A 72,089-nucleotide genomic window follows, 5' to 3' on the forward strand; every position below is an offset into this window, starting at 1 on the left:
GAAGAGGAGAGAAACAAAGTGGTGAGGTATCTCAGTCTGGAAAGGGCTACAAAGCCATCTGCAAGTCTCTGGGACTCCAGAGAACCACAGTGGAGCCATTCTCTCCACATGGAGAGACATTGAACAGTGGTGAATGTGGCCCTGTATGTGTGTGTGCTGACCTATCAAGCTCTGCTTCTAGCTGGCAGTAGACTGCATAGGCTACAATATCCTGCTGCCCACAGCGCCCTCTGGTGGCCATTTTCCATATGGTCTGCCTATATAAGCTGCTCCAACCACCATTCTCCTTTGTGATGTAAGTTTAAAGGCCTGTTATGAATATCACTTGTTTTGCTTTGTGTGTGTGTGTGTGTGTGTGTGTGTGTGTGTGTGTGTGTGTGTGTGTGTGTGTGTGTGTGTGTGTGTGTGTGTGTGTTGTGACTATGTCTGATTCATTGTACTGCTGTAACATGGGTGTTTATGGGCTGCAGCGTTGTCGGGTGCTGTGCTGAACTGTGTCTCCATCTTTTGCCATGTGTGGAGTTCTTGATAGACACATATAAGTTGTGCGTCCTGCCTTGCTGTAGTTGTGTCCTGCAGTGTGCCGCCTGCAGAATGCCACTTTTCAAGCCCCCCGAGGGTTTTTAGGCAACTCTCCTTCACATTGTCTTTCCAGTTACACATTGTGTCTTTTTAATATGTGTAAAATAAAGAAACACAGCCCACTGACGTAGAGGACAAGGTCAGGTCCTTCCCCTCCAGGGCCGTCTCCGGGCCCGATGGGGCCACAAGACTTCTCTGAGTCACTGCACACCTTACATTGCTGGGTCAAAGAAACACACCATCACACCTGAGGAGAATAAAATGACCCTTTTACCCAGAACCAAGCCCAGCTGTTTGGACAGGCTTATACAGTAGTCCATCACAGCCCTGTAGCCTTTAACATGTCATTAGAAACAGCCCAGCTGATGGGATTATGGCTGTGATTCTTCTTCATTGGTATTATGTTTTGCAGTAGTAATGGATGGAGATACAGCAGATTTAGGCTCCACACCTGTTCTCATTTCATTGCTTTGTCATTGACAAAATGGTCAATTCTGAAGGGTTCAGTGTGTAAAAGTCTTGCAGATACTGAATGATGAAGTTCAGACAACACGTCGCTTAATACATTTGGAAATCCTCCAAATCATTTGGGTACTGTCCTTAAAGAGACCTTTCTGTCCAGTCCTGTTGTGATATGCATTGTTCCACATGTTGTCAAGCCGTCATGGCACGCTGTAGCAAAACACTACACAGTACTATATATATATATATATATATAGATATATATATATATATATATATATATATATATATATATATAGAGAGAGAGAGAGAGAGAGAGAGAGAGAGAGAGAGAGAGAGAGAGAGAGAGAGAGAGAGAGAGAGAGAGAGAGGATGCAGCTTGAAAAATGAAGCACAATTTAAAAAAAAATCTCTTTCCACTCCTCACCTGTAGGTGGTGGTGTTGTACAATGACTTGGCCACGGCGGGTGACCGCTGCACGTGCCTGAACGTGCGCATGCACATCGTCTGTGACGAGACAGATCATTGTGTATAAAGTCACACTGAGGTTAGCTTAACCTTAAGTCATAACGGTTCAAGTCAGATAATGTACAAGTTAAGGAAAATGGCAGTGATGGGCAACATATGAGAGGTTTTGTTCTTGCTGCTTTATGGCCAACCTGCTCTCACAAAACAATCTCCATCTTGGCAGGAAAGGCACTTTGTATGTCCATGGAGTCTTACAGCCATGAACACAACACGCGTGTGGTTTGAATGCTACAAGTCCTACTCGAGCCATTAAGGAAATGTCACATCATTAGTCATCATGTGTGACTCATGTTTTGTGTTTCTTGTCTCTTCTCCCGCGTATTTGAATGGTGTGACGTCAGACTCCCCCGTGTGCACGTGTAGTCTGTCCATCTGTCAGGTCTACATGGTGGTGGTGGTGGTGGTCACGTGGCTCAAGTCCTGGGCTGTTCCGGTGGCATCTGGACACTGCTTGGAATCCTCATCATCATATTCTTCATGTATCTTATAATTCCATTATAATTGTGTTATCCTCTTCCAGTGTTGTGTTGTGTACATTGTGTAAACACAACATCATTGCTCGTTGTCAGTCCTGGGAGAGAGATCCTCGTCTGTTGCTCTCCCTGAGGTTTCTTCCTGCTTTTTCTCCCCGTTAAAGGGATTTATTTGTTTATTTGCTTGTTTGTTTGTTTGTTAGCTTGTTTGTTTGTTTGTTTTAGGGAGGTGTTCCTTATCCTATGCCAGGGTGTAAGGACAGCATGTTGTGTTGCTGTAAAGCCCAGTGGGGCAGATTCGTGATCATGGCCTATACAAATAAACTTGACTTGACTAAGTCCGTGTTTTGGGGCCATCTCTTGTACCAGTGCATCTTGCCTTCATAGGATTGTCCCATCAAGCTGCCATTGTTCTTTGTGTTGTGCAAGATAATCACGACACACAAAAGACAAAGGCGGCAGAAGGTTGACTCGTGTGTCAAGTGGGGTCATGTAAGTGGAGTCATAATGTCCCACTGCGACAACTCCGCCCTTATTACCGCCCTGTTCTGCTGGGTGACGGTAGACAGGTGCAGCACACACCAACCCCAGGGAGACACGAAGAAGTTGTCAGTGACGTCACACAGATGAACAGTCCAATAAAACCAGAACACGTTTTACAGCCACTAAAACGTCTGACGTCATCACTGAATAACAGGACATGTTTATGACTTTAGTATGGCATGAAACCACACTAGAACGACCGAGGCGGTCATTATGACCGTTTTGGATTTTCCGAGTTTAATAACCATGCAGGTGGCTGGTGTGACGGAGGAAGACGCAGAAGACAGGAAAACATGGGAACGGATGATCCGCTATGGCGACCCCTACCGGGAGCAGCCGAAAGTAGTAGTAGTAGAATAAAGAAAGAAAAAGATACAGACCTGCCGCTCCCTGAATGCTCCTAAAATTACATATATTTGCATGAGAAAGAGTTTTAGATCAATTGCACAGAAAAAGGTTACAAGACCTACCTAAAACTATGAGATGGAACTTGAACAGAAGAACTAGTTTCTACACCAGCCGCATATACTCGCACATGCATGGAAGTCAGTATGGTGGGTGACTCCATATGATGCATTGTAGCGACTGGGGGAGGCGGTCGCTCTGAATGTAGGCGGAGCTGTGCTGGGGGAGCGCAAGGACTCATGGGACTTTTAATGTGTGAGTTGGGATTGTTGTTGATTGTGTTGAATTGTTTGCGGGTTCGGGTGTTCTGCTCGTGTTGGGGTGTGTTGTTGTTGGGGGTTTGACTCGGACTGGTTAGAGGACTGTTACCCACCGACTGACCTTATGAGCGAGACTCAGACTGGTCTCCCCAGTTGCGGCACCGAGGGGAAACCGGTGTGTTGTTGTCTTTGGCTGGTGTGTGAATAAAAAGCACCCCGGGGTCGTGCGGTGTACGGGGCACGGGAGGGGGGACTAAAAGAGAGCTCTGCCTCTCCACTCGTTTTTCCGTTTCAAAGGCTGCTGCAGTTTAAGGGGTCGTTGCGTAATAGTCGCTGGTCGGATGTGTAATAGTCTGGTTATTCTAGCCAACATATACGTTCCCATTTGAAGGTCGAGTCAAGATGGCGACTCGTGCGGTCACTGGGAGAAGGGTCCACCTGCGGCCTGGAGCCACCTCCAGTCACGCCCACATCCAGTCACGCCCACCTCCGGTCACGCCGCCTTCCCCGAGAAGGGTCCAGCTGCGGCCTGGAGCCACCTCCAGTCACGCCCACCTCCAGTCACGCCACCTTCCCCGAGAAGGGTCCTGGTGTGGCCTGGAGCCACCTCCAGTCACGCCCACATCCAGTCACGCCCACATCCAGTCACGCCCACCTCCAGTCACGCCGCCTTCCCCGAGAAGGGTCCGGCTGCGGCCTGGAGCCACCTCCAGTCACGCCCACCTCCAGTAACGCCCACCTCCAGTCACGCCACCTTCCCCGAGAAGGGTCCGGCTGCGGCCTGGAGCCACCTCCAGTCACGCCCACATCCAGTCACGCCCACCTCCAGCCGCGCCCCCTTCCCCCTGCACTCGAGCCAAGAAAGGTAACGGGCATTTGAGCTCAGAAGAACGTGGAAAGATTGAGCAATGGCGCAGCAGAAGCAGCAGGTAAGTAATCATTAGATGCGTCCATGTTAGTCTTGGCATGTGTGTGAGATGGAGAGAGGCGTTTGCTGTAATTGCACAAATAAGTGAAATAATAAACATTTTAAATACAAAAGTTCTTTATTGCAGCGGTTTAACGTTAGCTAGGTTAGATGGTCGATGTTAGTCTTGGCGTACATGTGAGAGAGGTACCACAGTATACATAAGTTGATATTGTACAAATAGTAAACGCTATAGTGCAAGGTTCAATATTACCAGCTTTAGGATTAATGTTACTAGCTTTAGGATCAATGTTACCAGCTTTAGGATCAATGTTACCAGCTTTAGGATTAATGTTACCAGCTTTAGGATCAATGTTACCAGCTTTAGGATCAATGTTACCAGCTTTAGGATCAATGTTACCAGCTTTAGGTTCAATGTTACCAGCTTTAGGATCAATGTTACCAGCTTTAGGATCAATGTTACCAGCTTTAGGATTAATGTTACCAGCTTTAGAATCAATGTTACTAGCTTTAGGATCAATGTTATCAGCTTTAGGATCAATGTTACCAGCTTTAGGATTAATGTTACCAGCTTTAGGATCAATATTACCAGCTTTAGGATTAATGTTACCAGCTTTAGGATCAATGTTAACAGCTTTAGGATTAATGTTACCAGCTTTAGGATTAATGTTACCAGCTTTAGGATCAATGTTACCAGCTTTAGGATCAATGTTACCAGCTTTAGGATTAATGTTACCAGCTTTAGGATCAATGTTACCAGCTTTAGGATTAATGTTACCAGCTTTAGGATCAATGTTACCAGCTTTAGGATTAATGTTACCAGCTTTAGGATCAATGTTACCAGCTTTAGGATTAATGTTACCAGCTTTAGGATCAATGTTACCAGCTTTAGGATCAATGTTACCAGCTTTAGGATCAATGTTACCAGCTTTAGGATCAATGTTACCAGCGTTAGGATCAATGTTACTAGCTTTAGGATTAATGTTACCAGCTCTAGCGACTAATGCTATTGAAGCTAGCTTAACGCTAGTTTAGTTAATACCAGCTGCCAGTAAGAGGTGAGTGAGTGAGTGAGTGAGTGAGTGAGTGAGTGAGTGAGTGAGTGAGTGAATGAGTGAGTGTGTGAGAGACGATGGCTATTATTACAATATTATTAGTAATATTTTTTATTAGAGATTTAAATAACATGATGGAAATATTTTCACTGTAAAAAATATTTTACACATTTTACGTACTTTGTTTTTAATTCTCTACTTGATTGGCTGGGCTCTTGATACAAGGACTAACTTTAAACTATAGTTTGTGGCTGTAAAAGGTTTGTTTACACTGGTAACGTTTGTAAACACTGGATTAAAATGGATCAAGCCACAGATAAATCAGTTCAAAATTGTTTGTGGATATGCCCCACACTGATAGGGTCCAAAATTCACTGCTTGGGCTTTAAGGTTTACACCGTTTATGAGTTTTCCTATAACAGGAAGTTAGTACATGCAGGGACATTTTACATTGTTACACAGGAAATATACACACAATTGACTTTATTCACCTTACACCCTGATGAAGACATATTCACACCTGACACCCTGATGAAGACATATTCTCACCTGACACCCTGATGAAGGCATATTCACACCTGACACCCTGATGAAGACATATTCACACCTGACACCCTGATGAAGACATATTCACACCTGACACCCTGATGAAGACATATTCACACCTGACACCCTGATGAAGACATATTCACACCTGACACCCTGATGAAGACATATTCACACCTGACACCCTGATGAAGACATATTCTCACCTGACACCCTGATGAAGACATATTCACACCTGACACCCTGATGAAGACATATTCACACCTGACACCCTGATGAAGACATATTCACACCTGACACCCTGATGAAGACATATTCTCACCTGACACCCTGATGAAGACATATTCACACCTGACACCCTGATGAAGACATATTCACACCTGACACCCTGATGAAGACATATTCACACCTGACACCCTGATGAAGACATATTCACAGACCTCATATCCAGTGAGTCCATAGTGTTGAACTTGTTTCCTCCAATCCTCTTCCTTTGTGGATTAGGGCCTCCCAAGTCAGGAGAATTCTCATGGCTGTGGACTCTTCATGTTGATGGTATGACCAATGCATAAAAGAAATTTAATATTGGGACATATGTTTATATATCTATAATTCATATTGTATGCAGGACTCAAAGTAACCATACAATGGTTTTTCCATAGTCTGTGCTGTATGTGGTCCTGGACGCCCCATTTGATTTTACTGAGGTATTCAATTCAATTCAATTATATTGTCATTATAAACAATGTGCGGGCACATGTTAAAAATGAAATGAGGGCTGTGGCTTCACCAATCAGTGCAAGACAGACACAGACAAACACAGCAAACACAGTATAAGATATACACACATGAAGACCAAAAGCTAAAATAAGTTAAAAGAGAGCTGGAGTACAAAATATTTAAAAATATCTACAGACATCCAGTGGGTAGCCAGGTTCAGGTGGGCAACAGCTTGTGGAAAGAAGCTGTTTTTGAGCCTGGTAGTTTGGGCTCTGAGGCTCCTGTAGCGCCTCCCAGAGCACAGGGGGGAGAACAGTCCATGGTTGGGGTGGGTGGGATCTCTGCTGATGCTCAGACCCCTTCGAAGGCAGCGTTTGTGATACATGTCTTTTATGGCTGGGAGCTGGGTACCGGTGATGTGCTGGGCCTCCTTAACGACCCGCTGCAGAGCTTTCTGGTCTACTGAGGAGCAGTTGCCGTACCACATGGAGGTGCAGATGGTCAGGATGCTCTCTATGGTGCAGTGGTAGAAGTTGGGGAGAGTTTTGGGGGGTAGACGGGCGCTCCTCAGACTCCTCAGGAAATGCAGGCGTTGTTGGGCCTTTTTCACAAGGGCCTGGGTGTTTAATGTCCAGGAAAGGTCCTCGCTGATGTGGACTCCAAGGAATGTAAAGCTGGAGACACGCTCCACTTCCACCCCATTGATGTGTATGGGGGAGTGGCTGCTGCTTCTAGACCTCCTGAAGTCCACCATCAGCTCCTTTGTCTTCTGCACATTAAGGACCAGATTGGTGGTAGTACACCATATATTTCAACTTGTGTGTTTCATTCTGTCATTATAGTGTTAGTGGTAGTGATGTGCAGGCTGACTCAGTATTTTGGGTTATACCTGTAGTTTTAGTCTGTTGGTGGGTCAATTCTTTGGCACATTTTTAAAAAATGGGTCGGGTGTGGGCTGTCCATTTAAACCATTATAAAGTTGAGTAGCTTTTATTGGCTCCACAGCTAACCTGCGCATGACTATTTTGCAGTATTATAGAAAAACCTTCCTTTCATAATTCATACATTCAAATACATGTTGATAGTGTTCTGCATTACCCAGATTATATTATAACGTGAACCCCCCCCCCCCACACACACACACACCTATTCTGTCCCAGTCTCCTGTTCATATGCAGGTTTCAGGTGCCGTGAAGTCTGGTGCCACAGATATGGGACTTTCATGGCTAGCCTACCATTTGCCTATCACATTTATGAAACGTCCTACAGAGATGTCCAAGTCGTTTTAACACTATTCTATGATATACTTCAGTCACCAGATATACTTCAGCTGCCACAGTGTCACCTGGAGGAAATACTCCTTGAAGTGGTCCTGCAGGACGGCAGTGGAGCTCTCCTGACCTTGGCCCAGCTGTGCTCACACTTCAGAAATGTAGTTGATACTGACAATGTCAGGGGGCGAGCACATTTTAAGTGGCTTGATAGTAAGTGGGACAAAGTAGTGATCCTGATGGTGGTTCACCCTTTGGGGTATGATGTTTATTTAAGGAAGCATAGTGCTCAGTTTTTAATGCTCACCATTTTTATATGCAGGTGTTTCTAGCTGGAGTCCATGTTCAGCAGACTACCAGAAAGTGCTCTACACAATGTGCACCCTGGAGACCTGTTTGCAGTGTGGAGAGGTCTACAGAAACTGCACACCGGGTATGCATTCAGTACTTGTAAACATGACTGTTTCAGTAGTCACTTGTTAGTAACAAAAGTGGGAAAAAACACGAATACGTGTGCACTGTATGTATTGTATTATGCTGTATCCCAAATCCAGAGTATCCCCCCCCCCACAGGCTATGTTGGAGATGGCAGAAGGGGAAATCTGCGGGGGATCTACTCCGAGAATTCACCTACTGGGTTCTGCAGGGAATTCTGCAAATGATGTGCTGGGATGGATTAAAGCCTTTTAATCAATACTAGTCAATGTAGAGTTAAATGAGACACGTCAGACCCGTGAGGCTTTACCAGGCTTGGCTATTACATCTCCATGATGTGTCACATACTACTTAAAAAGACACCTTCATGACACAATAGACACTGAGGCATCCAAAGCTGTTGTTGGTTGGTAGTCGGTAGTGTTTGTGATGTAACGAGCATCTACCTGCATCTGATGTGGCATGTTGTGCTCCCAAACACATCACAACCAGATTCACACGCCATGATATATTTAATGAAACGTGCTTCAAGCAGACAGTTAATTTAACACCACATCATAGTGGAGCACTTACTAGAATGACACGACAACGCTGCGCTGTCTCATTCGCCGTGTTACCAATTATGCAGCTTTGGGAGTGACGCGGGATGAGTAATGGGACGGTGACGAGTTTGTGGGCGTGACTATAGGTGGGCGTGACAGGAGGTGGGCGTGACTGGAGGTGGACGCGACTGGAGGTGGACGCGACTGGAGGTGGGCGCGACTGGAGGTGGGCGCGACTGGAGGTGGGCGTCACTGAAGGTGGGCGTCACTGAAGGTGGGCATGACTGGAGGTGGACGTGACTGGAGGTGGACGCGACTGGAGGTGGGCGTCACTGGAGGTGGGCGTCACTGGAGGTGGGCGTGACTGGAGGTGGGCGTGACTGGAGGTGGGCGTCACTGAAGGTGGGCGTGACTGGAGGTGGACGTGACTGGAGGTGGGCGTCACTGAAGGTGGGCGTCACTGAAGGTGGGCGTGACGAGGTGGACGTGACTGGAGGTGGGCGTGACTGGAAGTGGGCGTGACTGGAGGTGGGCGTGACTGGAGGAGGGCGCGACTGGAGGTGGGCGCGACTGGAGGTGGGCGTCACTGGAGGTGGGCGTCACTGAAGGTGGGCGTCACTGAAGGTGGGCATGACTGGAGGTGGACGTGACTGGAGGTGGACGCGACTGGAGGTGGGCGTCACTGGAGGTGGGCGTCACTGAAGGTGGGCGTGACTGGAGGTGGACGCGACTGGAGGTGGGCGTGACTGGAGGTGGGCGTCACTGAAGGTGGGCGTGACTGGAGGTGGACGTGACTGGCGGTGGGCGTCACTGAAGGTGGGCGTGACTGGAGGTGGACGTGACGAGGTGGACGTGACTGGAGGTGGGCGTGACTGGAGGTGGGCGTGTCTGGAGGAGGGCGCGACTGGAGGTGGGCGTGTCTGTAGGTGGGCGTGTCTGGAGGTGGCTCCAGGCCGCAGCTGGACCCATTGAATGATTTGCTGACCAGCGAAATGCGACTGACTTCTCCTTTACTCTCAAAACTCATACTGGCACTGCCTTTTCTAGTTCAACTGTGCGCATGCGCAGCTCAAATATACGGTTGACCGAGATCGGGCAGTGACAGAGCAGTGGCGGTCGAGTGAGCTCGAGACCGAATAAGAGAGGGAGCGAGAATTTTTTTTTTCTTTTTTTAAGATTGTGAATCACTGCAACCACGAGAGGTTATTGATCATACAGTCATAACTGTGCACAACAAATACATAAATATCAGGCTGATAGGTCCAGCAGTATGCAAGCTGAGCTGCTGACACATACACACACAAGCACACACAGACGCACGCGTATCAAACGTATCATCCTCTACAGGCTGCTGACTGGCCCAGATAATTTTTGTAAACAGGAACAAAGGTGAATTTTTCTGGACGATTTTTTTTTTTGCAAGTAGTGAATTTACAATAACGTCTCGTGGCAGTCAGAATAGCAACTATTGTTTAAAAATAGTTACTATAGTCTAATGTTTAGTGATTAGACCCTTAAAATGAATAAACGAAACGGCCTGCCATAGTCTCTCACACAAGCAGAACACAGCACAACGAAGCCTCCATGTCCAATCAGCTTCTCTTTCACAATAGAATGTTGCCTGTTGCCATGGTTTCTGATATTCACGCATGGCGTTGTAGCGACATTTTCTCCAAAAATCATTAATTTTCGCTAATATTCAATAAAAGATTAGCGTAAAAAGTGGTCGGTTAGTTAAAGCGTTATAATCTCCAAGTAATGAGCAAATAATTTAACGTTCAGGTATTTATTGCACCCTGATTGAGTTTCGTAGTGGTTTGTCGCCCCATAAATAGCCGACGGCCCCATTTGGCTGTTATGGAGAGCGGGTTGCGTCATCGCGAACGGCTCTTAGATTAGAGATTAGTGGCTCCCTCGGGTTGCGTTGTCGCGAGCGGGTCTGAGATAGAGGTGAGTGGATCCTAGACAGATTAGAGCGAACGAGACATGCGCGTGTGAGGACGTCCCTGCCGGAGGGGCCCTCTCCCCTCCGCGAGCGGCCCCCAGATAGCCTGTCGCACCCGGCAGCTGGTGTCTGATGAGGGAATGAGAAAACTATATATATGTGCGAATGAGTGGGTGGATGTCCCTGCCGGAGGGGCCCTCGCTGACTGACGTAGCCTCTCTCCTTTTCTTTTTCTTAATTCATTGTAGGCCAGCTGCCGGTGTGGGAAAACACTGGCTGCGCTACATGGCCGATAGAAACGGAAATGGTTTTCGGCGTCACTTCCTCCTTCGGTGGGTTGATGCTTGTGGGTCCGTGGACGTCACTGCCCGCTGTTTCCGGCGTCCGCCTTCATGACATCTGCTGTTTATTTTTATTTTTGTATTATCTCTTCTCTATATTCTGCCCTAACCTCTTCATTTGTTCTACTGAGTGATCTATTTTCTGTGCTTCGTTTACTGATCACTAGATTGTCTAGTTTTCTTTGTCAAACGACACTTGTGTTGAGTAGGCAGCCTCTCATTCATAGTTTACCAGCTTCGAGCTTAGCCTAGCTTAGCAGTTAGCTCTATTGCATCTGCTACTACTGCTACTACCACTACTACTACTAATACTGCTACTACAACTACTACTACTACTACTACTACTACCACTACTAGTACTACTACTACTGCTACTACCACTACTACTACTACTGCTACTACTGCTACTACCAGTACTACTACTAATACTGCTACTACTACTACTGCTACTGCTACTGCTACTACCACTACTACCACTACTACTACTACTATTGCTACTACTGCTACTACTGCTACTACCACTTCTACTATTACTGCTACTGCTACTGCCACTACCACTGCTACTACTGCTAGTACTGCTACTGCTACTGCTACTACCACTACTACAACTACTGCTACTGCTACTACCACTACTACTACTACTACTGCTTCTACTGCTACTACCACTACTACCACTACTACTACTGCTACTACCACTACTACCACTACTACCACCACTACCACTACTAATACCACTACTGCTACTACCACCACTACTACTGCTACTACTACCACTACTACTACTACTAATACTACTACTACTATCTCCAGCTGCTCCCGTTAGGGGGCGCCACAGCGGATCATCTGTTTCCATCTCTTCCTGTCTTCTACATCTTCCTCTGTCACACCAGCCACCTGCATGTCCTCCCTCACCACATCCATAAACCTCCTCTTTGGCCTTCCTCTTCTCCTCTTCCCTGGCAGCTCCATATTCAGCATCCTTCTGCCAGTATACCCAGCATCTCTCCTCCACACATGTCCAAACCATCTCAGTCTTGTCTCTCTTGCTTTGTCTCCTAACCGTCCAACCTGAGCGGTCCCTCTAACATACTCGTTCCTAATCCTGTCCTTCTTCATCACTCCCAATGAAGATCTTTTCATCTTCAACTCTGCACCTCCAGCTCCACCTCCTGTCTTTGCTTCAGTACCACTGTCTCCAAACCATACAACATAGCTGTTCTCACTACCATCTTGTAAACCTTCCCTTTAACTCTTGCTGGTACCCTGCTGTCACACATCACTCCTGACACTCTTCTCCACCCACTCCACCCATCCACATTAATGTGTATTACAGGAACCATAATGTTACTGTCAGTTTTTAGATTTTTTTACTCATCTGACTGTTCCTGCGACTTATATTCCAAAGCTACTTCCACCCATCCATAATCCATCCATCCATCCATCCATCCATCATCCATCCACCCATCCATCATCCATACACCCATCCATCATCCAAACCGCTTATCCTGCTGCCGTTTGGTCATTACTGCAAAACCTGAGAAAAAAAGAAAGAAAAAATCTGCAACTTGCCGTAAGTCGGTTTATATGGCAACAACAACAACAACAACAATAATAATACCAATCATAACAATATCAATAACAATAATAGGCGGCACGGTGTCGCAGTGGTTAGCACGGTCGCCTCACAGCAAGAAGGTCCTGGGTTCGAGCCCCGGGGTAGTCCAACCTTGGTGGGTCGTCCCGGGTCGTCCTCTGTGTGGAGTTTGCATGTTCTCCCCGAGTCTGCGTGGGTTTCCTCTGGAGGCTCCGACGAAGATGAAGTATAGCTACTCATCAATAAAGCCATATTGCAAGAGGTCAAATCGAAAAAAAAAGAACTTATCAACGTTGGTCTTACAAGCATCACTTTTTCTCATAATAATAATAATAACACTAATACTAATAATAATAATAATAACAATTACAATAATAATAATAATAACAGCAATACTAATACTAATACTACTAATAATAATAATAATTACAATAATAATAATAATAACAGCAATACTAATACTAATACTACTACTAATATTAATAACAATTACAATAATAATAACAATAATAATAACAGCAATATTAATACTACTACTACTACTAATAACAATTACAATAATAATAATAACAGCAATACTAATACTACTACTAATAATAATAACAGCAATACTAAAACTAATAATAATAACAATTACAATAATAATAATAATAACAGCAATAATAATAATAATAATAATAATAATTCCAATAATAATGATAATGATAATATTAGCTACTCCTCAATAAAGCCATATTGCAAAATGTCAAATCGAAGGAAAAGAACTTGTCAGCAGCTTGGATTGACTACAGGAAGGCATTTGACAGCATGCCACACTCCTGGATAGAGAAGAGCCTCAAGATCCACAGAGTCTTCCCAACAACTGTCAAATTCATCACGGAGAGCATGAAGACCTGGAAGACCACCCTGAATCTCCATCATGCAGAGGGGTCGTTAACATCGAGACCGATCAACATCAGAAGTGGAATCTTCCAAGGGGACTCACTATCACCACTGCTCTTTTGCCTTGCACTAGCAACACTCAGCAGTCTACTGAACAACAGCAGCTATGAGTACAAATCACAGAAAGGCAAACTGACCCATCTGTTCTACATTGATGACCTCAAGATGTTTACCAAGGATGACAATCAGCAGAGGCGTAGGGCTTGGAAGTTTGGTAGGAAGGTGTCCTACTGATGATTCAGTAACACCTCCAGCAAAAAAATAATCTAACTGATAAACGATGGTTGGGGGAAACAATACAAATACTATGACTTGTGTAATGATGGCTTGGCTAACACAACACTGGCAGGCCTCATATCCACCAGCCTTTTCACTACTTCTCACTACTAACTAACACAGACCTTCTTCTTTTTGGTCCCCGCAGGACAAGAGAGGCAACACTTCTAGCCAAGGCTGTGATGACAAGTGCATCCCCATGAAATACAGATACTTTTGGTTGTTTTACACCAGGCTGGGAGGGTCACAAGCAAAGATGAGGGGTCAAGGTGAGTCTGGGAGCGGGTGAAGACCGAGACAGCAAGGCACAAAGTGAGAAAGAGACGTGACGGTAATGAAAGAGAGGAGGAGAAAAAGAGCAGTCGACAGCGTGAGGACAGAAAAGTGGAAACTCCAGAAAAAGGAAGATAAAGTGAAAAGTGAGCTGGAGACAGAAAGACACCCCCCCTCCCCCTTAGTCAGCGTAGTGCACGATGGCCTCAACGTAGTTTCCTGGAAACAGGCCTGTGGTGGCGTTCATCACACCTTCATACCAGCCATCCTCGTTTTTCTTGATCACACAGATAATGGCTCCTCTTGGAAGGACAACTCGTCCTCCTGATCAGCCATGTAGTCATAGATGGCCACCACTAGAGGGAGACAAAAACGCTGCTGGTTGACAGTAAACCAACAATAACATTAACAACTTGTAGTACAAGTAATATTCACAGTGCTTATACTACCACTATTATTACTAATTATTAGTACTATTAGAGCTAAGTACTACAAACACAGCTATCACTGCTCCTACGAGAGACACTACCATTATAACTACTGCTGTGACCACTACTCCCACTAATAAAGAAAATAGACTGTGATAATAATCACATCTTTAGGTCTGTTACTACTAGTTCTACTGTGATTACTATCACCACCACCAACACTGCCACTCCTATATTTATTAACAACAACAATAATGAGAAAAAACACAATAATAACAATTCCATGTCTTTTGTGCTGGATAAGATCTAATCTCGTAATGATGACATGGTGTTGACATATTGGCTGCTTTAAGCATCGAAATTGCGATGTTCATCTTCTTTTGTTCTTTACTCTCATCCCAGCTGTTGTCTCGCTTGGTCCATATGTTGTGCTGATGGTTAGCATCTGGTTTTAGAATCAGTCTCTTCGTAAATCCTCTACCTTTCTCAAGGTAGGTTGCTGGAGCCCAGGGAGGGTCCTCCTCTGTACAGGGGTCATTGTACTCAACTAAAGCGGACTCCTCCTCTTCCTCACCTTCCTCTAATGGCTGATCACGGGGCCAGACCTCATCAGGCCCTGACTGGCCCTCAACAGCTGAGGAAGGGGAAGAGGATCGTGTGAGACTGGGGAAATGGGTCGGGAGGGAGGGAGGAGGTTATTATACAGCTGGAGATTCAGATCGTACGACAGTGGCACTCAACCATGTGTGATGAAGAGCTGTGTGTACACAGGTTTTCTTTCAGACCAACACTACAGCTGCTGAGCTCACTGACCATTCCTCCTGTGTTTGGCTGAAGGTGTGTGGTCAGTGAACTCATCTGAAGTACAGCAGTGTTGGGTTGGGGAGAAAAACCTGCACGCACATGGCACTCCATGGCACATGGCTGGTATCACCCATGTGCCATGGAGTGCCATGATTTCCAACTGATTGTCATGATGCCCAAACAAATCAACTCTCATTGGTGTGATTATCAGAAACACCCCAATCAAGGTTACTCAGGCAAATGGGGCGCAGGTGAACAGAAACACCAATCAGGGGATGGAGAACAGGCGAGCCCCGATGGTCCAGACCACACAACCACGACCGTTACGGAGTGTACATGAGTTAGAATATTACATTAACATGCCAGATCATACACTGTGAATATTTACATATGTGGCCGGGTGGGGATTGATTTCTAAAGTAAAAAAACACCAGAGGGCGCTGTGCCTTGTGGCGCCCCCCCCAGCGCGAGCTAGAACAGCGGAGATTAAACCGGAAGTTCCGGGTTTTTTGTTCCCTTCCTCAAGTACGCTGGAGTGGTCGGCTGTGTTTCTAAGAGCTTGTAAAAGAGGTAACGTTCTATGTTAAATGGTGTCTAATGCAGAACATATGGAAAGATTCATGTTAATAATGCTGTGTTAGATGTAATATGTGAGATCTGTTGCCGATTGTAATGTTATACTGTGTGATCTTCGCAGATTTATCGTTAGAGCGTTTCCATGTGTAACGGATAGCCAAGCAGAGTCAGGCATCCATCACACCACGTGGGGGAGGACCATGTAAAACGCTGTACTTGTGAGTGTTAGCTAGGCTAATCACATTTACTAGCTACAGATGTTGTGTTTGGTGGCAACTAACTCTGTGCTTTTCATTTGTTTCATTTATTTTCGGGTTCGCGTCCCGGCTGTGGCGACGGTCTCCCAGACTGCCCCCCGAATTCGCTACACATACATGGAAAATAAGCTGAGTTTCATATATGAGCTGTGATGGTAGTTTATGGAGGATAAGAGAGATAACTCACATTGTCTTAACAAGACAGCTATCAACACAGACAATGAACCAGCAGAATGAAGTACAGATTTAAAAGATCACTTACCTGCGCTGTAACATGTGAGAGTCAAGACGCACATGTGTAACCCAGGTTAAAATAACCTACATATAATTACAGTTGAATCATAATAAATAAATAGGTAAATAATCATAGCTATTCATTTTGCAAGTAAATAGTGAACGGTAGATAAGTAATTCATGGTACCAATAAATTCCTATTCATATTGTTGGTTCAGACTGCTATTTCTTGAACGCAGCGCGTGCAGTGCTGATTAGCCAATCAGCTGCCTTGCTCGAGAGGGAGGGCGTCCCAGAAGCAGCTAGGTTCCAGAACGCCAGGCAAGCGCTTGAGAGAAGCCACTGGAACGAGAGATAGAAGATTCTACTTTGAAATAGCAGCGAGCTACAATTGGTTCTTTCTTTATCCAAGTTGAGTATTTTGTTGGTCTGGTCCTCCTCCGAGCCCTGGGTTTGTGTTGTGTCCGAGTGTCGTCCAGGACTTGCTGAGTCAACTGCTTACTAGCCCAACTTGTCCGTTTTCAATGTGTGTGTGCATAGGCTAGTTAAAGCTCTAAGTAGCTCCGTTATGTTGGGGATCATAACTTGTGTAAAGATTATTGAGGAGTTACGTGTTTCTTTTGTGAACCGAATTCAGAATGTATGTTTCTTTTGTGCAAACCGAGTTGCTAAGCTAGCTCCTTTCAGCTGGGCTGCAGCAGCAGCAGCATGGTGTATTAGCACAGACATTACACTGCGTCACGTTTTAGCGGTGGGCAGATTGACAATGTCAGTCGGTACTTCTGTTGTTTTCTTTTGATTATTTTATTGAGAGATATGTGAACTAATGTCTTTGCATGTGTGATGTGCCTGTTACAATGCAGGCCATGTTTTTTTCTTGGATTGGGAAGATCGCGCTTGGTGTTTCATCCCCCAAGATGGCGAGCCACCTATAGGAGCCCTGCTGGATCCACGTGGTCTGTCTGCGGCTTCAGACAGCTCATTCTCAGGACAGCAGCCTACAGATTCGAGCACCTGGATTGTGGTAGGACTGACATTTCCAGTTTGTTACTACAAAACGCAGCTGGACTCAGTGGACCAACAACAGACTTTCCAAAGAGGACGGATTATAGCCTACATTGATTATTGATTTTGATTGTTGATCTGATATTGTATTGTTAATTGCAGTATCGGCTGAGTTTATTACTCATTCATACTGTTCATGGGGTAATGCAATTGTGTGTTACTTTTGGCATTCTGATTTACTGGTTAAGTAACGTAGGTTAATGGAAATTAGAACCAAAACTTAAAGGGCTAATGAAACCCAATAGAACATAAAACAAATTAACATAATTTGTCAACTCAAACAAGAGATAACTTCAAATTAAAATTAAAACGATCCTAAATTAGAACTAAAATATCTATCTAAATTATCTGAAAGTCAAAACAATGGTTTAATAAGGGTTAAATAATAAAACAAGAGGTTTCAAGGAATGTATCCATTCTCACTGTGTTATTGTGTAATTGTGTATGTTTCTCTGTCTATGTTTACAATTCTTTATATACGTAAAAACAAGCTGGTAGTTCAAGCTTTATCCCTGGTCTGTGGTCTGCAATCATTTGATGCTAGTTATAAACTGCTCCTAGGAACCTAGAACTGGTCCTAGTCAACTGTCAACATCTACAGTGCTACACATGCAGATGAGATACATGTAGGTGTGATGGGTGTCACTGAGTGACAGGAGTTGAGTCTGTCCTTATAAACCACCGAGTGGGACTGATGCACAGAGTCTCCTCCATGCAGACCTGCCTTTGTTTAGCTGCTACTGATAAAGAACTGTTGTCTTCACACTGACGCTGAAAATAAGCTTTTGCTTTACCGTGGCCAAATAAATGTTTAACTGGACTTTCCCTTTCTCAACTTCTGTTTTATGATCCGCTCTGTTCATAATGTTTGGGCACAACTTCAATTTATTATTAATATTATTATCATTATCATCATCATCATTATTATTATTATTAATTCATTCATTCATTCATTCATTCATCATAAGCCGCTTCTCCGCACTGGCAGCAAGCTAAGTAGGGCACTCCAGACGTCTCTCTCCCCAGCAACGTTCTCCAGCTCCTCCTGGGGTTTCCAAGTCGTTCCCAGGCCAGATTGGACATGAAGTCCCTCCAGCGAGTTCTGGGTCTACCCTGGGATCTCCTCCCAGTTGGCCATACCCAGTAAACCTCCAAAGGAAGGCGCCCAGGAGGCATCCTAATCAGATGCCTGAACCACCTCCACTGGCTCATTTCGACACGAAGGAGCAGCGGCTCTACTCTGAGCTCCCTCCGGATGTCCGAGCTCCTCACCCTATGTCTAAGGCTGAGCCCAGACACCCTACGGAGGAAACTCATTTCAGCTCATGACCATAGGTGAGGGTTGGAACGAAGATTGACTGGTAAATTGAGAGCTTTGCCTTCCGGCTCAGCTCCTTCTTCACCAAAACGGTTCGGTACGACTTCCGCATTACAGCTGATGCTGCACCAATCCCCCTGTCAATCTCCCGCTCCGTCCTACCCTCACTCGTGAACAGGACCCCGAGATACTTGAACCCTTTCACTTGAGGCAATAACTCATCCACAACCCGGAGGGAGCAATCCACCATTTTCTAGTAGAGGACCATGGCCTCAGACTTGGAGGTGCTGACTCTCATCCCGGCCATTTCACACTCAGCTGCAAACCGCCCCAGTGCTCACTGGAGGTCACGTTCTGATGAAGCCAACAAAACCACATCATCTGCTAAGAGCAGAGACGCAATTCTGAGGTTTCTAAAACGGACACACTCCTCACCTTGGCTGCGCCTTGAGATCTTGTCCATGAATATCACGAACAGAATCGGAGACAAGGGACAACCTTGGCGGAGTCCGACACCCACCGAAAACGTGTTTGACTTTGTGCCGAGAATGCAGACACAGCTCTCACTTTGGTTATACAAGGACCGGATGGCTTGTAGCAACTGTCCCGGTACCCCATTCCCCCATTATTATTATTATTATTATTGTTATTATTATTATTATTATTGTTAATTATTTCCAGTGTTTTCTGTTTCTTCCAAAAAACATTTCCTTTGGGATTGAGACTCTTTCTCACTACACATACAACCAAATAGTTTTAATACCAGAAATGTTAAAATTGAACACAACATTGCCAAATTATAAAAACCAAAAGAAAAAGAAAAATTCGGTAATTCTAAAATATGACTGCTTTTATTAAACTTTAAATAAATGTCAGGATGATATTTTGAAAAGATATCTGGGCAGCAAATTCTCAATGTTGTCAAGTAAAACTTCTGCTTTCAAAACTGAACAAAATATATTCCAATTTCTAACTTTTCAAGGAATTATTTTAATTTTTAGTTTGATTGTACTTTTTATAATTACCACTAAATCAATATATAACTTGATAGAAAAAAAAAATCCAGTAAATATATCAATAGGAGATTATTTCGTACACAAAACCAACGAAAATATTTTAAGCGGCAAATTCTTACTTACATACTTGTGGCAGTTTTATGTTAATTTATTTAAAGAAGGTAATAATCACACCATTAACGATCAATTGATTTTAATTATTGCACCATGTAGGTGAACACATCATTAAACATGTTGGTGCATCAGGTTATATTTGGTTAAAATCATAATTCTTTTACATTGCTCTCAAACAACAAGGCAACGTGACTGAAAACTCTGAAATCAGCAGTTTTCTAAACATATTGTGTGAAGCACCGACTTTTATCAATGGATGACCATATTTATTTTGTCCATTTTCTGAGGAGGCTAAACTCTGGTTTCAGAGGTTGGGGGATTCAGTAATTGTTCAAAGTAAATCTCACACTTTGATGTCATGTAGGATTTACTTTCCATTTTATTGAAATGGTACTTTTTGTGTGATCATAGGATGTATACAGATGTGAGGACAACAAAAGAGAAACACTGACAAAACTGACAAATTTGAAAAGAATATTTAATTTTTTTTATTTGTGCATTAGTATGAAACCAGTAATACAATAACAATAATAGAATACTAAAAAAAGACAATATGACTTATACTAAATATTAGAACAAGACCAAGAACAAAACATCACTACAGTTATTATTATTATCATTATTGTTATTAATGGTGATGTTGTTGTTGTAGAGCTTACCGTATGTCCCAGCTGGCAGATCAGTCACTGTGAAACAGAGGGAGGTTTTTGTACGGCTCTCTATCACCGTGTGAACACATCCTGACTATTGATATAGTGGCGACTCTGACAGTAGTAAACTGCTGTATCCTCAGCCTGGACTCCACTGATAGTCAGAGTGAAGTCAGTCCCAGACCCACTGCCACTAAACCTCGATGGAGTTCCTGACTGAAGAGTGTTTGCGTAATAAATGAGGACTTTAGGAGTTTCTCCAGGTTTCTGTTGGTACCAGTAGATACAGGGTCTCCTGCCATTATCACAACCAGTAGAAGCAGGTTGACTCAGTTTGCATGCCAGACTGACTGATTCTCCTACATTGGCAGCTTTCATTGAGGGAGTCTGAGTCACAGTGAGCTGACTGCTTGATCCTGAAAACAGAAACACACAAACAGACTGAAAGTGAAGGACTTCATTGTCTCACATGTACATCTGGAAATCTCTGTGAAAGGACAGATGTGTTACTCATTACATCACATAAACACATAGAATTCCTTTTTTCAGGTGTTGTTTTAACTGAAACTCAACAGTGTAAAACACAAACAGGGACTTGGTAGAAACAATGTGCAGGTGGGGAAACACAAACTGGTGAGATCAGAGAAAGTTCTTTCAGGAGAGGAAAAGTTGAGATGAGGAAAACAAGGAAGACAGTGAATCATCTCTGCCGGTCTTACCTTGAATAAAGGCAGCACATGTCAGGATGAAAATGCTGCTCCAACACATGGTTTTTACCTTTGCTGTCACAATGAACAAGTGTTGGTGGCTTTGCTTTGGACTTGCAGAGTTATAAAGGTTTCATGAGCACTGAAGCATGTCCTTCAAATAAGAAGTGTCCTCTCTATGCAAATGAGCTTCCTGGTGAGACTGCTGTTAGTAGCAGATGTGTATATCATGTCCTGTGAGGACACACCGTCTTGTGTGTGCTACAGCCACTTATTACAGTAGTCACCACCACCTTCTGTGACTAATGCCAAGTTAGATGAAGAAGAAATGATCTTGGATTATTGACATGAGAAAGAGTCTAAAAACATTCCTAAAACCATAAGGAGTTGTCTCTTTAATCCACGTGTTGTCATGTTGTGGTGTTGTTGACTTTGAGCTCGTACCGTTCACACACATTTATAGAAATACTATTCATGATCCAACTCAAACTGCTCTCGTGGGGACTTCTTTTGTGGACAAATATGAGCTGCCCTATCTACGGTGCCATGAACAAGGATTTGCCCCTTCCTGGTTTCCTCTATTTTGGCATATTTGTCAAACTTATTTGATTCAGATCTTCATACAAAATGTAATAGGACGAAGAGAACCCGAGTAAACACACAATCCAGTTGTTAAATGCTCATTTTATCTATTTAAGGAGAACGGTTATCCAACACCAACTGACCCTGTGGGAACAAGTAATTGCCCCCTTAGTTGCTCCATCAACCAACGAAGCAAATGTCATAGATCACTGGGTTCAGGTGGAGCAGACACACCCAGGCTTGATGCCTGCAGCCCTGTTGAGGCTAAACACCACTTATATAAAACCTGACCATCAATGTGACGTAGCTACAAGGTGTCACCAGGCAGCACACTATGCTGCTATCAGAAGAACCTCCAGAAGAGGAGAGAAACAAAGTGGTGAGGTATCTCAGTCTGGAAAGGGCTACAAAGCCATCTGCAAGTCTCTGGGACTCCAGAGAACCACAGTGGAGCCATTCTCTCCACATGGAGAGACATTGAACAGTGGTGAATGTGGCACTGTATGTGTGTGTGCTGACCTATCAAGCTCTGCTTCTAGCTGGCAGTAGACTGCATAGGCTACAATATCCTGCTGCCCACAGCGCCCTCTGGTGGCCATTTTCCATATGGTCTGCCTATATAAGCTACTCCAACCACCATTTTCCTTTGTCATGTAAGTTTAAAGGCCTGTTATGAATATCACTTGTTTTGCTTTATGTGTGTGTGTGTGTGTGTGTGTGTGTGTGTGTGTGTGTGTGTGTGTGTGTGTGTTGTGACTATGTCTGATTCATTGTACTGCTGTAACATGGGTGTTTATGGGCTGCAGCGTTGTCGGGTGCTGTGCTGAACTGTGTCTCCATCTTTTGCCATGTGTGGAGTTCTTGATAGACACATATAAATTGTGCGTCCTGCCTTGCTGTAGTTGTGTCCTGCAGTGGGCCGCCTGCAGAATGCCACTTTTCAAGCCCCCTGAGGGTTTTTAGGCAACTCTCCTTCACATTGTCTTCCCAGTTACACATTGTGTCTTTTTAATATGTGTAAAATAAAGAAACACAGCCCACTGACGTAGAGGACAAGGTCAGGTCCTTCCCCTCCAGGGCCGTCTCCGGGCCCGATGGGGCCACAAGACTTCTCTGAGTCACTGCACACCTTACATTGCTGGGCCAAAGAAACACACCATCACACCTGAGGAGAATAAAATGACCCTTTTACCCAAAACCAAGCCCAGCTGTTTGGACAGGCTTATACAGTAGTCCATCACAGCCCTGTAGCCTTTAACATGTCATTAGAAACAGCCCAGCTGATGGGATTATGGCTGTGATTCTTCTTCATTGGTATTATTTTTTGCAGTAGTAATGGATGGAGATACAGCAGATTTAGGCTCCACACCTGTTCTCACTTCATTGCTTTGTCATTGACAAAATGGTCAATTCTGAAGGGTTCAGTGTGTAAAAGTCTTGCAGATACTGAATGATGAAGTTCAGACAACACGTCACTTAATACATTTGGAAATCCTCCAAATCATTTGGGTACTGTCCTTAAAGAGACCTTTCTGTCCAGTCCTGTTGTGATATGCATTGTTCCACATGTTGTCAAGCCGTCATGGCACGCTGTAGCAAAACACTGCACAGTACTATATATATATATATATATATATATATATATATATATATATATATATATATAGAGAGAGAGAGAGAGAGAGAGAGAGAGAGAGAGAGAGAGAGAGAGAGAGAGAGAGAGAGAGAGAGAGAGAGAGAGAGAGAGAGAGAGAGAGAGAGAGAGGATGCAGCTTGAAAAATGAAGCACAATTTAAAAAATCTCTTTCCACTCCTCACCTGTAGGTGGTGGTGTTGTACAATGACTTGGCCACGGCGGGTGACCGCTGCACGTGCCTGAACGTGCGCATGCGCATCGTCTGTGACGAGACAGAGATTGTGTATAAAGTCACACTGAGGTTAGCTTAACCTTAAGTCATAACGGTTCAAGTCAGATAATGTACAAGTTAAGGAAAATGGCAGTGATGGGCAACATATGAGAGGTTTTGTTCTTGCTGCTTTATGGCCAACCTGCTCTCACAAAACAATCTCCATCTTGGCAGGAAAGGCACTTTGTATGTCCATGGAGTCTCACAGCCATGAACACAACACGCGTGTGGTTTGAACGCTACAAGTCCTACTCGAGCCATTAAGGAAATGTCACATCATTAGTCATCATGTGTGACTCATGTTTTGTGTTTCTTGTCTCTTCTCCCGCGTATTTGAATGGTGTGACGTCAGACCCCCCGTGTGCACGTGTAGTCTGTCCATCTGTCAGGTCTACATGGTGGTGGTGGTGGTCACGTGGCTCAAGTCCTGGGCTGTTCCGGTGGCATCTGGACACTGCTTGGAATCCTCATCAACATATTCTTCATGTATCTTATAATTCCATTATAATTGTGTTATCCTCTTCCAGTGTTGTGTTGTGTACATTGTGTAAACACAACATCATTGCTCGTTGTCAGTCCTGGGAGAGAGATCCTCCTCTGTTGCTCTCCCTGAGGTTTCTTCCTGCTTTTTCTCCCCGTTAAAGGGATTTATTTATTTGTTTGTTTGTTTGTTAGCTTGTTTGTTTGTTTGTTTTAGGGAGGTATTCCTTATCCTATGCCAGGGTGTAAGGACAGCATGTTGTGTTGCTGTAAAGCCCAGTGGGGCAGATTCGTGATCATGGCCTATACAAATAAACTTGACTTGACTAAGTCCGTGTTTTGGGGCCATCTCTTGTACCATTGCATCTTGCCTTCATAGGATTGTCCCATCAAGCTGCCATTGTTCTTTGTGTTGTGCAAGATAATCACGACACACAAAAGACAAAGGCGGCAGAAGGTTGACTCGTGTGTCAAGTGGGGTCATGTAAGTGGAGTCATAATGTCCCACTGCGACAACTCCGCCCTTATTACCGCCCTGTTCTGCTGGGTGACGGTAGACAGGTGCAGCACACACCAACCCCAGGGAGACACGAAGAAGTTGTCAGTGACGTCACACAGATGAACAGTCCAATTAAACCAGAACACGTTTTACAGCCACTAAAACGTCTGACGTCATCACTGAATAACAGGACATGTTTATGACTTTAGTATGGCATGACACCACACTAGAACGACCGAGGCGGTCATTATGACCGTTTTGGATTTTCCGAGTTCAATAACTTTACCCACAACTTTACCCATAACTTAACCCACAGCAGTGCAACATACAGACAAAAACACACTGCAAGAACACACACATTCAACTAACACATATGTCCAAACCGAAAAATACACAATAAACAAGTTTTTTGTCACTGCCTTCTCACCTTTAAGAACGACCAAGACGGTCATTATGACCGTTTCGGATTTTCAGAGTTTAATAACCATGCAGGTGGCTGGTGTGACAGAGGAAGACGCAGAAGACAGGAAAACATGGGAACGGATGATCCGCTATGGCGACCCCTACCGGGAGCAGCCGAAAGTAGTAGTAGTAGAATAACTTTGTAAAAAAAAAAAAGAAAGAAAAAGATACAGACCTGCCGCTCCCTGAATGCTCCTAAAATTACATATATTTGCATTAGAAAGAGTTTTAGATCAATTGCACAGAAAAAGGTTACAAGACCTGTAATAAATGAAAGATGGTTATCATTTTGAAGGTCCTGTCACGTGTTTAACTTGACCTACTCACGGGTGTACGTGCAGTGCGTGTGACGTCTACAGGAAGTTAGACGCGCATGTTATGAAGGTTGTATGTCGGATGAATGCTAGTAAAAGCTACACAGTTAAGAACCTACGAAGTCGGCTCGTTCTTGAATTATTCTTATGTCAGTAAGACAAGGCGTCTACGGACATTACATGGTGTCAGAATAGTCTGTGTATCGGAACACGAGCGGTCATGCCGAAGTTTAATCCGCCGAGTGAATTCCAGTTTGACTGCCCCGTTGAATGGCCGGAGTGGAAACAGCGGTTTTGGCGCTTCAGGCTCGCGACAAAGCTGGATAAAGACGACGGGGAGATTCAAGTGAGTTCGCTGATTTATGCAATGGGAGGCGAGGCTGAAAAGATATTCAGCTCGTTTGACTTCGCGGCGGAGGGTGATAAAGTGGACTATGATATCGTACTGAAAAAGTTCGACGACTACTTTATTGCCCGCCGTAACGTCATACATGAGAGGGCGAGTAGCCAGCAGCCAGGAGAAACAGCGGAGATGTACATCCGGGCATTGTATGAGCTGTCTGAACACTGTGAGTTTGGGGACAAGAGGGATGAACATATCAGAGATCGTCTGGTAGTGGGCATACAAGACAAAGTGCTCTCCCGTCAGTTCCAGCTCACAGCGGACCTTACTCTGGTGAAAGCCATTGAACAAGTGCGCCAGGCGGAGGCAATAACAAGGCAGCTCAGCCTCCAAGCTAACCAACCAGAGGCCCAACTGGCTAACGTCAATGTTGTACGGCGGCGGGACGGACGCCAAAAGAAAAAGGGCGGACAGCGTCATGGTGGCGGCAGTCCTGCAACCAACAAAGTAGATGAATGCGGGAGGTGCGGCAAGACGCAGCAGACCGATGAGCGGAAGTGTCCTGCAATGAACAGGAAGTGCAACAAGTGTCATAAAAAAGGGACATTGGGAGCGTGTATGTCACTCTAAAGCGGTGAGAGAAGTCACTGAAGAGGTTAAACAGCTGTACTTTCTGGGAGAAGTTGGCAAAGAGAGCAGTCAGGAAGATTGGACTGTTAGTTTAACAATAAGTGATGTACCAATAACCTTTAAAATCGACACGGAGGCTGACGCTACTGTTATCAACCAAGGGACATTTAAAAAGCTGAAGCCAAACATAAAACTGGGACCTCCTGACACATGCTTCATAAGCCCAGGTGGAAACATCAGCTGCATAGGACAGTTTCAGGCCACAACCAAATACAAGGAGAAACAATACTCCTTTCCAGTGTATGTGATCAAGGGGAGAGGCAGCTGTCTGCTGAGTCGTCCAGAGGCAGTGGAGATGGGTCTAGTGAAGCGGATGGATGAAGTCAGTGGAGTTTTCGGCTCAAGTGGACTGCTGAAAACAGACCCAGTGAAAATAGCTCTGGTGGAGGATGCCCAGCCATACGCGGTGCATACAGCCAGACGGATACCGCTGCCACTTGTACCACTGGTTAAGAAAGAACTGCAGCGCATGGAAAATGAGGGCATTATTGAAAAAGTGACTCAGCCCACAGAATGGTGCGCCGCTATGGTGCCGGTGCTGAAACCGAACAAGAAAGAGGTTCGCTGCTGCGCTGACCTCAGGAGGCTGAATCGAGCGGTGAAACGTGAGAAATACGTGCTGCCCACTATGGAGGAAATAATGCCAAGGCTTGCAGGGTCAAAGTTCTTCACAACGTTGGATGCAGCAAGTGGGTTTTACCAGATCCCCTTGCATGAAGACAGCAGGGGGCTCACCACTTTCATCACCCCATTTGGGAGGTATGCTTTCTGCCGCCTTCCATTTGGTCTAACGAGTGCTCCAGAGATTTTCCAGAGAAAGATGGCGGAAACTCTGACCGGGCTAGAGGGCACAGAGGTGTACATGGATGACATCCTTATACATGGAGAGACTGAGGAAATCCATGACCGGTGCCTAGCAGAGGCGCTGGGGGTCATTGAAACAGCAGGTCTCAAACTGAACCAAGCGAAATGCAAGTTCAAACAGAAACAAGTCCGCTTCCTTGGTCACGTCATCGACGAGGCAGGCATCAGACCTGACCCGGACAAAGTGGCCGGAATAGAGAACTTTGCTCAGCCCCAGAACGTGACGGAACTCAAGAGGTTCCTCGGGATGGTGAACTATTTGGCAAAATACGTCCCAGAGCTGTCCACGGTAGGTCAGCCGCTTTATGGACTGCTTAAAGCAACGACAGAGTGGCTGTGGGGACCTGCACAGAACACAGCATTCCAAGACCTTAAAGCAGCACTCGCCACCGCCCCGGTACTCACCTTTTATGACGTCACTAAGGCTACGGTGGTGTCAGCAGATGCCAGCAGCTACGGGCTGGGGGGCGTTCTGCTCCAGCAGCACGGGGAACACTGGAAGCCCGTGGCCTACTGCTCCCGACGGCTGAGTGACGCAGAGACAAGGTACGCACAGATCGAGAAAGAGTGCTTAGCCAGCGTCTGGGCATGTGAAAGGTTCGAGAAGTACTTGTTTGGGCTTGACAATTTCAGACTTGTCACCGATCATAAACCACTAGTGCCTCTCATGAACAGCAAAGACTCGGATAATGTGCCCATTAGGTGCCAGAGACTGTTAATGAGGCTGATGCGTTTCAATGCAGTGGCTGAATACGCACCAGGCAAAACAATAGCTGTGGTTGACGCACTCTCCAGAGGCCCAGAGCAGCGCTACGGAGATGGTGCTTCTCATGATGATGTTGCAGCGCACATTGATGCCATCGTGTGCCAGGTGCCTGCCACACCTCAAAGGATGCAGGAGATAAAACAGAGCACGGATGGGGATCTGCAGCTCCAGACAGTGTTGGGCTTCATCAGACACGGCTGGCCTGAGTATGTCGATAAAGTGCCGGAGACAGTCAGAGACTTTTATCAGGTGAGGGGGGAGTTATCTGAGGTAGATGGTTTAGTCATCAGAGGCAGTCGTATCGTCATTCCCACAGAGATGAGGGAGGTGATCTTAGAGAGAATACACGACGGGCACCAGGGGATAGTTAAGTGCAGAGAGAGAGCTAGCCAGTCAGTGTGGTGGCCCAAAATGACAGAGCACATTACAACAAAGATACAGCAATGTCAATTCTGCAGAGAACACAAGAACACACAGAGAAAAGAGCCTTTAATGTCAAGTGAGCTCCCATCCAGACCATGGCAGAAAGTTGGCATAGACCTGTGTGAGTACAAAAAGCAAAACTACTTGATAGTGTCTGACTGTTATTCCAGGTTTTTGGAGATCCTAAATCTACCAACAACTACTAGCAGTCAGGTTGTAGCTAGGCTGAAGGCTACATTTGCACGTTTTGGTATCCCTGAAATTGTAGTTAGCGATAATGGGCCACAGCTAGTTTCAGAAGAGATGAGGAGGTTCGGTGAGGATTATGATTTCATCCATGTGACTTCAAGCCCACACTACCCTCAGAGTAATGGACAGGCAGAGAGGGCTGTTCAGATAGCCGAAAGCATATTAAGACAGGAAGACCCTCTCCTCGCCCTGTTGACATACAGAGCTACACCCTCTTCTTCCACTGGAGCCAGTCCAGCGGAATTGCTCATGGGTAGGAGAATCAGAACCACCTTACCCACATTGCAGCATAACCTGAAACCGGCCTGGCCTAAAGAGGAACTGATCAAAACCGCTGACGCCGCAGCCAAATCGAGGCAGGCTTTCTACTACAACCGCAGGAACGGCGTGCGGACACTGCGCCCACTGAACTCGGGTGACGCAGTACTCACCAAACCTGATGGACAGAAAACATGGACAATGCCAGCAGTTGTTCACAGTCAGAGCTCCACTCCCAGATCCTACATAGTGGAGACAGCTCAAGGTGAACATTACAGAAGGAACAGGCGCCACCTGTTGGCCACACCCAAAACACTCACCTTTGACAGCAGGGATCCTGACCATGTCACTCCAGGGGAGAATGGAAACACGGATGAGTCCCGAGCAGCAGAAATGCCAACTTCCACACCATATGTTACTCGCTCTGGCAGGGTGAGCAAGCCAGCAATCCGGCTGGATTTGTGAGGCGTATGGACTTGTGTACTGTGGGGGATTTTTTATTTTTTTTGTGAAAAGGGGGGTGATATACAGGTTAGAAAATCATCTTAGAGGGGGAGATGTAATGAATGAAAGATGTTATTATTTTGAAGGTCCTGTCACGTGTTTAACTTGACCTACTCACGGGTGTACGTGCAGTGCATGTGACGTATACAGGAAGTTAGACGCGGATGTTATGAAGGTTGTATGTTGAACGGACGCTAGTAAAAGCTACACAGTTAAGAACCTACGAAGTCGGCTCATACTTGAATTATTCTTATGTCAGTAAGACAAGGCGTCTACGGACATTACAATGTCAGTCGGTACTTATGTTGTTTTCTTTTGATTATTTTATTGAGAGATATGTAAACTAATGTCTTTGCATTTGTGATGTGCCTGTTATAATGCAGGCCAGGGTTTTTCCTTGGATTGGGAAGATCGCGCTTGGTGTTTCATCCCCCAAGATGGCGAGCCACCTATAGGGGCCCTGCTGGATCCACGTGGTCTGTCTGCGGCTTCAGACAGCTCATTCTCAGGACAGCAGCCTACAGATTCGAGCACCTGGATTGTGGTAGGACTGACATTTCCAGTTTGTTACTGCAAAACGCAGTTGGACTCAGTGGACCAACAACGGACTTTCCAAAAAGGACGGATTATAGCCTACATTGATTATTGATTTTGATTTTTGATCTGATATTGTATTGTTAATTGCTGTATCGGCTGAGTTTATTACTCATTCATACTGTTCATGGGGTAATGCAATTGTGTGTTACTTTTGGCATTCTGATTTACTGGTTAAGTAACTTAGGTTAATGGAAATTAGAATCGAAACTTAAAGGCCTAAGGGAACAAAATAGAACATAAAACAAATTAACATAATTTGTCAACTCAAACAAGAGATAACTTCAAATTAGAATTAAAAGGATCCTAAATTAGAACTAAAATATCTATCTAAAATATCTGAAAGTCAAAATAGTGGTTTAATAAGGGTTAAATCATAAAACAAGAGGTTTCAAGGAATTTATCCATTCTCACTGTGTTATTGTGTAATTGTGTATGTTTCTCTGTCTATGTTTACAATTCTTTATATACGTAAAAACAAGCCGGTAGTTTAAACTTTATCCCTGGTCTGTGGTCTGCAATCATTTGATGCTAGTTATAAACTGCTCCTAGGAACCTAGAACTGGTCCTAGTCAACTGTCAACATCTACAGTGCTACACATGCAGATGAGAGACATGTAGGTGTGATGGGTGTCACTGAGTGACAAGAGTTGAGTCTGTCCTTATAAACCACCGAGTGGGACTGATGCACAGAGTCTCCTCCATGCAGACCTGCCTTTGTTTAGCTGCTACTGATAAAGAACTGTTGTCTTCACACTGACGCTGAAAATAAGCTTTTGCTGTACCGTGGCCAAGTAAATGTTTAACTGGACTTTCCCTTTCTCATGGCAACTTCTGTTTTATGATCCGCTCTGCTCATAATGTTTGGGCACAACCTCAATTTATTATTATTATTATCATTATCATCATCATTATTATTATTCATTCATTCATTCATTCATTCATCATAAGCCGCTTCTCCGGAGTCAGGTCGCGGTGGCAGCAAGCTAAGTAGGGCACTCCAGACGTCTTCATCCCCAGCAACGTCCTCCAGCTCCTCCTGGGGTTTCCAAGGCGTTCCCAGGCCAGATTGGACATGTAGTCCCTCCAGCGAGTTCTGGGTCTACCCCGGGATGTCCTCCCAGTTGGCCGTACCCAGTAAACCTCCAAAGGAAGGCGCCCAAGAGGCATCCTAATCAGATGCCTGAACCACCTCCACTGGCTCATTTCGAAGCAAAGGAGCAGCGGCTCTACTCTGAGCTCCCTCCGGATGTCCGAGATCCTCACCCTATCTCTAAGGCTGAGCCCAGACACCCTACGGAGGAAACTCATTTCAGCTCATGACCATAGGTGAGGGTTGGAACGAAGATTGACTGGTAAATTGAGAGCTTTGCCTTCCGGCTCAGCTCCTTCTTCACCAAAACGGTTCGGTACGACTTCCGCATTACAGCTGATGCTGCACCAATCCACCTGTCAATCTCCCGCTCCATCCTACCCTCACTCGTGAACAAGACCCCGAGATACTTGAACTCCTTCACTTGAGGCAACAACTCATCCCCAACCCGGAGGGAGCAATCCACCATTTTCCGGTAGAGGACCATGGCCTCAGACTTGGAAGTGCTGACTCTCATCCTGGCCATTTCACACTCAGCTGCAAACCGCCCCAGTGCTCGCTGGAGGTCACGTTCTGATGAAGCCAACAAAACCACATCATCTGCTGAGAGCAGAGACGCAATTCTGAGGTTTCTAAAACGGACACACTCCTCACCTTGGCTGCGCCTTGAGATCCTGTCCATGAATATCACAAACAGAATCGGAGACAAGGGACAACCTTGGCGGAGTCCGACACCTACTGAAAACCTGTTTGACTTTGTGCCGAGAATGCAGACACAGCTCTCACTTTGGTTAAACAAGGACCGGATGGCTTGTAGCAACTGTCCCGGTACCCCATACCCCCATTATTATTATTATTATTATTATTATTATTATTGTTATTATTGTTATTATTATTATTGTTATTGTTATTGTTAATTATTTCCAGTATTTTCTGTTTCCTCCAAAAAACATTTCACTTGGGATTGAGACTCTTTCTCACTACACATACAACACCAGAAATGTTAAAATTGGACACAACATTGACAAATGATAAAAACCAAAAGAAAAATTCGGTAATTCTAAAATATGACTGCTTTTATTAAACTTTAAATAAATGTCAGGATGATATTTTGAAAAGATATTTGGGCAGCAAATTCTCAGTGTTGTTTAATAAAACTTCTGTTTTTAAAACTGAAAAAAATATATTGTAAGTTATAACTTTTCAAGGAATTATTTTAATTTTGAATTTGATTATACATTTTATTATGACCAATTAATGAACATATAACTTGATAGAAAAAAAATCCACGCGACATGTCAATAGGAGACTATTTTGTACACAAAACCAACGAAAATATTTTAAGTGGCAAATTCTTACTTACATACTTGTTTTGGCAGTTTTATGTTAATTTATTTAAAGAAGGTAATAATCACACCATTAATGATCATTTGATTTAATTATTGCACCATGTAGGAGAACACATCATTAAACATATTGGTGCATCAGATTATATTTGGTTAAAATCATAATTCTTTTACATTGCTCTCAAACAGCAAGGCAACGTGACTGAAAACTCTGAAATCAGCAGTTTTCTAAACATATTGTGTGAAGCACCGACTTTTATCAATGGATGACCACAATTATTTTGTCCATTTTCTGAGGAGGCTAAACTCTGGTTTCAGAGGTTGGGGGATTCAGTAATTGTTCAAAGTAAATCTCACACTTTCATGTCATGTAGGATTTACTTTCCATTTTATTGAAATGGTACTTTTTGTGTGATCATAGGATGTATACAGATGTGAGAACAACAAAAGAGAAACACTGACAAAACTGACAAATTTGAAAAGAATGTTTAATATTTGTTATATGTATGAAAGCAGTAATGCAATAACAATAATAGAATAGAAAAATAGACAATGCAACTAATACCATATATTAGAAGAAGACCAAGAACAACATATTACTACAATTATATTTTTGTTGTTATTATTATTATTATAATTATTACTATTATTATTGTTATTATCATTATTGTTATTAATGGTGATGTTGTTGTTATAGAGCTTACCGTATGTCCCAGCTGGCAGATCAGTCACTGTGAAACAGAGGGAGGTTTTTGTACGGCTCTCTATCACCGTGTGAACACATCCTGACTATTGATATAGTGGGAACTCTGACAGTAGTAAACTGCTGTATCCTCAGCCTGGACTCCACTGATGGTCAGGGTGAAGGCAGTCCCAGACCCACTGCCACTAAACCTCGATGGAGTTCCTGACTGAAGAGTGTTTGCGTAATAAATGAGGAGTTTAGGAGTTTCTCCAGGTTTCTGTTGGTACCAGGAGATACGTGGATTGCTGTTATAAGTACTAGGTGGTTGACTCAGTTTGCATGCCAGACTGACTGATCCTCCTACATTGGCAGCTTTCATTGAAGGAGTCTGAGTCACAGTGACCTGACTGCTTGATCCTGAAAACAGAAACACACAAACAGACTGAAAGTGAAGGCCTTCATTGTCTCACATGTACATCTGGAAATCTCTGTGAAAGGACAGATGTGTTACTCATTACATCACATAAACACATAGAATTCCTTTTTTCAGGTGTTGTTTTAACTGAAACTCAACAGTGTAAAACACAAACAGGGACTTGGTAGAAACAATGTGCAGGTGGGGAAACACAAACTGGTGAGATCAGAGAAAGTTCTTTCAGGAGAGGAAAAGTTGAGATGAGGAAAACAAGGAAGACAGTGAATCATCTCTGCCGGTCTTACCTTGAATAAAGGCAGCACATGTCAGGATGAAAATGCTGCTCCAACACATGGTTTTTACCTTTGCTGTCACAATGAACAAGTGTTGGTGGCTTTGCTTTGGACTTGCAGAGTTATAAAGGTTTCATGAGCACTGAAGCATGTCCTTCAAATAAGAAGTGTCCTCTCTATGCAAATGAGCTTCCTGGTGAGACTGCTGTTAGTAGCAGATGTGTATATCATGTCCTGTGAGGACACACCGTCTTGTGTGTGCTCCAGCCACTTATTACAGTAGTCACCACCACCTTCTGTGACTAATGCCAAGTTAGATGAAGAAGAAATGATCTTGGATTATTGACATGAGAAAGAGTCTAAAAACGTTCCTAAAACCATAAGGAGTTGTCTCTTTAATACACGTGTTGTCATGTTGTGGTGTTGTTGACTTTGAGCTCGTACCGTTCACACACATTTATAGAAATACTATTCATGATCCAACTCAAACTGCTCTCGTGGGGACTTCTTTTGTGGACAAATATGAGCTGCCCTATCTACGGTGCCATGAACAAGGATTTGCCCCTTCCTGGTTTCCTCTATTTTGGCATATTTGTCAAACTTATTTGATTCAGATCTTCATACAAAATGTAATAGGACGAAGAGAACCCGAGTAAACACACAATCCAGTTGTTAAATGCTCATTTTATCTATTTAAGGAGAACGGTTATCCAACACCAACTGACCCTGTGGGAACAAGTAATTGCCCCCTTAGTTGCTCCATCAACCAACGAAGCAAATGTCATGGATCACTGGGTTCAGGTGGAGCAGACACACCCAGGCTTGATGCCTGCAGCCCTGTTGAGGCTAAACACCACTTCTATAAAACCTGACCATCAATGTGACGTAGCTACAAGGTGTCACCAGGCAGCACACTATGCTGCTATCAGAAGAACCTCCAGAACAGGAGAGAAACAAAGTGGTGAGGTATCTCAGTCTGGAAAGGGCTACAAAGCCATCTGCAAGTCTCTGGGACTCCAGAGAACCACAGTGGAGCCATTCTCTCCACATGGAGAGACATTGAACAGTGGTGAATGTGGCACTGTATGTGTGTGTGCTGACCTATCAAGCTCTGCTTCTAGCTGGCAGTAGACTGCATAGGCTACAATATCCTGCTGCCCACAGCGCCCTCTGGTGGCCATTTTCCATATGGTCTGCCTATATAAGCTGCTCCAACCACCATTTTCCTTTGTCATGTAAGTTTAAAGGCCTGTTATGAATATCACTTGTTTTGCTTTGTGTGTGTGTGTGTGTGTGTGTGTGTGTGTGTGTGTGTGTGTGTGTGTGTGTGTGTGTGTGTGTGTGTGTGTGTGTATGTGTGTGTGTGTGTGTGTGTGTGTGTGTGTTGTGACTATGTCTGATCCATTGTACTGCTGTAACATGGGTGTTTATGGGCTGCAGCGTTGTCGGGTGCTGTGCTGAACTGTGTCTCCATCTTTTGCCATGTGTGGAGTTCTTGATAGACACATATAAATTGTGCGTCCTGCCTTGCTGTAGTTGTGTCCTGCAGTGGGCCGCCTGCAGAATGCCACTTTTCAAGCCCCCTGAGGGTTTTTAGGCAACTCTCCTTCACATTGTCTTTCCAGTTACACATTGTGTCTTTTTAACATGTGTAAAATAAAGAAACACAGCCCACTAACGTAGAGGACAAGGTCAGGTCCTTCCCCTCCAGGGCCGTCTCCGGGCCCGATGGGGCCACAAGACTTCTCTGAGTCACTGCACACCTTACATTGCTGGGTCAAAGAAACACACCATCACACCTGAGGAGAATAAAATGACCCTTTTACCCAGAACCAAGCCCAGCTGTTTGGACAGGCTTATACAGTAGTCCATCACAGCCCTGTAGCCTTTAACATGTCATTAGAAACAGCCCAGCTGATGGGATTATGGCTGTGATTCTTCTTCATTGGTATTATTTTTTGCAGTAGTAATGGATGGAGATACAGCAGATTTAGGCTCCACACCTGTTCTCACTTCATTGCTTTGTCATTGACAAAATGGTCAATTCTGAAGGGTTCAGTGTGTAAAAGTCTTGCAGATACTGAATGATGAAGTTCAGACAACACGTCGCTTAATACATTTGGAAATCCTCCAAATCATTTGGGTACTGTCCTTAAAGAGACCTTTCTGTCCAGTCCTGTTGTGATATGCATTGTTCCACATGTTGTCAAGCCGTCATGGCACGCTGTAGCAAAACACTGCACAGTACTAAATATATATATATATATATATATATATATATATATATATATATATATATATATATATATACACTGCTCAAAAAAATAAAGGGAACACATAAGCAATGCAATGTAGCTCCAAGTTAATCACACTTTTGAGATATCAACCTGTCCAGTTAGGAAGCAACACTGATTTGTGAATCAATTTCACCTGTTGGTAAATTGTCTAATTTCCACCAGGTGGAAATTAGACAATTTGCAAGACAACCCCTATAAAAGGAATGGATTTGCAGGTGGTGACCACAGACCATTTGCCTGTCCTCATCTTTTTCTAGCCGATCTTTGGTTAGTTTTTCATGTTGCTAGTGCCCTCACCACTAGAGGTGGCATGAGGCGGTATCTGCAACCTACAGAAGTTGCTCAGGTAGTGCAGCTCATCCAAGATGGCACATCAATGCGTGCTGTGGCAAGAAGATTTGATGTGTCTCCCAGCACAGTGTCCAGAGCATGGAGGAGGTACCAGGAGACAGGCCAGTACACCAGGAGACGTGGAGGGGGCCGCAGGAGGACAACAACCTCGCAGCAGGACCGCTATCTGGTCCTTTGTGCAAGGAGGAACAGGAGGAGCACTGCCGGAGCCCTACAAAACGACCTTCAACAGGCCACTAATGTGCAGGTTTCTGCTCAAACAGTGAGAAACAGAATGCATGAGGATGGTATGAGGGCCCGACGTCCACAATTGGGGCCTGTGCTCACAGCCCAACACCGTGCAGCCCGATTGACCTTTGCCAGAGAACATCTTGGTTGGCAGATTCGCCATTGGCGCCCTGTGCTCTTCACAGATGAGAGCAGGTTCACACTGAACACATGTGACAGACGTGAGAGAGTCTGGAGACGCTGTGGAGAACGTTCTGCTGCCTGCAACATCCTCCAGCATGACCGGTTTGGCGGTGGGTCAGTGATGGTCTGGGGAGGCATATCCTTGGAGGGCCGCACAGACCTCTACGTGCTAGCCAGAGGTACCATGACTGCCATTAGGTACCGGGATGAGATCCTCAGACCCATTGTCAGACCATATGCTGGTGCAGTGGGCCCTGGGTTCCTGCTCATGCATGACAATGCTCGTCCTCATGTGGCCAGAGTGTGTCAGCAGTTCCTGTATGTCGAGGGCATTGATGCTATGGACCGGCCTGCACGTTCCCCAGACCTGAATCCAATCGAGCACCTCTGGGACATCATGTCTCGTACCATCCGCCAACGCGATGTCGCACCACAGACTGTCCAGGAGTTGACCGATGCCCTGATCCAGGTCTGGGAGGAGATCCCTCAGGAGACCATCCGTCGTCTCATCAGGAGCATGCCCAGACGTTGTAGGGAGTGCATACAGGCATGTGGAGGCCACACACACTACTGAGCCTCATTTTGAATCGTCTTGAAGAATTTCCACAGAAGTTGGATCAGCCTATGTTCTCATTTTCCACTTTGATTTTGAGTATGATTCTGAATCCAGACCTTAATGGGCTAATGATTTTGATTTCCATTGATCATTCTTAGGTTATTTTGCTCTAAACACATTCCTCTGTCTAATAAATAAAGATTTTCAGCTGAAATATTTCATTCATCGAGGTCTATATTGTGTTTTTAGGTGTTCCCTTTATTTTTTTGAGCAGTGTACAAGTAGGCTAACCCACCATATACCTTCAACGTACCCAACAATGTCAAGCCTGGTACTACCAACAACCAGGAACAGTCCCCAAAGCCTTGACTGGCACAGGGACCACTCTCCTGGCAGGAAGTCCCTCTCGGTTCAGCGCCGGCGGATCTGGGAGTGACTTCACCCTGACTGTCACAGCAGTCCAGGCTGAGGACGCAGGGATTTCCTACTGTCAGAGTGATATCTGTGTTCATGGCTGAGCAACCACACAGTGATAGAAGGCTGTACAAACATCTGCCATGTAGGCAGGACCACCTAAGGTATAAGACAACTAAGCTGCCTCTTAGACTGTGAAGTCCTACGATTAACAAAGTGCTGCTTGGACACCAGGAGGACAAATCAAATTCTGCTTAGGACCCCAACAAGACTTGAACAGGTCCTGTTCTCAGGTGACATGTCAGTAGCACCATATGAACCCGTTCCTTTTCTTCCATACGTGGTGTCAATTTATGGACCTTTTTTGATCTTCATCTTTGGTATTTCAGACATTTATGACAGATGCATCTTGAAAGGACACAGTTAAAACACAGGGAGCTCTACACAGCATTAACAGTTGATGTGTAGGGATTCACACAGGACATCTATTGCCTACAGGGGGCACACTACAGAGGACCATGCAGTCGGACAAAGGAAAAATGCAAAGTCTGAATGGCCAAGAAAACAGAAATCCCTGTGGGGACTGGATCAACATTTTGGCCACAGGATGTCCATGGAGGACAATATGGCAAGCTGTTCCAGCTTTTAATGTCCTTTATTATCATCACCAATTCATTTTTTTACTTGTTAAAATATCCAATTTTCATATCAGAAATTGAATTTTAAGTAGTTATAATTCACTTTTAAGTAGTTGAAACACCAGTTGTTGATATAAGAGGTTCAGTTGTTGATGTCAGACATTTCGTTTTTGATATCAACAATTATGTTCCAAATGTTGATATTGCAAAAAAAAATAATATTTCAACGACTGGTACTTAAACTACTTAATATCCCACTAATTTAAATTCCAGTTCTCGCTGAAATGAATGGGGGAAAGTTGTAATCCTCAGTAGTTAGGATTTAATTTGATGTCAAGATTTGAATTGTTGATATGCAAAATTACATTTTAACTAGTTAAAATATCATTTAAAATATAACTTTTGAAAGACAGGATACTTAATTTAGAATATAACTTTTGACAGACAGGATAGTTAAAAGATAATTTAGAATATAACTTTTGATAGACAGGATAGTTAAAATATCATCTAGAATATAACTTTTGATAGACAGGATAGTTAAAATATCATTTAGAATATAACTTTTGATAGACAGGATAGTTGATTTAGAATATAACTTTTGATAGACAGGATAGTTAAAATATAATATAGAATTTAACTTTTGATTGACAGGATAGTTAAAATATCATTAAGAATATAACTTTTGATAGACAGGATAGTTAAAATATCATTTAAAATATAACTTTTGAAAGACAGGATAGTTAAAATATCATTTAAAATATAACTTTTGATAGACAGGATAGTTAAAATATCATTTAGAATATGACTTTTGATAGACTGGATAGTTAAAATATCATTTAGAATATAACGTTTGATAGACATGATAGTTAAAATATCATTTAAAATATAACTTTTGATTGACAGGATAGTTAAAATATCATTTAGAATATAACTTTTGATAGACAGGATACTTAAAATAATTAAAATATAACTTTTGATAGACAGGATAGTTAAAATATAATTTAGAATATGACTTTTGATAGACAGGATAGTTAAAATATAATTTAGAATATGACTTTTGATAGACAGGATAGTTAAAATATCATTTAGAATATGACTTTTGATAGACAGGATAGTTAATTTAGAATATAACTTTTGATAGACAGGATAGTTAATTTAGAATATAACTTTTGATAGACAGGATGGTTAAAATATCATTTAGAATATAACTTTTGATAGACAGGATAGTTAAAATATAATTTAAAATATAACTTTTTATAGACAGGATAGTTAATTTAGAATATAACTTTTGATAGACAGGATAGTTAAAATATAATATAGAATATAACTTTTGATTGACAGGAAAGTTAAAATATAATTTAGAATATAACTTTTGATAGACAGGATAGTTAAAATATCATTTAAAATATAACTTTTGATAGACAGGATAGTTAAAATATCATTTAGAATATGACTTTTGATAGACAAGATACTTAAAATATAATTTAAAATATAACTTTTGATAGACAGGATAGTTAATTTAGAATATAACTTTTGATAGACAGGATAGTTAAAATATCATTTAAAATATAACTTTTGAAAGACAGGATAGTTAAAATATCATTTAAAATATAACTTTTGATAGACAGGATAGTTAAAATATCATTTAGAATATGACTTTTGATGGACAGGATAGTTAAAATATTATTTAGAATATAACTTTTGATAGACAGGATACTTAAAATATCATTTAAAATATAACTTTTGATAGACAGGATAGTTAAAATATAATTTAGAATATGACTTTTAATAGACAGGATAGTTAAAGTATCATTTAGAATATAACTTTTGATAGACAGGATAGTTAAAATATCATTTAGAATATAACTTTTGATAGACAGGATAGTTAAAATATAATTTAAAATATAACTTTTGATAGACAGGATAGTTAAAATATCATTTAGAATATGACTTTTGATAGACAGGATACTTAAAATATAATTTAAAATATAACTTTTGATAGACAGGATAGTTAATTTAGAATATAACTTTTGATAGACAGGATAGTTAAAATATCATTTAGAATATGAGTTTTGATAGACAGGATAGTTAAAATATCATTTAGAATATGAGTTTTGATAGACAGGATAGTTAAAATATCATTTAAAATATAACTTTTGATGGACAGGATAGTTAAAATATCATTTATAATATAGCTTTTGATAGACAGGATAGTTAAAATATCACTTAGAATATAAATTTTGATTAACAGGATAGTTAAAATATCATTTAGAATATAACTTTTGATAGACAGGATAGTTAATTTAGAATATAACTTTTGATAGACAGGATAGTTAAAATATAATATAGAATATAACTTTTGATTGACAGGATAGTTAAAATGTCATTTAGATTATAACTTTTGATAGACAGGATAGTTAAAATATCATTTAAAATATAACTTTTGAAAGACAGGATAGTTAAAATATCATTTAAAATATAACTTTTGATAGACAGGATAGTTAAAATATCATTTAGAATATAACTTTTGATAGACAGGATAGTTAAAATAGAATGTGGATATCATGAGTTTGGTATTTTACCTGGATACTTGTGATGTACAGTGGGATTATAAGTAGGCTGGTTGTCATCCAGTTTCTGATAAGGAAATGGCTAAGTGGTGGAGCTGGAGTAAAAACAGAGGGGTTAAAAGCTAAAACTTCCTGCCATATACACTAATAAGGCTGAGCTGCAGCACGTGAGCGTGTTGAGCAGCAGCCATCGAGGTGTGTCAAGTGGTAAGGAGGTTTTTGTACGGCGTCTTAACCAGGCTCTATCACTGTGGTACACTTTTGGTGGCGGCACTGAGGTCATCGTCTCATGTAAGTGATTTCTCTTGTACATTTGTGTGTCCGTAGTCATTTTCTACATTAGCTGCTTCTCACAACGTGTTGCTACGTTTGTCGAGTGTTGGTTTGGGAAAACAAAACTAGATTTTGATTTGTTTAATGATTCATTTGGAGTCAGTCGTGACATTTAACAGGACTCCAGGGTGGAAAGGCAATGGCTGAATATTGTAAAGTAGTCCATGTTATTCTAACAACATCAGTATGCCGTAGCATCGTCACATAACTTGACATTACAGCTTTAGTCGACCATTGGTTAAAGCCTGAACAATGCTGTCAGTTTGGAAATCTTACAAGACAAACTGAAATCACAAACTTCAATACTGAGCTTTTTATTCGACGTTTGGTCTCTAACCCGTGTATATTTTAGGTGTCTTGTATCAGTAAAAGCTGCAGAAATTGTTGCATGAGGATTGCACCGCAGCAGTGTAAATCAGCTGCAGGTACAACGGTGGTTAAATGAGCTTTACTCACACTGAACATGTTGAATAGAGGCTGCACACAGTGTACAGTCCCATGTAAAGCCGTGTTTAACTTACACATTTATAATCTGCTAAATCAGTGGCAGTCTGAGAAATGAGCTCATTCATATTCACTTTATGTGCCACACACATTCATATACGCACACCTGAAAACTGCTTTTAAAACTCATTTTATTGTAAACTTGCAGAATATTTAACTGGTGATTTACAGCCTATGGCATATTGTTTATTTCATCCTTTATTTACTGTTAAGGTTGTAAAAAGTCATGTAAATTGTGAGTATTAGTTTAGTTTGTTGCCTTTAGTTACACACAGACGGGGCACATTGATACACATTTGTGTAAATGTGGCAGTTTAGCAGCATCACTCATTTTCAACTGTGGTCCTGCAGGTACAGTAGAGACGGCAGATTAAAGGAAACACACATAGACTACTGTACAAATAGATTATGGAAAACACACTGCACACATAAAGACATGGAAACAAAGACTACAACATGACACACTGATGCTGCATGTGCTTATTCACACAGCGCAGTAGCATTAACATGGTCCTGGTGAGTAGTGGTGGTGCTGCAGTGCTCTCAGTAACACATAGTTCAGCAAGTCGGTGTATTCAGTTGTGTCTCTCTTTACAGCGGGGGTCTCAGTCAAACCCACCCTCTCCCTGCTCCCCCCCTCTTCTGAGGAGTTGTCCAAGGGCTCGGCCACGCTGTCCTGTCTGCTGAGCAGCTACTCCCCAAAAGGAGCGCTGGTGACTTGGCAGAAGGATGGGAGGGAGGTGACGGCGGGCGTCCTGACGGGACAAGAGGTGTGGAGCAGCACTGGGTACAGCCGCAGCAGCATCCTGACCCTCAGCAAAGCCAGCTGGGATGAAGGAGACCTCTACACCTGCTTGGTGGCCCATGATGGCCGCAGGCAGTCCACCGAGCTCAGGAGGACACAGTGCAGCGGCTAGAGAAACGCCCCCTACTGGCTGGAAGCAACCTTCCCTCAAATGCATGGGTTTATAAAAAGAGATGAATAAAAATGAGGCAGGGATGTGAACACAAAAGCCCCCTTGCAGCAGTTTCTAACATGTGCGTGCTTAGGTGTGTTGTAGTTAAGTGTGTAGGGGTGAGTTTGGGGAGAGGGGCACTTTGGTTAAGTTCATCTGTTGCTTCTACTGTTGGTTTCTGTTGCTGAATGTATTCCTGCTTGTCTGCTGCTCAGAAGTTAATAAAGTTTTTGTCAAATGATCCAGTTTTGTATTTGTTGGTTTGTCATGAATTTACAAACTGTGGCACCAGCTAAAGCTGAAATAAAAACCCTTTAAATAATTTACAAATCCTGGCCAGCCCACAGCAGGCAGGCCTGTAATGTGGGTTTATAATCTGCTGTAGTAACAAGATAGGGACTCTAACCTGCGCTGTAGAGAGTTCATCCCGGTAATGACAATAAAGTGAGATGAGCTTTTACACTTGTGTCATAGCTGACATGTTTATCCAGAGTGCCTCACTATGAGTACAGCCCTGACCAACTAGTCCCATCAGCATGTGCTCACCATATATACCCACAAGCCCTTGCTGGAGTTGGAAACAAGAGAAGTGCAGCTGCAAAAGTCCTGAAGGGAAGCTAATACTTCAGAGCAGCAGCAGCAGCAGCAGGACTAGGTTGGTCTGGAAAACACAATTAGAAATGGACTGGGACATTACAGAGCACATATTGTTGACCATGAGCTGAAACAGAAGGGTTAGAAACCTGGTGTAGAGTCCCTCTGAGACGTGGACATGTGTTGACAGGGCTTATTCTGGCCCCAGCAGGGAGCAGTGAAGCTTGACTATGCAAACCACAGGGTGGAGGCAGCACACCACCCATTTGAGGAAGTCCCACAAGTCCTTCCTGTAGTCTACAGCAGAGTTTGAATATGGAGCATGAAACAAACACCTTCTGAAGTGCATCTCTATTCTTGGACCGGGGGAACCAGTGAACCTCGACTATGGAAATTACAGCTTTCAGACACGTTTCACCAAAGAACTGAGAAGTTTATTTCCAACATGATATAAAATCCTGTTTGGGGAGAGAAACAAACAGTGGACAGGTGCTAATTGTTTGGTGTGTGTGAGGTTTAGAGCGGAGCATCTGTAAAAGTGTTGTCCTTCTGTCAGACAGACTTAAACTGTCCTTTAAAATGAGCTTGACCCGCTTAAATGTTGAGCAGCTTTTCTAACAGAGCTCTTATTTCAGATGGTCTTATGGTGATCCAGTAATAAACCAGTTTATCATCTTGCTGTGCTCTTGCTCCTGCTCATCTGTCATGTGACAAAGGAACATGTCTCTTCTAAGGTCTCTCTATATAATCTGACAGCAGTCAAAACCAGGAAGTGCTGAGTATGTACATTACACACTAATATTCCCCGCCAGCTGGCCATCATATTGACTTTCAGTCCTCTTATGAAATAACCGCCACTATTGAAATAATCCACCTGCTGTGATGTCATCTGGTAGACTATTGGTGATATTTCACTCTGAAGGTTCACCGGAGCAGGAAATGGTATTCTCCTTGGTAGAAGTATGAAAGTCCCAGGACATGTGTTAACCCTTTTAACTGTAAATGTGTGTGTATTAACAATGTGCTGCAACATGGCTGAGTAATGCAATGACAGTAAAACCCACTGCTGTAACTGTGGATAAGAGACTGATATAGACAGTCAGCAGCCTGCACCCGGACCACTCAGACAGTAGGACACACATTCATGTGTATTACTACTACCACTACCACTACTACTACCACTACCACTACCACTACTACTGCTACTGCTACTGTTACTGCTACTGCTACTACCACTACCACTACCACTACCACTGCTACTACTGCTACTGCTACTGCTACTGCTACTGTTACTGCTACTGCTACTACCACTACCACTACCACTACCACTGCTACTGCTACTGCTACTGCCACTACTGCTACTACTACCACTACTACTACTGCTACTACTGCTACTACCACTACTACTACTACTACTACTACTACTACTACTACTATTACTACTACTGCTACTACTACTACTACTACTACTACTACTAGTAGTACAACTGCTACTATCACTACTACTACTGTTACCGGCCTAGACCTAGGGGAATCTGGGTGGTAGCAAGGATCCACAGACTGTGGGTACTGTGGACCGGTGAGGTGAGCTGGGTAGATGAACTGTGGATCATAGAAGAGAAACGCATGAGTCCATGTTCACTCCAGCTTGAACCAGTTTATTCTGAGCTGCTTAGGAAGCTGGGAGTAGCTTGACTCCGGGGATCCACAGAAGCGCTACAGCGCCCTCTACTGGCTTGGTGGAGAAACACCCTTACTGCATTGCAATTACGTATCTAAGTTAGATCTAAATATAAAAATAGGGGTGGGGGTATAGTTTTTAAGATAAACTTTTCATTGAGGCTATTTTCAACCCCTTACACTACCACTACCACTACTACTGCTACTGCTACTACCACTACTACCACTAGTACTACCACTACTACCACCACTACTACCACTACTACTGCTACTACTACCACTACTACCACTACTAATACTACTACCACTACTACTACCACTACCACTACTACTGCTAGTACCACTACTACCACTACTACTTCTACTACTGCTACTACCACTACTACTACGACTACTGCTACTGGTACTACCACTACTACTACTACTACTACTACTACTACTGCTACTACCACTACTACTACTACTACTACTACTGCTACTGCTACCACCACTACTACTACTACTACTGCTACTACCACTACTACCAATACTACCACTACTAATACCACTACTGCTACTACCACTACTACTACTACCACTACTACTACTACTACTATTATCTTCAGCTGCTCCCGTTAGGGGGCGCCACAGCGGATCATCTGTTTCCATTTCTTCCTGTCCTCTACATCTTCCTCTGTCACACCAGCCACCTGCATGTCCTCCCTCACCCCATCCATAAACCTCCTCTTTGGCCTTCCTCTTCTCCTCTTCCCTGGCAGCTCCATATTCAGCATCCTTCTCCCAGTATACCCAGCATCTCTCCTCCACACATGTCCAAGCCATCTCAATCTTGTCTCTGTTAGAAGACTAGACTAATACTTTATGTCTATCTCTGCGCAGATGAAGTGGATTATTAAACCGTTATAAAGAATCGTACTGACTACCGAACTTCTGCTGGAGGGAAAAAATGCAGCCTTCGTTTATTCGGTAGTTTTGGGAGAAGAAGAAAAATGAACAGCGTCTCAGTGACGTAATCAATCCGCGCATGCAAGCGCAACACCGCCCACTTGTGGACAAAAAAAGTCGTAAACAAAATAATAGTACACAGTAACACATAGTCATACAAATACGTTGGTGTCATATCTCAACACTCCCACTTATGAATCATGTGCTTACTGTATACCTTTTCTTATTCATAGAACAAAAATAAAAATAAAACTTGGTATAACCCATACCACTCACATTTCACACACCAAACATTGCCTTAGCAAATGTCTTCAGTTTTACCTTGGATGCGGGCTTCGTCATTACATCCGCAACCATTTCGTCTGTAGGGCAATACACCAATGACATCCTTTCCTTTGACTCCTTGGAGTACACACAATGGTCTGATTGGTTTTGTGTAAAACCATCACCTGTCAAACACTCGTGTAACAGTAAGTTCCAATTGCGGCCAGACTGCTTGAGGCCGTAGATTGACTTCTCTAGTTTACACACTAGTTTTTCTCCCTTCTCAATATAACCCTCAGGTTGTTCTATGTATATGTCATAGTCTATGGGGGCATGAAGATAGGCCGTCTTTACATCCATCTGGTGTAAAATCAAGTCATACTGAGCCGCCTTCTGTAGAAGCACTCGAACACTTGTTAGGTTGGCTGTCGGCGAAAATGTCTCCCCATAATCCACCCCAGCTCTCTGGCTATATCCCTTTGCTACAAATCTAGCCTTGTACTTGTCGTGTCCGTCTATATCTGTCTTTATCGAATACACCCACCTTCCTCCCACTGTTTTCTTGCCCTCTGGCAATTTCGTAAGGGTGAATGTTTGTTGTCTCTTAGAGACTCCATTTCCTCGTCCATTGCCCTGGACCACTTTTCTGATTCTCGCAATTCCATGGCCTCTTTAAAGGTCAGAGGGACACCGCACACTGCCCTGTATGCATAATCTATAGTAGTGAGTGAGCTGTCATCACTGTCGCCCTGACTATAGTCAATCAGGTATCTCGGAGGGTTGCATTCCCTTTGGGGGTACCTCCCACTGGCTGAGGCTTGTGATGTCACCCTTGGGTGCTCCTCGTCATCATCCTCGGGTGCTGACTGTGTACCGTCAGTCTGTACTCTAGGCTGAGTTGCAGCTGTCTCAACAGACTTTCTCTCTCTTACCCAGTCTTCTGGGTGCAGACCTGGTGTCTGAGTATAATTTTCACTAGTTGCCTTGTGTATAAACTTAACTAGTCTGTGTTTCTGTACTTTCTCTTGGTCAGGGTAGTAGACTAGGTAGGCCGGGCTGTTCTTGTCATGTCCTACAAAACGCCCCCTCTCACATCTAGAATCTAACTTTCCCTTGTCCTGCTGGTAAGCATAGCATTCTGTCCCGAACTTTTGCATTCTAGCCATGTTGCACTTTTTTCCTGTCATTGCCGTGTATGGCGTAGTGCCTGTGTGCTTGTTGAAGCATCTGTTTCTGGTGTGGGCTGCCTCCTGTACAGCATAATGCCAGAGGCTCTTTGGTAGACCACTATCTATTAGCATACACCTTGCCATCTCGAATAGTGTGCGTCCTTCTCTCTCTGCAATGCCATTTTGATGGGGAGAGTATGGGCAGGACGTCTCATGTCTTATTTTGTTCCGTCTCAACAGGGTTTGAAACTCCTTGCCTGTAAACTCAGTTCCATTATCCGACCTTATGCATTTCACTGTCCCATAGGGAGCTACATCTGCCAGAAATTTCTCGGTCGCTTGCACTGTGTCACTCTTTGTTTTTAAGAAATAAACACACACAGCCCCTGTGCACACATCTGTAAATGATTGCATGTACCTGAAACCATTAATGGACTCGTTTGCCACAGGACCGGCTAAATCAGTGTTTACCAACTCCAGTGGTGTCTTGGCTTTGTCTGTAGATTTCCTGTTCCTGTTTTAGGTAAACTTCCCTTCTATGCATACTGCACACTCTTTGTCAGGTTTACACACTTTACCCTTTATATGCATACCATTAGTGATATCCTGTATCTTTATGATATCGTCATAGTTGCAGTGGCCCATTATCTCATGCCAAGTTTCTATATCATGGCTCACATGGCACTTTTCAACAACACATTCAGTTTGCAAATAGTACATTTTCCCCTGTACAAAAATGTCAAACCTGGTACCATCCGGTGACATCAGGGCATCTCTGCCCTCTTCGAAGAACACACTGGCTCCGTGTGCTGTCGCAGACTTCACAGAGAAGAGCTCTTGGGGGTACGATGGAATATATAGTGCGTTCCGCAGTGTCACTCTACACCGTCGCCACTCACTGTCGAGCAGACATACCGTAGCATCTCCCCTGCCCTGCACCACACCATGTGGGAAGAAGCCCTACAGTCCACAATCATTCCTGGTTTGAACTGTTGCCGTCGTCCTGGTCCTGCTGAGCTGGTCTCTCCAACCTGCACTCTGAAGATGTAGTTCTCTTCTTCCGCAGCATTCCCCGGTCCCTGACCTCGACCTGCTCCGTGACCACCACCGCCGCCGCCACCTTGCTCGCGTGCACACCTGGCTCCATCAGCGCGGTCCTTCTTCTTGCACACTTTGTCCGTGTGACCCTTGATCCGGCAGAAGCTGCACCACACGCTGCGTGAACAGTCCGTTTTCCGATGGCCTTTGTCACCGCATCGCCAGCACACCGTTTGTTCATCATCTCCCTCACAGCGTTTCACTGGCTTTTTCTTAGGCGCTGCGTGGGCCTTCATCACCCTCTCGGACGTCTCGTCCGATGCTGTAGCATTAGCTACATCTTCTGCCGCCTCAAAGTTTCTCAATTTGGCCTTAAATTGTCCCAATGTCAACTCACTGTCGCCATGTGTCACCATTAGAGTGAATGGCTTATATCTCTCAGGTAACCCCCTCATCACCATGGCCATCATTAGTCCCTCACTCGGTGCTTCTCCCGCCCCTTTGAGAGCCGTAATGATTTGTTCAGCTCGGATAATGTATTCGGTGATCGTCTCATTATCAGCTTTCTTTAGCCCAGTCAATGTTACATACAGAGTGACAATCCGGGGTCTGCCCTTACCAATGTAATGTTCCCGCAACACCCGTAGACTCTCTCTACCGTTGTTCTGCGTTTCTCTGAAGATCAGTCCCAAGCTTGTGTTGTCCAATAAAGGCGCCAATGCGCAGTAGGCGTCCGCGTTCCGCTCCTCGTCTAGGGCCTGCTCTTCCACTGTCAAAGGTCCCACGGGCTCGGTAAGAATGGTGGTTTTCAGCCCCACATCCTGCATGCAGCAGAGCATTCGCTCTTCCCACAGTTCATACTCATCGGCCTGTCCGTTGAATGTGGGCCACCTGCTCTTCTTTCGCTCCATCTCCCTAGGTAGCGTTAGCTTAGCTTAGCGTTCCGTTAGCTTCCCGATAGCCTCTCTCGATGCTAACTAGCTTCACACTTGCTAACTTGCTACTCCGTGCTAACCTGTGCGCATCCCGCCATCCGAGGTTATCACACTTTGTGTACTTCTTTTATCAAGCTACTAAATAATCCAACGTTATCTGGGCCCATAACCTGTTAGAAGACTAGACTAATACTTTATGTCTATCTCTGCGCAGATGAAGTGGATTATTAAACCGTTATAAAGAATCGTACTGACTACCGAACTTCTGCTGGAGGGAAAAAATGCAGCCTTCCTTTATTCGGTCGTTTTGGGAGAAGAAGAAAATGAACGGCGTCTCAGTGACGTAATCAATCCGCGCATGCAAGCGCAACACCGCCCACTTGTGGACAAACAAAGTCGTAAACAAAATAATAGTACACAGTAACACATAGTCATACAAATACACTGGTGTCATATCTCAACACCACCCCATGCTTAGCGGTGGGTGCAGAGAAGGTAGGCTGGGTGAGGTCGGGGAACTAAGCGAGGAGGCGGTTGAACTTGTCTGCCTCTGAGAGAGAGTTGGCTAGACCTGCACAGGCTGCTTCCCCCCGCGTACATGCGAAGGAGGAGAAGGTTAAGGCGTCGACCAGACGGCTGTTCTGAATGTCCACTAGCAAACCGTAAGCGCATAAAAAATCAGCTCCGAGGAGGGGAAGCGTTACATTGGCCATGACGAACTCCCACGTGAAACGTTGTCCACCAAAACACAGTTCTACAGACCGCACGCCGTAGGTGTGGATAGGGCTGCCGTCGGCCGTCGCCAACTGGGGGCCCCGCTCCCCGCCCATGATGTCGACGTCAGTAGCAGGGAGCACGCTTCTCTGTGCGCCCGTGTCACAGAGAAATCGCCGACCGGAGATGGTGTCGAGGATGAAGAGTAGCCTGCTCGTATCGCCAACACTCATGGCCACTACTGAGTGTTGGCCCTCTCGTTTCCCGCCGGCCTGTAGTTGCAGGGGGAACGGCACCGTTTAGCTTTCGCACCAAATCGAGCGTGGTACATACAGAGTCCAGAGGGCTTGTAGCGGTCTGACGCTGTGGCGCCACCGTCGGGCCACGCCCGCGATGTCGGCGGGGGGCCAGTGAAGGTAGGAGCCAGCACCCCGGCATGGGAGGAACGTTGTGTAGCGACGAAGAATCGGTCAGCCTCCTTTTCCAGCTCACGGGGATCAGTGATGGTGGAGTTAGCGAGCGCAGTCTGGACGTGGGGCGGCATGTTGCGCAGAAACAGCTCCATAAACAGGAAACATGGCTTTTCTTGACCCAGTAGGTTTAACATCCTGCTCATTAGCGCCGATGGTTTGCCATCTCCCAAGCCCTGAATTGCGAAGAGGCGACGTGCTCTCTCCGTTATTGACAGTTCAAAAGTTTCAAGGAGGAGATGTTTAAGTGCGGCGTCTTTACCATCGGCCGGTGGTTGGTTATGAAACCGCTTATCCTGGAAGCCGTAGCGCCCCCCAGCGCCGCCACTACGTAGTAGTACCTGGTCTCGTCCGCTGTTATGTCTCTGAGCGCGAACTGTGCCTCAGCCGGCGCGAACCATGTAGCCGCGGAAGACTCCCAAAACTCCGGCAGTTTAATTGCAACGGCGTTCGTAGCCATAATGTGTGTGGTTTCAGAAAACTTATCCGAAAATCACGTCGGGGTCACCAGTGTAGAGCCGAAGGAACGGAGAAGACCGTAGGTTCACACTTTAGCCGTGTAGGCAACTTTCTTTAATCCACGGTAAATCCGAGAGACAACAAAACCACAGCTCGACTGAGCGGAGGCGGCAAGAAGAACCAGAAAACTGGCTGGACAACCATAACTTAACCCTGCGTTAACCTGCCAGGGCAACCATGACTTAACCCTTAGTTCCCGGGGGGAATTCTATCCCCAATACGTGTCCACCACACTCCTCTTGTTCGAACGCCGGAGCGCGGTGTGGGTGTGTGTCATTTTCCGCCTGAATGGCACACGTTATGTTTATGTCTTGGCAAGACAATTAATTCGCTGTAGGATGGCTAACGTTAACTCAACAGGTTCTGGGCCCAGCGCTATGTCTAGCCAACGATTTAGCTGGCTGTTGTTTGACGGCGATGAAAGGTGGTACGAACTGTGGGAAACGAGATGCCTCGCACATTTGGAACTGCGCGGGCTTTCGGCAGCAATCAAAGCCGAGCCGCAGGTTGGCGGAGATGAGGACGCCGACGCTGTACCAGCAGCCGACGCTGCGAAGAACGCACAGGCACACGCGGGACTGCTGCACGTTTTAGACGACAAGAGTTTGCCGCTTGTTATGAGCGAGGCGGCAGGAGACGGACGCAAGGCGTTGGCGATACCACGGGGGCATTATGCAGGCAAAGGAAAGCCGCGTGCAGTGAGTTTATACTGCGAGCTCGCGGCCCTCCACGTGCAAAGCAACGAGGCTGTCACAGAATATGTTGCTCGCGCTGAGACGATACTCGCTTGGTTGGCGGGGCGGACGAGAATATCAATGACGGGCTGAAAGTTGCGATGGTAGTGAAAGGCCTGCCGGACTTATTTAAACCGTCTGTGGTCCACATTACTCAGACGGGTGAGAATCTGACGTTCGGTGACTTCAAGGCAAAGCTGAGGAACTTCGAGGACGCCGAAAGATTCAAGCCGAGTGACCTGACCGAGGACAACGTGATGCGAGCCGCGGGGACAGCCAGCTACCAGCCGCGGGGACGAGGCGGAGGACCGGAGGACGGAGGACCAGATTCGACCAACGTTGAATGCTGGAGATGCCACCGTAGGGGACACATTTCCAGGACGTGTCCCAACAACAACCTGCCTGACGAGAGGAGACGAGACCGCAGGAGCGACACGCCACGCCGGGGAAGACAGCGGGACTCCATGTCGCGGGCGATGGGAGAAGAGCCGCAAAGAAGAGCCGCAGACCAGCATGGGCGAAGACGAGATGCAGACGATGGGGACTGCGGCGATAACAGGTCGTATTGTTTTAAGCTGATCGGTAGCGGTAGTCCAGTGAAGAGGACGGTTAACACTAAAGGCTTAATGGTGGACTGTGGTGCGACATCGCACATGATAAGTGACTTTAAGAAGTTTAAGACTATCGATAAAGCTTTCAGACCTGAGAACCATGTGACTGAACTAGCTGATGGTACTAAAGTTACTGGAGTTGCCAAAGCCAGAGGAGAAGCAGAAATCTCCCTTGTAGACAGTAAGGGTCACAAGGTGACAGCACTGCTGAAAAATGCTTTGTATATACCAACCTTTCCACAAGATGTGTTCTCTGTGAGGGCAGCTACAGGCAACGGGGCAGAATTGCATTTCAAAGATGGTGATAACTGGATGGGTGTCCATGATGCTACAAGGTTTAACATTGAGGTATGTGGTCAACTGTATTATCTGCCCACGGTTACTGATGAAAACAATGACAAGGTCAAGGTGTGTCATGATATTCAACCGTGGCACAGAATACTTGGACACTGTAACTTTGATGATGTCTCCCGATTGGAGAATGTGGTCGATGGCATGAAAATCAAGGGAAAGTGTGATAAGTCCACTCTCAACTGTGACATATGTATAGAGGGCAAAACTGTTGAGATGAGAAACAGACAGGCCGATAGCAAAGCTACAGAGATACTAGAAGTAGTTCACACTGACCTGTGTGGTCCTATGGACCCAACCGACAGAGACGGGTATAGCTACACGGTAGCCTTCAGAGATGACTATAGTGGTATGACTTGGACCTATTTCCTTCAGACAAAAAGCAACACATCCAGAGCCACAGAGAAATTCCTAGCTGATACTGCCCCGTACGGGAAAGTCAAGACTATACGCTCTGACAATGGTACAGAATTCACGGCGAGAGAGTTCCAAGACCTTCTTAGGGAGAACAGGATCAGTCATCAGACTAGTGCTCCTTATTCGCCGCATCAAAACGGCACAGCAGAGAGAAATTGGAGAACATTATTTGACATGGGCCGGTGCATGCTTATTGAGAGTAAATTACCAAAAAAGCTATGGAGGTTTGCAGTGCAAATGGCTGCACAGATACGCAACAGATGCTATTGGAGGCGACTTGGGCTAACTCCATATAGTGCTTTCACAGGTAAAACTCCCAATATTGCTCACATGATGGTATTTGGTACTGAGTGTTACGCTTATAAGCAAGACAAAAAGAAACTTGATCCAAGGTGTGAAAAGGGCATTTTCATAGGGTATGACAAATATAGCCCTGCATACAACGTTTACTTCCCAGAGACAGGGAGAGTGTCAAAGCACAGACAAGTCAAGCCCATAGTGAAGGGCAGCCAGATCCAGACAGGTCTACATGACTATTCTGATGATGATTGTTATGATGACGCTGAGCTGAATGGAGCACCAACTAGGATGGGTGAACAGCCCCAGGCTAGTCAGACAGCGCCTACAGAGGCAAGGGGTGAAAGTGGCACATCACCTAGGGTTCAAGATGATAGTGGGGGCACACGCCGCTACCCAGACAGAAGTAGAAGACCACCAGCATATCTTAGGGACTATCAGTGTAAGACTGAACATATTGAAGATGAACAGGAGGTGGGTTATTTCTATAGAGCTGTCTATGATGTACCCAAAACATATACAGAGGCTATTAGCTCTGAAAGATCTCAGAAGTGGGTCAAAGCAATGGAGGACGAATTTACCTCATTAAAAGAGAATGACACCTTCACCCTGTGTCCACTGCAAAAGGGAAAAAGAGCAGTGGGGGAGCGTTGGGTTTTTGCTGTCAAAGAAAGCCCTGACCAACCTGAGACTTTCAAAGCTAGATATGTAGCAAAGGGATACAGCCAGGTAGAAGGTATAGATTACAAGGAGACCTTCTCTCCGACAACTAGCATGACCTCAGTGAGGATTCTCATGCAGAAAGCCGCACAGTATGACCTTGTGCTCCACCAAATGGATGTCAAAACAGCTTATTTACACGCTCCAATAGATTGTGAGGTTTACATCGAGCAACCTGGGGGATTTGAAGTAAAGTCTAAAACTAATGAACATTTAGTATGTAAACTCAACAAGTCTTTGTATGGTCTAAAGCAATCTGGACGTAATTGGAATAAGCTATTTCATGATCACCTGGTAGAAAATGGTTTTGAACAGAACGCAGCAGACAATTGTGTCTATGAAAAACAGTCTACTGCTGTATGGGATCATGGGTGACATTATTTTGTTTCTGTTATTTTGACACTGCTATAAAGATGAGCCTGAGTGGGGGTGTTGAACATGTGATCTAATGCAGTCTCATCCACGCATTGTCAATGACCAGCTTTTTGATCCTGTGAGGACCCGTATTGTATATATAGATCTGCGCATGTGTCAAATAAATATTCTTCTTCTCTTGTTCGAACGCAAGAGCACAGTGTGGGTGTGTGTCATTTTCCGCCTTAATGGCACAATTTATGTTTATGTCTTGGCAAGACAATTAATTCGCTGTAGGATGGCTAACGTTAATTCAACACGTTCCCAGGCCAGATTGGACATGAAGTCCCTCCAGCGAGTTCTGGGTCTACCCCGGGATCTCCTCCCAGTTGGCCGTACCCAGTAAACCTCCAAAGGAAGGCGCCCAGGAGGCGTCCTAATCAGATGCCTGAACCACCTCCACTGGCTCATTTCGACGCGAAGGAACAGCGGCTCTACTCTGAGCTCCCTCCGGATGTCCGAGATCCTCACCCTATCTCTAAGGCTGAGCCCAGACACCCTACGGAGGAAACTCATTTCAGCTCATGACCATAGGTGAGGGTTGGAATGAAGATTGACTGGTAAATTGAGAGCTTTGCCTTCCGGCTCAGCTCCGTCTTCACCACGACGGTCCGGTGCAACGTCCACATTACTGCTGATGTTGCACCAATCCGCCTGTCAATCTCCCGCTCCATCCTACCCTCCCTCGTGAACAAGACCCCGAGATACTTGAACTCCTTCACTTGAGGCAACAACTCATCCCCAACCCGGAGGGATCAATCCACCATTTTCCAGTAGAGGACCATGGCCTCAGACTTGGAGGTGCTGACTCTCATCCTGGCCATTTCACACTCCGCTGCAAACCGCCCCAGTGCTCGCTGGAGGTCACGTTCTGATGAAGCCAACAAAACCACATCATCTGCTCAGAGCAGAGACGCAATTCTGAGGTTTCTAAAACGGACACACTCCTCACCTTGGCTAGGCCTTGAGATCTTGTCCATGATTATCACAAACAGAATCGGAGACAAGGGACAACCTTGGCGGAGTCCGACACCCACTGAAAACGTGTTTGACTTTGTGCCGAGAATGCAGACAGAGCTCTCACTTTGGTTATACAAGGACCGGATGGCTTGTAGCAACTGTCCCGGTACCCCATACCCCCATTATTATTATTATTATTATTGTTATTATTGTTAATTATTTCCAGTGTTTTCTGTTTCCTCCAAAAAACATTTCCCTTGGGATTGAGACTTTTTCTCACTACACATACAACCAAATAGTTTTAACACCAGAAATGTTAAAATTGGACACAACATTGGCAAATGATGAAAACCAAAAGAAAAAGAAAAATTCGGTCATTCTAAAATATGACTGCTTTTATTAAACTTTAAATAAATGTCAGGATGATATTTTGAAAAGAAATTTGGCCAGCAAATTCTCAATGTTGTAAAGTAAAACTTCTGTTTTCAAAACTGAACAAAATATATCGTAAGTTATAACTTTTCAAGGAATTATTTTAATTTTGAATTTGATTATACGTTTTATAATTACCACTAAATAAACATATAACTTGATAGAAAAAAAATCCACTCGACATGTCAATAGGAGATTATTTTGTACACAAAACCAACGAAAATATTTTAAGTGGCAAATTCTTACTTACATACTTGTTGTGGCAGTTTTATGTTAATTTATTTAAAGAAGGTAATAATCACACCATTAATGATCAATTGATTTAATTATTGCACCATGTAGGTGAACACATCATTAAACATGTTGGTGCATCAGGTTATATTTGGTTAAAATCATAATTCTTTACATTGCTCTCAAACAACAAGGCAACGTGACTGAAAACTCTGAAATCAGCAGTTTTCTAAACATATTGTGTGAAGCACCGACTTTTATCAATGGATGACCACATTTATTTTGTCCATTTTCTGAGGAGGCTAAACTCTGGTTTCAGAGGTTGGGGGATTCAGTAATGTTTCAAAGTAAATCTCACACTTTCATGTCATGTAGGATTTACTTTCCATTTTATTGAAATGGTACTTTTTGTGTGATCATAGGATGTATACAGATGTGAGGACAACAAAAGAGAAACACTGACAAAACTGACAAATTTAAAAAGAATATTTCATATTTTTTTTATTTGTGCACTAGTATGAAACCAGTAATACAATAACAATAATAGAATAGAAAAACAGACAATGCAACTAATACCATATATTAGAAGAAGACCAAGAACAACATATTACTATTATATTTGTATTATTACTATTATTATTATTATTATTATTATTATTAATGGTGATGTTGTTGTTATAGAGCTTACCGTATGTCCCAGCTGGCAGATCAGTCACTGTGAAACAGAGGGAGGTTTTTGTACGGCTCTCTATCACCGTGTGAACACAGACTGACTATTGATATAGTGGTCACTCTGACAGTAGTAAACTGCTGTATCCTCAGCCTGGACTCCACTGATGGTCAGGGTGAAGTCAGTCCCAGACCCACTGCCACTAAACCTCGATGGAGTTCCTGACTGAAGAATGTTTGCTTTATAAATGAGGAGTTTAGGAGTTTCTCCAGCTTTCTGTTGGTACCAGGAGATAAGTGGATTGCTCACATGAATATAAGGGGGTTGACTCAGTTTGCATGCCAGGCTGACTGATTCTCCTACATTGACAGCTTTCATTGAAGGAGTCTGAGTCACAGTGACCTGACTGCTTGATCCTGAAAACAGAAACACACAAACAGACTGAAAGTGAAGGCCTTCATTCTCTCACATGTACATCTGGAAATCTCTGTGAAAGGACAGATGTGTTACTCATTACATCACATAAACACATAGAATTCCTTTTTTCAGGTGTTGTTTTAACTGAAACTCAACAGTGTAAAACACAAACAGGGACTTGGTAGAAACAATGTGCAGGTGGGGAAACACAAACTGGTGAGATCAGAGAAAGTTCTTTCAGGAGAGGAAAAGTTGAGATGAGGAAAACAAGGAAGACAGTGAATCATCTCTGCCGGTCTTACCTTGAATAAAGGCAGCACATGTCAGGATGAAAATGCTGCTCCAACACATGGTTTTTACCTTTGCTGTCACAATGAACAAGTGTTGGTGGCTTTGCTTTGGACTTGCAGAGTTATAAAGGTTTCATGAGCACTGAAGCATGTCCTTCAAATAAGAAGTGTCCTCTCTATGCAAATGAGCTTCCTGGTGAGACTGCTGTTAGTAGCAGATGTGTATATCATGTCCTGTGAGGACACACCGTCTTGTGTGTGCTACAGCCACTTATTACAGTAGTCACCACCACCTTCTGTGACTAATGCCAAGTTAGATGAAGAAGAAATGATCTTGGATTAAGAACACTCTATAACACTTCGTAACACCTTGAGAAGTTATGTGAAATTGTCATGCTTTGATTTCATGATATTCAGATTATACCGTTCACACACTCGAACACAAATCCAGTTCATGATGAAACTGGAAGAAAAAAAAAACTTCTCTCAGGGTTTTTCATTTATGTCCAAATACAAGCTCCCCTACATATGCAGATCTTCTTGTTTGTCTTTCAGCTTGTTCCTGTTTCTCAGGGGTCACCACAGTGGATTTTACAGTTTCCATCGTACTGGTGGAAACTGGGCGCAGCACCAATGGAGGCCGTTGTTAACCCAGGCCTTGACAGATCCGGTCTGGTCTTGTCCTCACCTTTAAGTCCCTTAATAACCTAGCTCCTTCGTATCTTTCTGAACTCCTTCATATCCACACGCCCTCCCACACTCTCAGATCCTCTTCTGCTCTCTAACTCACTGCACCTTTGGCCCGCTTGACTACCATGGGGTCTAGAGCCTTCAGTCATTCTGCCCCCCGCCTATGGACCTCTCTCCCACAAGACAGTCACAAGACTGACTCTCTTTCAACCTTCAAATCTCATCTCAAAACGCACCTTTTCAAACTGGCATATTCAGTCTGATCCACGCTTCATTGAGTTTGGTGCAGATGATGATGTTATACTTATCTGTTGTGTTAACTTCTTATTGTCTACCTGCTTTGTTTTGATGCTCTGCTGTCTGATATAGTGCTGCTTGTTTTTTACTGTGTTCTGTAAGGTGCCCTCAGATAAAATGTTTTATTGTTATCATCATCATTATTATTTATTTATTTATTTATTTATTTTGCTTCTTTTTTTTATCAGCAAAACGATTTGACAAAACTCACGCTGGATACCCTTCCTGACACAACCAGTAACCCTCTGGAGGGGGGCACAGGTAAAGCACAGGATGGCGCCACATATACAAATAACCTCCCTGAAATCAGTTGCTATTGTCTAATATTCCTGATTGTTGTGTCCAGAGATGAACTTAATCCCAAATCAAGTATTGTCTGAGAAGATCTGTGTACCAATAAGAAACAAACAGGCGAGAACAAGACTGGGTGCTAACTGAAGCTAAAGTCTACTACTACTGCTACTACTACTACTGCTACTACTACTACTACTACTACTACTACTGCTACTACTACTACTACTACTACTACTACCACTACTACTACTACTACTACTACTTCTACTACTACTACTACTACTACTACTACTGCTACTAATACTACTGATACTTCTTTCGGCTGCTCCTGTTAGGGGTCGTCACTGCGGATCATCCATTTCAGTCTAAGTCTAAGACAGTCTAATTCTAAGTCAGTCTAAGTCTAAGACAGGGGCATGGACACACGTGCTGTTGCATCATGGTACTTTTTTGTTTCTAAACTGTGTTGAAGCAGTTAAGTTGTGTTCCACTTGATGTCTGACTTCAGAAATTCTAGCTGGTTGGTCACAAAAAGAAGTGCTGCACCTCCCGGTGGCCAGACTGGAAATAACAGGGGACAAATATGGACACCCACGAGAGACTGACGTTAATATGGCTGGCATTATGTCAGTAATGTTTGGCAATGTAAACTGGCCCATTACCAAAGAAATGTATCAGCTGTGTTGTAAATTAATATTTCAAACTTGTGTTTGGCCATTTAACACACAGTTTTTATTTTTCATAAAGTTTGAGACCATTCAATGTTGAAAATCAAAATTATATGTATTTAAGAGAAAACCCAGCCACTGAGGATGCACAAGCCAGTGCATCCTTAGTGCCGGTCCCAAGCCCGGACAAATGGGGAGGGTTGCATCAGGAAGGGCATCCGGCGTAAAATCTTTGCCAAATCAAATATGCGGATCATAAATAAGACTTACATACCGGATCGGTCGAGGCCCGGGTTACCAACGACCGCCACCAGTACTGTTAACCAGCAGGGTGTCGGTGGAAACTATGCTACTGTTGGGCGAAGGAGAAGGAGAGGGGGAAAGCATGTCCAGAGGCAGCTAGAGAGGAGGAAGGGTAGGTATGTGGAGGTGAGAGTTGGAACTTTGAATGTTGGCACTATGACTGGTAAAGAGAGAGAGCTGGCTGACATGATGGAAAGAAGAAAGGTAGGCAGGTGGGTTCAAACTCTTCTACCATGGTGTGAATGGGAGGAGTAATGGGGTAGGGGTAATTCTGAAGGAAGAGTATGTCAAGAGCGTGCTGGAGGTGAAGAGAGTGTCAGACAGAGTGATGAGTATGAAGCTGGAAATTGAGGTTTATTGCTGAATGTTATCAGCGCATATGCCCCGCAAGTTGGGTGTGAGATGGATGAAAAAGAAGAATTCTGGAGTGAGTTGGACGACATGGTGGAGAGGGTACCCAAGGAGGAGAGAGTGGTGATTGGAGCGGACTTCAATGGACATGTTGGTGAAGGGAACAGAGGTGATGAGGAGGTGATGGGAAGGTATGGGGTCAAGAAGAGAAATGTGGAAGGACAGATGGTGGTCGATTTTGCGAAAAGGATGGAAATGGCTGTGGTGAATACATATTTCAAGAAGAGGGAGGAACACAGGGTGACGTACTAGAGTGGAGGAAAGTGCACACAGGTGGACTATATCTGATGTAGAAGGCGCCATCTAAAAGGGATTGGAGACTGCAAGGTGGTGACAGGGGAGAGCGTAGCCAGGCAGCATCGGATGGTGGTCTGTAGGATGACTTTGGAGACCAAGAAGAGGAAGCGAGTGAAGACACAGCCGAAGATCAAATGGTGGAAGTTGAAGAAGGAAGACTGTTGTGTGGAGTTCAGGCAGGAGTTAAGACAGGCACTGGGTGGTAGTGAAGAGTTGCCAGATGGCTGGACAACCACTGCAGAAATAGTGAGGGAGACAGCTAGGAAGGTACTTGGTGTGTCATCAGGACAGAGGAAGGAAGACAAGGAGACTTGGTGGTGGAATGAGGAAGTACAGCAAATTATACAGAGGAAAAGGTTGGCAAAGAAGAAGTGGGATAGTAAGAGAGATGAAGAAAGTAGACAGGAGTACAAGGAGATGCAGCGTAAAGCAAAGAGAGAGGTGGCAAAGGCAAAGGAAAAGGCGTATGGTGAGTTGTATGACAGATTAGACACTAAGGAAGGAGAAAAGGACTTGTACCGATTGGCTAGACAGAGGGACCAAGCTGCAAAGGATGTGCAGCAAGTTAGGGCGATCAAGGATAGAGATGGAACTGTGCTGACAAGCGAGGAGAGTGTGCTGAGAAGGTGGAAGGAATACTTTGAGTGGCTGATGGATGAAGAAAATGAGAGAGAGAGAAGGTTGGATGATGTAGGGATAGTGAATCAGGAAGTTCAGCGGATTAGCAAGGAGGAAGTGAGGGCAGCTATGAAGAGGATGAAGAGTGGAAAGGCAGTTGGTCCTGATGACATACCTGTGGAGGCATGGAGGTGTTTAGGAGAGATGGCAGTGGGGTTTTTTAACTAGATTGTTTAACACAATCCTGGAAAGTGAGAGGATGCCTGAGGAGTGGAGAAGAAGCATACTGGTACCGATTTTCAAGAACAAGGGCGATGTGCAGAACTGTAACAACTACAGAGGTATAAAGTTGATCAGCCACAGCATGAAGATTTGGGAAAGAGTAATAGAAGCTAGGTTAAGAGGAGGAGAGGTGATGATCAGCAGCAGCAGTATGGTTTCATGTCATGAAAGAGCACCACAGATGTGATGTTTGCTTTGAGAATGTTGATGGAGAAGTATAGAGAAGGCCAGAAAGAGTTGCATTGTGTCTTTGTAGATTTAGAGAAAGCTTATGACAGAGTGCCAAGAGAGGAGCTGTGGTATTGTATGAGGAAGTCAGGAGTTGCAGAGAAGTATGTAGGAGTGGTGCAGGATACGTATGAGGGAAGTGTGACAATGGTGAGGTGTGCGGTTGGAATGACAGATGGGTTCAAGGTGGAGGTGGGATTACATCAAGGATCGGCTCTGAGCCCTTTCTTGTTTGCAATGGTGATGGACAGGTTGACGGACAAGATCAGGCAGGAGTCTCCATGGACGATGATGTTCGCGGATGACATTGTGATCTGTAGTGAGAGTAGGGTGCAGGTGGAGGAGAGCCTGGAGAGGTGGAGGTATGCACTGGAGAGAAGAGGAATGAAAGTCAGTAGGAGCAAGACGGAATACCTATGCGTGAATGAGAGAGAGGACAGTGGAATGGTCAGGATGCAAGGAGTGGAGGTGACGAAGACATTTGAGTTTAAATACTTGGGGTCAACTGTCCAAAGTAACGGGGAGTGCAGTAGAGAGGTGAAAAAGAGAGTGCAGGCAGGGTGGAGTGGGTGGAGAAGTGTGTCAGGAGTGATTTGCGACAGAAGGGTATCAGCAAGAGTTAAAGGGAAAGTTTACAAGATGGTTGTGAGACCAGCTATGTTATATGGTTTGGAGACAGTGGCACTGACGAAAAGACAGGAGGCGGAGCTGGAGGTGGCAGAGTTGAAGATGCTGAGATCTTCACTGGGAGTAACGAAGAAGGACAGGATTAGGAACGATTATATTAGAGGGACAGCTCAGGTTGGACGGTTTGGAGACAAGGCAAGAGAGACAAGATTGAGATGGCTTGGGCATGTGTGGAGGAGAGATGCTGGGTATATTGGGAGAAGGATGCTGAATATGGAGCTGCCAGGGAAGAGGAGAAGAGGAAGGCCAAAGAGGAGGTTTATGGATGTGGTGAGGGAGGACATGCAGGTGGCTGGTGTGACAGAGGAAGATGCAGAAGACAGGAAGAGATGGAAACGGATGATCCGCTGTGGCGCCCCCTAACGGGAGCAGCCGAAAGTAGTAGTAGATGTATTTAAGAGAAGACATTGTGAATAATGCTGTGTACTATTATGCTAATCAGCCTAGCTGAGCTCTAATAAGTGCATCTTGGTGACCTACAGACTGAAAAGAAATGCTCTGAGTTTCACACTTCAACTTAAAGGACCAAACGACCCCATTTATCCAGTAAGAAGTTGAAATGTCGGACTTTCCAGCACATCCGGAACACATAAGTGCATAGTGTAGTATATGTTTTTGTGCTCACATTAAAATGTGTACTCACAACTCTTTTAACAGAGATATATTCCACATGCATCTTTGAAAAATGTAGAAAACACCAAGGTCATGTCCACCATGACCCTCCAACCGCAGGAAGCAAGGCTTGACTCACACGTTTCACACACAATGATTTGTGACGCAAGCAACATGTTCTGCTGCCAGGGACAAAAGCATCGCATCAAAGAGCGACTGTCCACCTGAGCCATAACCACTCTCTCTTTGCTCAGACAGACAGGAAGTACAGAGGCAAACAGGACTTGAACTTCCTTCATCTGCTACTCAGAGGAAGAGAGTTCATGTCTCTCCTTAATCTGCTGTCGTTCCACTGCTGTTTGCTTTCTGCTAGTTTGGTGAGATAAGACATCACTGGCGCCAAAGTCTCTCTCCTTGTGTCATCCTGTTCCCTCCTCTCATCTGTCTTAAAAGAGTCATCCATCCACCCCCACCCCCCATCCCCCCATATGTGTCGTATTCTCACCCCTCTGATCAGAGGAAGATGAGGTTTTCCCCAGCAGGAAGAGAGCTGGGTTTATTCTCCATGGTTACGCTGCTGCATCGAGGGCTGTTGAGAAGGACATGTCTGTGTGTGGGTGGTTTGGTTAAGGTGGAGGTTGGAGGGATGGGGTAGGGCTTGGAAGTTTGGTAGGAAGGTGTCCTACTGATGACTCAGTAACACCTCCAGCAAAAAATAATCTAACTGATAAACGATGGTTGAGGGAAACAATACAAATACTATGACTTGTGTAATGATGACTTGACTAACACAACACTGGCAGGCCTCATATCCACCAGCCTTTTCACTACTTCTCACTACTAACTAACACAGACCTTCTTCTTTTTGGTCCCCGCAGGACAAGAGAGGCAACACTTCTAGTCAAGGCTGTGATGACAAGTGCATCCCCATGAAATACAGATACTTTTGGTTGTTTTACACCAGGCTGGGAGGGTCACAAGCAAAGATGAGGGGTCAAGGTGAGTCTGGGAGTGGGTGAAGACCGAGACAGCAAGGCACAAAGTGAGAAAGAGACGTGACGGTAATGAAAGAGAGGAGGAGAAAAAGAGCAGTCGACAGCGTGAGGACAGAAAAGTGGAAACTCCAGAAAAAGGAAGATAAAGTGAAAAGTGAGCTGGAGACAGAAAGACACCCCCCCTCCCCCTTAGTCAGCGTAGTGCATGATGGCCTCAACGTAGCTTCCTGGAAACAGGCCTGTGGTGGCGTTCATCACACCTTCATACCAGCCATCCTCGTTTTTCTTGATTACACAGATAATGGCTCCTCTTGGAAGAACAAATCGTCCTCCTGATCAGCCATGTAGTCATAGATGGCCACCACTAGAGGGAGACAAACACGCAGTTAAGCACGCTGCTGGTTAACAGTAAACCAACAATAACATTAACAACTTGTAGTAAAAGTAATATTCACAGTGCTTATACTACCACTATTATTACTAATTATTAGTACTATTAAAGCTAAGTACTACAAACACAGCTATCACTGCTCCTACGAGAGACACTACCATTATAACTACTGCTGTGACCACTACTCCCACTAATAAAGAAAATAGACTGTGATAATAATCACGTCTTTAGGTCTGTTACTACTAGTTCTACTGTGATTACTATTACCACCACCAACACTGCCACTACTATATTTATTAACAACAACAATAATGAGAAAAAACACAATAATAACAATTCCATGTCTTTTGTGCTGGATAAGATCTAATCTCGTAATGATGACATGGTGTTGACATATTGGCTGCTTTAAGCATCGAAATTGCGATGTTCATCTTCTTTTGTTCTTTACTCTCATCCCAGCTGTTGTCTCGCTTGGTCCATATGTTGTGCTGATGGTTAGCATCTGGTTTTAGAATCAGTCTCTTCGTAAATCCTCTACCTTTCTCAAGGTAGGTTGCTGGAGCCCAGGGAGGGTCCTCCTCTGTACAGGGGTCATTGTACTCAACTAAAGCGGACTCCTCCTCTTCCTCACCTTCCTCTAATGGCTGATCACGGGGCCAGACCTCATCAGGCCCTGACTGGCCCTCAACAGCTGAGGAAGGGGAAGAGGATCGTGTGAGACTGGGGAAATGGGTCGGGAGGGAGGGAGGGAGGTTATTATACAGCTGGAGATTCAGATCGTACGACAGTGGCACTCAACCATGTGTGATGAAGAGCTGTGTGTACACAGGTTTTCTTTCAGACCAACACTACAGCTGCTGAGCTCACTGACCATTCCTCCTGTGTTTGGCTGAAGGTGTGTGGTCAGTGAACTCATCTTAAGTACAGCAGTGTTGGGTTGGGGAGAAAAACCTGCACGCACATGGCACTCCATGGCACATGGCTGGTATCACCCATGTGCCATGGAGTGCCATGATTTCCAACTGATTGTCATGATGCCCAAATAAATCAACTCTGATTGGTGTGATTATCAGAAACACCCCAATCAAGGTTACTCAGGCAAATGGGGCGCAGGTGAACAGAAACACCAATCAGGGGATGGAGAACAGGCGAGCCACGATGGTCCAGACCACACAACCATGACCGTTACGGAGTGTACATGAGTTAGAATATTACATTAACATGCCAGAACATACACTGTGAATATTTACATATGTAGCCGGGTGGGGATTGATTTCTAAAGTAAAAACACCACCAGAGGGCGCTTAGCCTTGTGGAGCCCCCCCAGCGCGAGCTAGAACAGCGGAGATTAAACCGGAAGTTCCGGGTTTTTTTTGTTCCCTTCCTCAAGTACGCTGGAGTGGTCGGCTGTGTTTCTAAGAGCTTGTAAAAGAGGTAACGTCCTATGTTAAATGGTGTCTAATGCAGAACATATGGAAAGATTCATGTTAATAATGCTGTGTTAGATGTAATATGTGAGATCTGTTGCCGATTGTAATGTTATACTGTGTGATCTTCGCAGATTTATCGTTAGAGCGTTTCCATGTGTAACGGATAGCCAAGCAGAGTCAGGCATCCATCACACCACGTGGGGGAGGACCATGTAAAACGCTGTACTTGTGAGTGTTAGCTAGGCTAATCACATTTATTAGCTACAGATGTTGTGTTTGGTGGCAACTAACTTTGTGCTTTTCATTTGTTTCATTTATTTTCGTGTAACAGGGAGGACCCTGCAGTTATTTATTGTGCAGTTATTCTATGTGGTTATTGTCTTTCATGTGATTAGGCACTTGTATGCTAGCTAGTTTCCACCGGCTAGCTGCACAAGGGATTAGGCATTGTATAGGCTAAGAGCCTGAGATTTATGTTGATCAGGATCATTGTTGAAACTCTACATTTATTAATGTCATTTTTCTAAATCATAAAATTGATCGGAATAAAGAACGCTGTTTTTTATGTTGTCTTGGGATCATTAATTTTACCAGGCTGCATATTTTGGTACCAGGAGTGGGGTGATGAGACCGTAAGGCCATCGGAAGCGTATGCGCCCAGAGACGTGAAGGAGCTGATATGCTTAAGCGCTGGGACGCGCTTCCCGAAGGAGGGGAGGGGGGGGTAGTGTAACGTGCATGGATAAGTAGACACGTTGGTCCTTGACTAACGGGTCGGACCCTTTAGTCGGCTGGTTAACGTTGTTGCTTGCGGAGTGGGAGACACGGGTTCGCGTCCCGGCTGTGGCGACGGTCTCCCAGACTGCCCCCCGAATTCGCTACACATACATGGAAAATAAGCTGAGTTTCATATATGAGCTGTGATGGTAGTTTATGGAGGATAAGAGAGATAACTCACATTGTCTTAACAAGACAGCTAGCAACACAGACAATGAACCAGCAGAATGAAGTACAGATTTAAAAGATCACTTACCTGCGCTTTAAAATGTGAGAGTCAAGACGCACATGTGTAACCCAGGTTAAAATAACCTACATATAATTACAGTTGAATCATAATAAATAAATAGGTAAATAAATAAATAATCATAGTTATTCATTTTGCAAGTAAATAGTGAACAGTAGATGAGTAATTCATGGTACCAATAAATTCCTATTCATGTTGTTGGTTCAGACTGCTATTTCTTGAACGCAGCGCGTGCAGTGCTGATTAGCCAATCAGCTGCCTTGCTCGAGAGGGAGGGCGTCCCAGAAGCAGCTAGGTTCCAGAACGCCAGGCAAGCGCTTGAGAGAAGCCACTGGAACGAGAGATAGAAGATTCTACTTTGAAATAGCAGCGAGCTACAATTGGTTCTTTCTTTATCCAAGTTGAGTATTTTGTTGGTCTGGTCCTCCTCCGAGCCCTAGGGTTTGTGTAAACTAGCCCAACTTGTCCGTTTTCAATGTGTGTGTGCATAGGCTAGTTAAAGCTCTAAGTAGCTCCGTTATGTTGGGGATCATAACTTGTGTAAAGATTGTTGAGGAGCTACGTGTTTCTTTTGTGCAAACCGAGTTGCTAAGCTAGCTCCTTCCAGCTGGGCTGCAGCAGCAGCATGGTGTATTAGCACAGACATTACACTGCGTCACGTTTTAGCGGTGGGCAGATTGACCATGTCAGTCGGTACTTCTGTTGTTTTCTTTTGGTTATTTTATTGAGAGATATGTAAACTAATGTCTTTGCATGTGTGATGTGCCTGTTCTAATGCAGGTCAGGGTTTTTCTTGGATTGGGAAGATCGCGCTTGGTGTTTCATCCCCCAAGATGGCGAGCCACCTATAGGAGCCCTGCTGGATCCACGTGGTCTGTCTGCGGCTTCAGACAGCTCATTCTCAGGACAGCAGCCTACAGATTCGAGCACCTGGATTGTGGTAAGACTGACATTTCCAGTTTGTTACTGCAAAACGCAGTTGGACTCAGTGGACCAACAACGGACTTTCCAAAGAGGACGGATTATAGCCTACATTGATTATTGATTTTGATTTTTGATCTGATATTGTATTGTTAATTGCTGTATCGGCTGAGTTTATTACTCATTCATACTGTTCATGAGGTAATGCAATTGTGTGTTACTTTTGGCATTCTGATTTACTGATTAAGTAACTTAGGTTAATGGAAATTAGAACTGAAACTTAAAGGCCTAATGGATCAAAATAGAACATAAAACAAATTAACATAATTTGTCAACTCAAACAAGAGATAACTTCAAATTAGAATTAAAAGGATCCTAAATTAGAACTAAAATATCTATCTAAATTATCAGAAACTCAAAATAGTGGTTTAATAAGGCTTAAATCAAAAAACAAGAGGTTTCAAGGAATGTATCCATTCTCACTGTGTTATTGTGTAATTGTGTATGTTTCTCTGTCTATGTTTACAATTCTTTATATATGTAAAAACAAGCTGGTAGTTCAAACTTTATCCCTGGTCTGTGGTCTGCAGTCATTGGATGCTAGTTATAAACTGCTCCTAGGAACCTAGAACTGGTCCTAGTCAACTGTCAACATCTACAGTGCAACACATGCAGATGAGATACATGTAGGTGTGATGGGTGTCACTGAGTGACAGGAGTTGAGTCTGTCCTTATAAACCACTGAGTGGGACTGATGCACAGAGTCTCCTCCATGCAGACCTGCCTTTGTTTAGCTGCTACTGATAAAGAACTGTTGTCTTCACACTGACGCTGAACATAAGCTTTTGCTTTACCGTGGCCAAATAAATGTTTAACTGGACTTTCCCTTTCTCACGGCAACTTCTGTTTTATGATCCGCTCTGTTCATAATGTTTGGGCACAACCTCAATTTATCATCATCATCATCATCATCATCATCATTATTATTATTATTATTATTCATTCATTCATTCATTCATTCATCATAAGCCGCTTCTCCAGAGTCGGGTCGTGGTGGCAGCAAGTTAAGTAGGGCACTCCAGACGTCTCTCTCCCCAGCAACATCCTCCAGCTCCTCCTGGGGTTTCCAAGGTGTTCCCAGGCCAGATTGGACATGTAGTCCCTCCAGCGAGTTCTGGGTCTACCCCGGGATCTCCTCCCAGTTGGCCGTACCCAGTAAACCTCCAAAGGAAGGCACCCAGGAGGCATCCTAATCAGATGCCTGAACCACCTCCACTGGCTCATTTCGACGCAAAGGAGCAGCGGCTCTACTCTGAGCTCCCTCCGGATGTCCGAGATCCTCACCCTATCTCTAAGGCTGAGCCCAGACACCCTACGGAGGAAACTCATTTCAGCTCATGACCATAGGTGAGGGTTGGAACGAAGATTGACTGGTAAATTGAGAGCTTTGCCTTCCGGCTCAGCTCCTTCTTAACCAAAACGGTTCGGTACGACTTCCGCATTACAGCTGATGCTGCACCAATCCACCTGTCAATCTCCCGCTCCATCCTACCCTCACTCGTGAACAAGACCCCGAGATACTTGAACTCCTTCACTTGAGGCAACAACTCATCCCCAACCCGGAGGGAGCAATCCAACATTTTCCAGTAGAGGACCATGGCCTCAGACTTGGAGGTGCTGACTCTCATCCCGGCCATTTCACACTCCGCTGCAAACCGCCCCAGTGCTCACTGGAGGTCACGTTCTGATGAAGCCAACAAAACCACATCATCTGCTAAGAGCAGAGACGCAATTCTGAGGTTTCTAAAACGGACACACTCCTCACCTTGGCTGCGCCTTGAGATCTTGTCCATGAATATCACAAACAGAATCGGAGACAAAAGACAACCTTGGCGGAGTCCGACACCCACTGAAAACGTGTTTGACTTTGTGCCGAGAATGCAGACACAGCTCTCACTTTGGTTAAACAAGGACCGGATGGCTTGTAGCAACTGTCCCGGTACCCCATACCCCCATTATTATTATTATTATTATTATTATTATTATTATTATTATTGTTATTGTTAATTATTTCCAGTGTTTTCTGTTTCCTCCAAAAAATATTTCCCTTGGGATTGAGACTCTTTCTCACTACACATACAACCAAATAGTTTTAACACCAGAAATGCTAAAATTGGACACAACATTGACAAATGATAAAAACCAAAAAAAAAATTCGGCCATTCTAAATTATGACTGCTTTTATTAAACTTTAAATAAATTTCAGGATGATATTTTGAAAAGATATTTGGGCAGCAAATTCTCAATGTTGTTAAGTAAAACTTCTGCTTTCAAAACTGAACAAAATATATTCTAATTTCTAACTTTTCAAGGAATTATTTTAATTTTGAGTTTGATTATACGTTTTATAATTACCACGAAATAAATATATAACTTGACAGAAAAAAAATCCAGTCAATATGTCAATAGGAGATTATTTTTTACACAAAACCAACGAACATATTTTAAGCGGCAAATTCTTACTTGCATACTTGTTTTGGCAGTTTTATGTTAATTTATTTGAAGAAGGTAATAATCACACCATTAATGATCATTTGATTTAATTATTGCACCATGTAGGTGAACACATCATTAAACATGTTGGTGCATCAGGTTATATTTGGTTAAAATCATAATTATTTTACATTGCTCTCAAACAACAAGGCAACGTGACTGAAAACTCTGAAATCAGCAGTTTTCTAAACATATTGTGTGACGCACCGACTTTTATCAATGGATGACCACATTTATTTTGTCCATTTTCTGAGGAGGCTAAGCTCTGGTTTCAGAGGTTGGGGGATTCAGTAATTTTTCAAAGTAAATCTCACACTTTCATGTCATGTAGGATTTACTTTCTATTTTATTGAAATGGTACTTTTTGTGTGATCATAGGATGTATACAGATGTGAGGACAACAAAAGAGAAACACTGACAAAACTGACAAATTTGAAAAGAATATTTAATATTTGTTATATGTATGAAAGCAGTAATGCAATAAAATTAATAGAATAGAAAAATAGACAATGCAACTAATACCATATATTAGAAGAAGACCAAGAACAACCTATTAGTACAATTATGTTTATTATTATAATTATTATTATTACTATTATTATTATTATTATTATTATTGTTATTATCATTAATGTTATTAATGGTGATGTTGTTGTTATAGAGCTTACCGTATGTCCCAGCTGGCAGATCAGTCACTGTGAAACAGAGGGAGGTTTTTGTACGGCTCTCTATCACTGTGTGAACACCCACTGACTATTGATATAGTGGCGACTCAGACAGTAGTAAACTGCTGTATCCTCAGCCTGGACTCCACTGATGGTCAGGGTGAAGTCAGTCCCAGACCCACTGCCACTAAACCTCGATGGAGTTCCTGACTGAAGAGTGTTTGCTTCATAAATTACGCGTTTAGGAGTTTCTCCAGGTTTCTGTTGGTACCAGGAGATACGTGGCTTGCTCTGATAAATAACAGGGGGTTGACTCAGTTTGCATGCCAGACTGACTGATTCTCCTACATTGGCAGCTTTCATTGAAGGAGTCTGAGTCACAGTGACCTGACTGCTTGATCCTGAAAACAGAAACACACAAACAGACTGAAAGTGAAGGCCTTCATTGTCTCACATGTACATCTGGAAATCTCTGTGAAAGGACAGATGTGTTACTCATTACATCACATAAACACATAGAATTCCTTTTTTCAGGTGTTGTTTTAACTGAAACTCAACAGTGTAAAACACAAACAGGGACTTGGTAGAAACAATGTGCAGGTGGGGAAACACAAACTGGTGAGATCAGAGAAAGTTCTTTCAGGAGAGGAAAAGTTGAGATGAGGAAAACAAGGAAGACAGTGAATCATCTCTGCCGGTCTTACCTTGAATAAAGGCAGCACATGTCAGGATGAAAATGCTGCTCCAACACATGGTTTTTACCT

The 72,089-nt window shown here is 44.0% G+C and overlaps 1 protein-coding gene across 1 annotated transcript; it reads left to right on the forward strand.

Annotated features, from left to right (window-relative positions):
• The first annotated feature begins 4,161 nt into the window (after positions 1-4,161).
• Positions 4,162-43,326, forward strand: LOC130120414 (immunoglobulin kappa light chain-like). Its single transcript, XM_056288951.1, has 6 exons — positions 4,162-4,182; positions 7,815-7,986; positions 8,096-8,206; positions 38,000-38,178; positions 41,534-41,585; positions 42,729-43,326. The coding sequence occupies exons 1-6, from the start codon at positions 4,162-4,164 to the stop codon at positions 43,046-43,048; spliced, it is 855 nt and encodes a 284-aa protein (XP_056144926.1). The 3' UTR covers positions 43,049-43,326.
• Positions 43,327-72,089: the final 28,763 nt, after the last annotated feature.

Source organism: Lampris incognitus, chromosome 11 (assembly GCF_029633865.1).
Source record: "Lampris incognitus isolate fLamInc1 chromosome 11, fLamInc1.hap2, whole genome shotgun sequence".
NCBI lineage: Eukaryota > Metazoa > Chordata > Actinopteri > Lampriformes > Lampridae > Lampris > Lampris incognitus.

Coding starts and splice junctions, on each gene's coding strand:
- LOC130120414 (XM_056288951.1), top strand. CDS start 4,162: ATGGCGCAGCAGAAGCAGCAG. Junction 4,183..7,814: donor TGGCGCAGCAGAAGCAGCAG/GTAAGTAATCAT, acceptor GATATACTTCAG/TCACCAGATATACTTCAGCT. Junction 8,207..37,999: donor CTACAGAAACTGCACACCGG/GTATGCATTCAG, acceptor AACAATGTCAAG/CCTGGTACTACCAACAACCA.